Source organism: Ailuropoda melanoleuca, chromosome 12, assembly GCF_002007445.2.
Source record: "Ailuropoda melanoleuca isolate Jingjing chromosome 12, ASM200744v2, whole genome shotgun sequence".
Classification (NCBI taxonomy): Eukaryota; Metazoa; Chordata; class Mammalia; order Carnivora; family Ursidae; genus Ailuropoda; species Ailuropoda melanoleuca.
The window spans coordinates 38670753-38742841 of record NC_048229.1 but is presented as its reverse complement, the minus strand read 5'-3'; the positions used below and the strand labels follow the sequence as shown (position 1 = coordinate 38742841).

The window sequence follows — 72089 nt, the reverse complement described above, 5'->3', positions numbered from 1 at the left end:
CCAAAACAATACTTACCTTTTCTTCATGCCCTCTGCGGTTTTCTATTATAATGTCTGTAATAAACAGTGTAGCCCACTCTGTTGTCTTCACAACTTAATACTGTTCATTATTCCCACTCTGAAAGATACTGGTTTTACATTTATATTACAAAATTATAAACCAGGGGGCCCTGGGTGGCTCAGTTGATTGGGTGTCTGACTCTTGATTTCAGCTCAGGTCATGATCTTGGAGTCGTGAGATTGAGCCCTGCATAGGTCTCTCTGCTGAGTGTGGAGCCTGCTTGGGATTCTCTGTCCTTTTCCTCTGCCCCTCCCTGCTTCCCCCATCATCCCCCATACACGCAGGCTCTCTCTCAAAAAAATTATAATCCAAGTGCTAATTTGCCATTTTTAAAAGCACAAAAAGAAAAAAAAAAGGATTGAGAACCATTAGAATCCTCTGAATCATTAGAGTAACCACTGTGATGCTCATGCAGTCATGCATTGCCTGCTCAGATTGGACAAACTATGGCATCATTACCACGCTGAATTTAAAGAAAATGTAAATAATGAAATGTAAGTAAAACATTATTTGCCACATTGATCTTAAGTCATTAATATACATCTGGCATGTAACATATTTGCATATTAGCAGAAAATACCCTGAACCAAAATCTCCCCAAATATGTTCAAGACATAATAATCTCCAAATATCACTGGAGAAGAGGGGCCTGGTCTGTCTCATGCATACAGCAGTGCATAACCTAATTTCCTTACTGGCCAATGAATTCCACTTTGAACAAGCCAAATTAAAAGGTTGTGAGAAGACCTGCAATAAAGAAAATACTACCATTGTTTAACACATTGTTTCCCAGTCCTGACCATGAATCCTTTCTCTTCCACCATACTTACTGTCTTTGGGTTATGAACACATTGAGAAATCCACTGCAGACCAAAAGGAATAATTATAAGAAGAAATTTAAGGCAATATGGCAGTCAATTAAATTTGGCGGGTGGTGTAGTACTTTTCTGTTCTACAATTAATACACTATACAGGAAGAGTCCCTCTAGCTCAAGTTTTCACAACACTTTCCCTATTCTCTCAATCTAGATGATTTAGTTAAGTTTTTATTCTTTATGCTGATGTTATGAGATTGTTTACTGTGAAACAAATGAATATTAATTATCTCAGTACTTTATATTTATTTCATAAATTGTTTTGAAACTTAGAGTTTCCCTGTTGAGGTAATGGTGAGGGATAGGAATATACGTTAATCAATTAATAAAGACAAATAAAAGTGGCTGCTACACTGCTTTTGTTGCTACTTTAAGATATATTGATACCATCACACCCATTCAAAATTAAGCTTTATTTCCCCTACATGCATATAATTCTTTTCAAAGGTCATTACATTCCTCTTACAAAGTTACATAACAAAGTTTACCTCATACCAAAGAAATAGTGCAAATTTAAAAGAATCACATTCACTCCCTCCCACCCATCTTCTATCAAAACTTTGGTTTTTGTCTTGTGATGCATCCTTCTGTTCTCAAATATGGTCCACATTTGAGTCTAAAAAAATTTAAGTTTTTTTATTTTTTTTTAAAGATTTTATTTATTTATTTGACAGAGATAGAGACAGCCAGCGAGAGAGGGAACACAAGCAGGGGGAGTGGGAGAGGAAGAAGCAGGCTCATAGCAGAGGAGCCTGATGTGGGGCTCGATCCTATAACGCCGGGATCACGCCCTGAGCCGAAGGCAGATGCTTAACCGCTGTGCCACCCAGGCGCCCCAAAATTTAAGTTTTAATGGGATAACTATCCACCGTAACTTGTTTTGTTTTAACTTTTTATTGTAGAACATTTCAAACATATAACAAAAATAGGATAATAAAATGAACAGCCATGTACCCATCACATATTTTTATTTTTAAATTTTAAATCCAATATAGATAACATACAATATTACATATTTTTAATAATCACTCCTATTATACCTTTCTTGTTAATCTTCCAAATATCTTTGGCTGGGATATTTTAAAGCCATACTAGTATATTTTAGCATTTCCCCTCTACATATTTCAGTATGTATCTTGAACAGATAAGGACTTAACATTTAGTAATTTTTCAGATATTAATGATTATAGTTGGTTTATTTGAGTCAGGATTTAAAAGACATCTGCTCGTTGCATTTTGTTGGTATGTCACTTGCTTTTCTGACTTTTTAAAAATGCCTGCAGAACAAAACATGAACATAGTAACAGCAATGCCATGATATATCCTCCTTATTCCCCCCCAAACTGAGTATTCAGGTTATTTCTCTGTTGCTGCTAACCACTGCAATAAATGTCCATATATGCTTATTCTTGCATATTTGTGTTTTTATTTCTATGGGATATATTCATGCAGATTAGACTAAGTCAAATTATGTATAAGTTTAAATTTTAATAGATTATGCCAAATTTTGAAAACAGTTTACATTTTCATCATTAATGTATGAGAGTGCTCATTCCCCATACCATCACCAGGAGCAAAAAATAAGGACTTCTTTTGGAGCCATGATGGAATAACAAGTTTAAACGGGGACTGTTATCCCCAACAAAAGAGATACAAATTAAGTGAGCACTATGATCACAACTTTCTACCTGGACACACATTCTAAATAATGAGAAAAGTTATCCCAAATGGAGCATGCTGGTCTGCCTGTGTTGAGAAGATGGAGATCAAAGAAATTGATGTGTCTGGAAGTTGCAGAACAGTTCCAGAGAGAAGGAAGCTGTGCAGAGAATTACAGAAATGTGTGAAAGGTCCTCTTCAGTCTTTCCTAATATTACATAATATGTGCATAGAGTGTGATTCTACAAGACTGGGCAAAGTGTAATCAGGGAGCTGCAAGCTGTAAAATGCCCAGAGTTGACACAGGACAGAGGTACTCTAATTCTGACCCAGATGATCACCCATACCATTTGGTAGATAGCCTAGAAGAGTCACATGATAGGAGTAGAGGTCAACTATCTCTAAAGCACTTTAGACCTGTCCTAAACTGCTTTTTTAAAGTTCTAAAAGAACCAAGCAAGTAACCTACCTGCCTACAGAGTAAAGCTCAACACTCTAAAAGAAATGTAACAATAGTCAGGATTCAAAAATATAAATTTCACAATGTCCAGTATTTATATAAAGAAGGCAAAAAAAAAAAAGGCAACACAAAACCAGAAAAAAGAAAAAATCAATCAGTTGGCCAACTGAAATGGCAGGAGAAATGGTATCAGTATGAAATTACAAAAGCTGTTATGCTCAATATGCTTAAGAAGTTTTTAAAACCACAACATAATGAGGAGAGGTATGGAGGATAGAAAATGGAACTTGTAGAAAAGAAAAATACCTGAGAAGAAAATTTTACTGGAGATTAAACACAGAGGAAGGAAAAATTCAGTGAACTTGAAAACATACCTGGAAAAATGAAGCACAGGGAGAAAAAGGCTGAAAGAAAAGAGCCTCGGTGACCTGTGGGAAAATATAAAGCAGGATAAGATATATGTAAATGGGATGTCAACAAGATGCTAGAGTTGGTTTTCCTGGACCCTTTCCCCACCACCAACACACTGATCAGCAATTCATGGAAAATTCCCTTTGTGAAAAATCCAGAAACTGAGTGAAAGTCTTCTGCACCCAGGGAGAATGCAAAGCCAGACCCACCAAAACTCATAGGAAGATATGGGATCCCTCCCACCAGACTCCTGGTATATGGTACAACACCATATGATCAGTGAGAGACCCTCTGGCTACCAGCTTCACCCAGGGGAGGGAAGGGGATGGTTTACCCATCCTGTACCTCAAATTTCCTGAAGAAGCTTGAATGCTGACTTCAGTCTTGCCAGTTGTGGAGTTTTGACAGGTCCAGTAAAATCTAGTCACTGGGTACAAATAGCGATGTTGGGTTGGGCTGGTAGACCTTAATTCTATTCAGCACAAAGCAAACGGTTGAAAAATGAAAAACAGATGAAAAATCCCAGCCCTCAGCTTCCCCATGGGGAAGAAAAGAGTTGATTTGTGTGTCCAACACCCCAGTGTTGCCAAGGCTGCCCAACAAACTGGCATCTGAGTTAGTCTCAAAGCTCTGACAGGTCTGGCACAGTTTATCCACCTGTGGGAGAACAGAGACAATGGTTTCAACTGATTAATGCCACAACCCCCCATTTGTAGGTCAGCACAGAGGGAGTGGGCAAAAATAATAGCTGCCTACGTCTCCCTGGGAAAAGAAAGAGTACATAGAGTTTCCCAGATAAAGATGGAGATTGGCAGAGAATTTAAAAATATGATTCAACTATATACTGGATACAAGAGGAACATTTTAGATTCAAATATCAAATTTCAAAACAAAAGGACAGAAAAAGACATACCATGCAAATAGCAACCATAACAGAACCAGAGTGGTATACTATCAGATCAAATAGACATTAAGACAAAATTACCAGAGACAGAGGTACATTTTATTATCAAAAAGGGTTAATCCATCAAGAAGACAAGAAACCTAAGAATATATGCAGCTAAGGGGCACCCTGGTAGCTCAGTTAAGTGTCTGCCTTTGGCTCAGGTCATGATCCCAAGTCCTGGGATGGAGCCCCACATCCACCCAGAGAGCCTGCTTCCTGTCTGCCTCTGCCTTTCCCCCCTTTGGTGCAGGCACACACTCTCTCCCTCTCTCACAAACAAATAAATAAAATTTAAAATATATATATATATATATATACATATATATATATATATATATATATATGCAGCTAAAACCAACAACTCAGGTGTCCATCACCAGATGAATGAAGAAACAAAGTTGGTATATGCATACAATAGAATATTACTCAGACTTAAAAAAAAGAAAGGAATTCTGACAACTGCTACAACATGGATGAACCCTAAAGGCAAAATATCAAAATATATGAAGTAAAAACTGACAGAATTAAGGGCACCTGGGTGGCTCAGTCAGTTAAGTGTATGACTATTGATTTCAGCTCAGGGTCATGATCTCAGGGTTGTGAGTTCAAGCCCTCTGTCTGACTTCATGCTGCACATGGGGCCTGCAAGATTCTTTCTCCCTCTGCCCCTCTCTCCTGCTTGCTCTCTCTCTCTCTCAAAACAAAAAACAAAACAAAACACCAAAAACAAAACAAAACAAAAAAAACCCCAAACCTGACAGAATTGAAGGGAGATGTAGATAACTTAACAATAACACTTGGAGATATCAAAAGTCCACTTCCAATGATGGATAGAACACCTAAACAGAAGATCTTCAAGGATAGAAACAGAAGATTTAAACAACACCATAAACCAAGTAGGCTTAACAGACATATGTAGAAAAGCAACAAGCAACAGCAAAATGCACATTTTTCTCAAGTGTATATGGAATCTTCTCCAAGACAAAGCATATTTTAGGTTAGAAAACAAGTCTTAGGGCGCCTGGGTGGCTCAGTCTTAAGCGTCTGCCTTCGGCTCAGGGCGTGATCCCGGCGTTCTGGGATCGAGCCCTGAATCAGGCTCCTCTGCTGGGAGCCTGCTTCTTCCTCTCCCCTCCCCCTGCTTGTGTTCCCTCTCTCACTCGCTGTCTCTCTGTCTGTCAAATAAATAAATAAAATCTTTTGGAAAAAAAACCCCAAGTCTTAGTAAATATAAGAGGATTTCTGTCATAAAAAGAACATTCTCCAGTCATAGTGGAATTAAATTAGAAATGAATAATAGGAAATTTTTGAAATTAACAAATATGTGGAAACTAAACAACGTGCTTTTAACCAATGTGTCAAAGAAGAATTCAAAGAATTCCCAAGGAAAATTAAAAAATGGAGAGGGAGATAAGATGATGGCATAGTAAGAGGACTCTAGGCTCATGTCATCCTTCAAGCACAACTAGATAACTATCAAATCATTCTGAATACTGAAGAAATCGACCTGAGGACTGACAGAACAAACTCCAAAAGAGAGAGAAGAGGCGACCTTGAGGAAGGTAGGAAGTGTGGAGATGTGGTTTGGGGGAGAAATGGATCATGGGAGCTGCAGAGGGGAGGGAGCCCTGGTTAGAGAGAAAGGTGAAGGAGAGAGGAGCACAAGAGAATGCACAAGGAGAACACTTCCTTAAAGTCACTGGCTGGGAAAATGAGAAGGGCTGATTTTCGTGAGTTTTGAAGTGGACTTCAAATGAGTGGGGCTTGACTGGAGTTTTAAAGATCAGTGGGGTTGTCTGGGTTAGAGACCTGAGGGTGCTGCCCTACTCTGGAGAAGAAGCAGGCAAACACACTGGGTACAGATGGCATGATCTGAGGGGCCCTGGGGGGAGGGGAGGGATTCGTTTGCTCTTGGAGTGCAACTGGGAGAGGTGGCATTCACAGAGACACCTCTCCAGGGACTAAAGAGCTGGCAGGTGACATTTCCCTCCCTTGCTCCTCAGCAAAAACACAGAGCCACCCAACCAGGGCAGCTCATCCCAGGCACTGGCTGCCTAGCCTATTTGCTCCAAGTCCCATGTCCCTGCACTCTGGTGCAACTGCCCTTCTTGGTCAGATCTGTGTCTGACCCAGTGCAGCGAGACCCTCCCCCCAAAGACCAGCACAACCCCTGCCTACACCACATTCCTAAAGTTTGGAGTTTTAAAAGTTAGCAGGCTTAGCTTGGATAGACTCAGGGGGCACTGCTCTGCTCCTGGAGAGAAGGCAGGCAAACAACCCTGAGACAGACAGTACGATCTGAAAACTTCCTGGGATGCACAGTGGGGAGATTATTCACTCTTCTGTGAGAGTTTCTCTGACAGCAGCAAGCATGGAGACCCCTCTCCAGGGACAAAGGAGCTGGCTAGCACCATTTCTCTCCCCCACTGTTCAGCATAAGCAAAGAACCAACTGTAGTAAACAGCACAATGCCAACACTGGCTGACTAACCTGCTTACACCAAGTGCCACCCCCCTGCACTTGGCCAGTACTGCCCTTCTCAGGCAAGTGTGCCTCAGTTCCAGTGCAACAGGTCCCTTCCCTAGAACACCAGCAGAAATCCCCACCCACATGTCTCCTGACCAGAGAGTTCTGCAAGGCTTCAGTTCTAGTGGAAGTAGCATCAGGTCTCATTTAACAAGTAGACCAGAGAACACCTAGTTAAAACACCACTCTGGCCAAGGTCCAAACACTGTCCACTGCAGGCAAGGAGAGCCTCTGCAGATGGCTGTCTGAAGGATAGAGCAGCCAAAACACAGCAGCAGAGTGTATGCAGCACACACCAGAGACACTCCCTGAAGCATCCCCACTTAACACCCCACTTATATCAATGGAGAGATCATCCAAGGAGAAAATTGACAAGGAAACAATGGCTTTGAATAACACACTGGATGAGGTGGACTTATCAGATGTATTCAGAACATTTCATCCTAAAGCAACGGAATACACATTCTTTTTGAGTGCACATGGGACATTCTCCAGAATAGATCACATACTAGGTCACAAATCAGGCTTCAAAAAATACAAAAACATTGAGATCATACCATGCATATTTTCTGAGCACAATGCTATGAAACATGAAGTCAACCACAAGAAAAAATTAGGAAGGACCATCAATACATGGAGGTTAAACAACATGCTACTAAAAGAATGAATGGGTCAACCAGGAAATCAAAAAAGAAATTAAAAAAACATGGAAATAAATGAAAATGAAAACACAGTGGTCCAAAACCTTTGGGATGCAACAAAAGTTGCCTAAGAAGGAAGTATATAGTAATGCAGGCCTACATCAAGAAGCAAGAAAAAAAATCTCAAATAAATTACCTCACCTTACACCTCAGGGAGCTAGAAAAAGAAGAACAAACAAAGCCTAAAGCCAGCAGAAGAAGGGAAATAATAAAAATTAGAGGAGAAATAAATGATATAGAAACTTAAAAAAAAACAGATTGATAAAACCAGGAGATGACTCTGAAGAAATTAATAAAATTGATAACCCACTAGCCAGACTTATCAAAAAGCAACAGAAAAGACCCAAATAAATAAAATCATAAATGAGAGAGGAGAAATAACAACAAACACCACAGAAATACCAATAATTATAAGAGAATATTATGAAAAAAGCTACGCCAATAAACAGAACAACCTGGAAGAAATGGATAAATTCCTAGAAACACATAAAATACCAAAACTGAAACAGGAAGAAAGAGAAAACTTGAACAGTATGATAACTAGCCAATAAATTGAGTTGGTAATAAAAAAAACTCCCAACAAACAAAAGTCCAGGGCCAGATGGCTTCACAGGTGAATTCTACCAAACATGTATTTTTTTAAAGATATTATGTATTTAGGGAGGAGGAGTTAAGATGGTGGAGGAGTAGGGGACCCCTTTTTCAGCCAGTCCCCTGAGTTGAGCTGGATAGGTACCAGAGCAGCAGGAACATTCACGGAATCAGCCTGAGACTCAGGAAGATACATCTGGATCTCTACAAATGAACATCTCCAGCGCTGAGTATTGAGGTACGAAGTGGGGAGCCATGAAACTGCGCACAGATATTGGAAGGTAAATGGAAGGGGGAGGGAGCTGCCATGTCCAGGCCCCAGGAAGCAGTAGCCACCTGCATGGGGGAGGGGGCGGACCGCAGACCCGCACCCTTGGGACAGCAGACTGAGACCATGAGCCGGGGGCGCACGCTACCAAGTGTCTCATGGAACTCCGGAACTCTGGTGTGCTTACTGGATCCAGACTGAGACCGTGAGCTCTGGGAGCATGCGTGGGGTGGCTGGCGGCTTGCGGTTGGTGGGCCACCAGCACCAGGGAGCGGGCGGACCATGGACCCGCACCCTCGAGACAGCAGACTTAGACCGTGAGCCGGGAGCACGCGCCACCAAGCATCTCACGGAGCTCCAGAACTCCGGTGTGCTCAATGGATCCAGACTGAGACTGGGGCTCTGGGAGCGCACGCGGGGCGGCTGGCGTCTGGCGGGCCACCAGCACGGGGGAGCGGGCGGACTCACGGACGGCACCTGTGAGACAGCAGACAGAGACAGGGAGCTCCAGCAGCGTGCGTGGGGCAGCTGGCGACTGGCGGCTGGAGGGGTTAGAAACATAAAGGACAGAGATGTGCCAGCCCTGGAAGTGAGGGCAGGGACGCCGGGTGTGGGGCGCACAGCCTGGGATGCTGCAGGGTTGAGCAGCACCAACAGAAACAGAGTTAAAGTGGCCAGAAACATCAGTGGAGAATGGGCCACAATCCCTCTGTTCTGTGACAGAGGCTGAATTTCGGCCGCTGCTGCTCTCTCAGAAGAGGCACAGAAAACCGCCAGGGACAGCCGCCAGAGAACAAAAGCCTGGAAATACCGGCTCACACTGTGCCCACCCCCATCCCCCCTTGCAGGGGACACAGAGACTCTACCCAAACAAGGTTTCCTGAGTATCGGCGTGGCAGGCCTCTCCCCCAGAAGGCAGGCTGAAAAATCAAGAAGCCCACAACCCAGGGCACCAGAGTGGCACAGTCATTAAGCGCCTGTCTTCGGATTAGGGTGTGATCACAGCGTTCCGGAAAGGAGTCCCTCATTGGGCTTCTCCGCTGGGAGCCTGTTTCTTCCTCTCCCACTCCCATGCTTGGGTTCCCTTTCTTGCTGACTGTCTCTCTCTCTCAAATAAATAAATGAAATCTTTAAAGAAGGAGCCCACATCCCTAAGATCTCTATAAAACAAGGGCACACGGCCTGGGTCCCAGTCAATAACTTGGGCTCTGGACAACCCCACAATCACTCCTCATCAGAATGAAGAGAAGAAGTCCCCCCAGCAAAGAAAAGATAATGAGTCTGTGGCCTCTGCCACAGAAATAATAGATGTAGATGTATCCAAATTATCAGGAATGGAATTCAGAGCAACAATGGTCAAGATGATGAGTAGACTTGAAAAAAGTATTAAAGAAAATGTTGCTGAGAATATAGAATCCCTAAGGGCAGAAATGAGAGCGAATCTGACAGAAATTAAAAATTCTATGAGCCAAATACAGTCAAAACTAGAGGCTCTGATGGCCAGAGTCACCGAGGCAGAGGAACGCATTAGCAAATTGGAGAATGGGTTAGTAGAAGAAAAAACGAAAATAGAAGCTGGTCTTAAAAAAACCACACCCATGAATGTAGATTACGGGAGATTACTGACTCTATGAAATGATCCAATGTCAGAATCATCGGCATCCCTGAAGGGGTGGAGAAAAACAGATGTCTAGAAGAGATATTTGAACAAATTGTAGCTGAAAACTTCCCTAATCTATCAAGAGAAACAAACATTCGTGTCCAAGAGGCAAAGAGGACACCACCCAAGCTCAACCACGACAAACCTATGCCATGTCACGTCATAGTGCAACTCACAAATATTAGATCCAAGGATACAGTATTGAAAGCGGCCAGGACAAAGAAATTTCTCATGTACCAAGGCAAAGGTACAGAATTACGTCTGACCTGTCTACACAGACCTGGTATGAGAGAAAGAGTTGGGGGGGGCATTTTTAAAGCTCTTTCAGAGAAAAACATGCAGCCAAGGATCCTTTATCCAGCAAGGCTGTCATTCAGAATNTGTCATTCAGAATTGATGGAGAAATAAAGACGTTCCAAAATCGCCAATCATTAACCAATTTCGTAACCACGAAACCAGCCCTACAGGAGATATTAAGGGGGGCTCTATAAAGGTAAAAAGGCCCCAAGAGTGATACAGAGCAGCAAGTCACAACCGATACAAAGACTTTAAAGAGAAATGGCATCATTAAAATCATATCTGTCAATAATCTCTATCAATCTAAATGGCTTAAACTCTCCCATAAAACGCCACAGGGTTGCAGATTGGATAAAAAGACATGACCCATCCATTTGCTGTCTACAAGAGACTCATTTTGAACCCAAAGATGCATTCAGACTTAGAGTAAGGGTATGGAGTACTATCTTCCACGCAAATGGCCCTCAAAAGAAAGCTCGAGTAGCAATTCTCATATCAGATAGATTGGATTTTAAACTAGAGGCTATAGAGAGAGACATAGAAGAGCATTATATTATTCTTAAAGGAAGTATTCAACAAGTGCATATGACAATTATAAATATATATGCCCCCAACAGGGGAGCAGCAAGATACACAGGCCAACACTTAACCAAAATATAGAGACATATAGATAAAAACACATTAATAGTAGGGGACCTCAACACCCCACTATCAGAAATAGAACAGCCTGGCAAAAACTAAGGAAAGAATCAAAGGCTTTGAATGCCATACTCGACGAGTTGGACCTCATAGATATATATAGAACACTACACCCCAGAACCAAAGAATACTCATTCTATTCAAATGCCCATGGAACATTCTCAAGAATAGATCATGCTCTGGGACACAAAACAGGTCTCAGCCAATACCAAAAGATTGAAATTATCCCCTGCATATTCTCAGACCACAACGCTCTGAAATTGGAACTCAACCACAAGGAAAAACCTGGAAGAAACTCAAACACTTGGAGGCTAAGAACCATCCTGCTCAAGAATGACTCGATAAACCAGGAAATCAAAAAACAAATTAAACAATTTATGGAGACCAACGAGAATGAAAACACAACGGTCCAAAACCTATGGGATACTGCAAAGGCAGTCCTAAGGGGGAAATACATAGCCATCCAAGCCTCACTCAAAAGAATAGAAAAATCTAAAATGCAGTTTCTATATTCTCACCTCAAGAAACTGGAACAGCAACAGAGGGACAGGCCTAACCCACTGACAAGATAACAGTTGACCAAAATTAGAGCAGAAATCAATGAATTAGAAAACAGAAGTGCAGTAGATCAAATCAACAGGACGAGGAGCTGGTTCTTTGAGAGAATCAATAAAATTGATAGACCACTGGCAAAACTTGTCCAAAAACAAAGAGAAAGGACTGAGATTATTAAAATTATGACTGAAAAGGGAGAGGTCACGACCAGCACCATTGAAATTGCAAGGATTATTAGAAACTTTTACCAACAGCTATATGCCAAAAAACAAAGCAATCTGTAAGAGATGGTGGCCTTCCTGGAAACCTATAAACTACAAAGACTGAAACAGGAAGAAATAGATTTCTTAAACAGGCCAATTAACTATGAAGAAATTGAGTCAGTGATAAACAACCTTCCAAATAATAAAACTCCAGGCCCAGACGGTTTTCCTGGGGAATTCTACCAAACATTCAAAGAAGAAATAATACCTATTCTCCTAAAGCTATTTCAAAAAATAGAAACAGAAGGAAAGCTACCAAACTCATTCTATGAGGCTAATATTACCTTGATCCCCAAACCAGGCAAAGACCCCCTCAAAAAGGAGAATTACAGACCGATTTCTCTAATGAATATGGATGCCAAAATCCTCAACAAGATCCTTGCTAATAGAATCCAACAGTACATTAAAAGGATTATCCATCATGACCAAGTGGGATTCATACCTGGGATGCAAGCATGGTTCAACACTCGCAAATCAATCAATGTGATACATCATATCAACAAGAAAAGACTCAAGAACCATATGATCCTCTCAATTGATGCAGAAAAAGCATTTGACAAAATACAGCATCCTTTCNATCTGCCAAACATTCAAAGAAGAAATAATACCTATTCTCCTAAAACTATTTGAAAAATAGAAACAGAAGGAGAGCTACTAAACTCATTCTATGAGGCTAATATTACCTTGATCCCCAAACCAGGCAAAGACCCCCTCAAAAAGGAGAATTACAGACCGATTTCTCTAATGAATATGGATGCCAAAATCTTCAACAAGAACCTTGCTAATAGAATCCAACAGTACAGTAAAAGGATTATCCATCATGACCAAGTGGGATTCATACCTGGGATGCAAGCATGGTTCAACACTCGCAAATCAATCAATGTGATACATCATATCAACCAGAAAAGACTCAGGAACCATATGATCCTCTCAATTGATGCAGAAAAAGCATTTGACAAAATACAGCATCCTTTCCTGATTAAAACCCTTCAGAGTGTAGGAATAGAGGGTACATTTCTCAATCTCATAAAAGCCATCTATGAAAAGCCTACTGCAAGCATTATTCTCAATGGGGAAAAGCTGGAAGCCTTTCCCTTAAGATCAGGAACACGACAAGGATGCCCACTCTCGCCACTATTATTCAACATAGTACTAGAAGTCCTTGCAACAGCAATCAGAAGACAAAAAGGGATCAAAGGTATCCAAATCGGCAAAGAAGAAGTCAAACTGTCTCTCTTTGCAGATGACATGATACTCTATATGGAAAACCCAAAGGAATCCACTCCCAAACTATTAGAAGTTATAGAACAATTCAGTAAGGTGGCAGGATACAAAATCAATGCCCAGAAATCAGTTGCATTTCTATACACGAATAACGAGACTGAAGAAAGAGAAATTAGGGATTCCATCCTATTTACAATAGCACCAAAAACCACACGTTACCTTGGAATTAACTTAACCACAGACGTAAAGGACCTATATTCTAGAAAGTATAAATCGCTCTTGAAAGACTTTGAGGAAGACACAAAAAGATGGAAAAATATTCCATGCTCATGGATCGGAAGAATTAACATAGTTAAAATGTCCATGCTACCCAGAGCAATCTACACTTTCAATGCTATCCCGATCAAAATACCGAGGACATTTTTCAAAGAACTGGAACAAATAGTCCTTAAATTTGTATGGAACCAGAAAAGGCCCCGAATCTCCAAGGAACTGTTGAAAAGGAAAAACAAAGCTGGGGGCATCACAATGCCGGATTTCGAGCTGTACTACAAAGTTGTGATCACAAAGACAGCATGCTACTGGCACAAAAACAGACACATGGACCAATGGAACAGAATAGAGAACCCAGAAATGGACCCTCGGCTCTTTGGGCAACTAATCTTTGATAAAGCAGGAAAAAACATCCGGTGGAAAAAAGACAGTCTCTTCAATAAATGGTGCTGGGAAAATTGGACAGCTACATGCAAAAGAATGAAACTTGACCACTCTCTCCCACCATACACAAAAATGAACAGCAAATGGATGAAAGACCTCAATGTGAGACAGGAATCCATCAAAATTCTAGAGGAGGACATAGGAATCAACCTCTATGACATCGACCAGAGCAACCTTTTTCACGACACATCTCCAAGGGCAAGAGAAACAAAAGATAAAATGAACTTATGGGACTTTATCAGGATAAAGAGCTTCTGCACAGCCAAGGAAACAGTCAAAAAAACTAAGAGACAGCCCACGGAATGGGAGAATATATTTGCAAAGGACACCACAGATAAAGGACTGGTATCCAAGATCTACAAAGAACTTCTCAAACTCAATACACGAGAAACAAATAAACAAATCATAAAATGGGCAGAAGATATGAACAGACACTTTTCCAATGAAGACATACAAATGGCTAACAGACACATGAAAAAATGTTCAAAATCATTAGCCATCAGGGAAATTCAAATCAAAACCACACTGAGATACCACCTTACGCCAGTTAGAATGGCAAAGATAGACAAGGCAAGAAACAACAATTGTTGGAGAGGATGTGGAGAAAGGGGATCCCTCCTACATTGTTGGTGGTAATGCAAGTTGGTACAGCCACTCTGGAAAACAGTGTGGAAGTCCCTTAAAAAGTAAAAATTGAGCTACCCAATGACCCAGCCATTGCACTACTGGGTGTTTATCCCAAAGATACAGATGTAGTGAAGAGAAGGGCCATATGCTCCCCAATGTTCATAGCAGCATTGTCCACAATTGCTAAAACGTGGGAGATGCCCTTCAACAGATGACTGGATTAAGAAGCTGTGGTCCATATATACAATGGAATATTACTCAGCTATCAGAAAGAATGAATTCTCAACATTTGCTGCAACATGGACGGCACTGGAGGAGGTAATGCTAAGTGAAATAAGTTAAGCAGAGAAAGACAATTATCATATGATTTCACTCATGTATGGAACATAAGAACTAGGATGATCGGTAAGGGAAGAAAGGTATAAAGAAAGGGGCGTAATCAGAAGGCGGAATGAAACATGAGAGACTATGGACTATGAGAAACAAACTGAAGACTTCAGAGGGGAAGCGGGTGGGGGAATGGGATAGACTGGTGATGGAGGGATAGGATAGACTGGTAAGGAGGGCACGTATCGGATGGTGCACTGGGTGTTATACGCAACTAATGAAGCATGGAACTTTACATCAGAATCCGGGGATGTAGTGTATGGTGCCTAACATAATATAGTAAACAATCATTAAAAGAAAAGATATTATGTATTTATTTGAGAGAGAGAGCATAAGTGGGGTGTGGAGAGAGAGGTGGGGGAGAGGGAGAGACAGACTCCCTGCTGAGCAGGGTACCTGATGCAGAGCTCAATCCCAGGACCCTGGGATCATGACCTGAGCTGAAGGCAGATGCTTAACAGACTTGGCCACCAAGGTGCCCCTGATTTCAATTCCTTTAAATTTGTTAACGTTTGACAAAAGGGTCTAGGATGTGTTCTAACTTCCTATATGTTCTGTGGACACTTAGAATGTGTATTCTGCTCTTGTTGGGTGAAGTGTCCTAAGTCAACTATACTTGTGGTTTTGCCTATTTAATCCTTCAGTTCTATCAGTTTTTACTTTACATGTTTTGCGTTGTGCTGTTTGGTATATATGTTTAGGATTGCTGTCTTCTGGGATTGACCTATTTATCAATATATAATGTGCTTTTTTGGTCCATAATTTTCTTTCCTCTGAATTCTACTTTGATATCAATGTAGTCACTCTAGTTTTCTTGATTATTTTTTGAATGGTATACCATTTTCCATCCCTTTACTTCAAACTACCTCTATAATATTTGAAGTGATTTTTTTTTGTCAACAGGATATTGTTGGGTTATGTTATTCATTTTGCCAAACTCTTTGGCCATTTATATTTAATGTAATTAATGATGTGTTAGAATTTAAGTCTGCCATTGTATCATCAGTTTTCTGCTATACCCTTTGGTTTTTGTGTCTTGTTTTCCCTTTCTTGCCTGCCTATGGATTACTTGAACATTTTTGGTATCTTTTTTAGGATCTCTCTGTAATTTTTTTATTGGATATATCTGCACAGATATTATATTAGTAGTAATATTACATTACTGTCAACATTTACCACTTCAGGTGGAATATAGAAACAGTACTACCTGTTAGATTACTTTACACTTTCTCCTTTATGCTATACTTGTTTTAAACATTATCTTTACAAACTTTGAAAACCGTATCAGACAATATTTTCAGCCAACAAATATGATTTTTAAATGTTAAAAGAGAATAATCTATTATATGTACCCATATGTTTATAATTTTTGTTGCTTTTTCTTCATTCTTGAGGTTCCAAGTTTTCTCATTATGATTTTCTTTCTGAATAAAGAAATTTCTTTATGAATTATTTTAGAGCGGAACAGCTAGTTACGAATTCTTGTTTTTCCTTCATCTGAGAATGTCTTCATTTTACCTTCCCTCCTGAGTGATACTTTCACTGGTCAGAATTCTGGTTTGAAAGTTCTTTTCTTTCAGTACTTTTCTTTCAGAAAGAAAAAAAAAAAAGTTGTACTACTTCCCTCTGGCCTCCACAGTTTCTAATGAGAAATCCACTGACATTCAAATCACTGTTGCTCTATAGCAGTGGTTCTCAATTGAAAACTGTTTTGCACCCGGGGGAATATTTGTCAACGTCTAGAGACATTTTTGGCTGTCACAACTAGGAATTGCTATTGGCTTCTATTGGGTGAAGGCTTGGGATGTTGAGAAACATCCTACAACACACACCAAAGGACAACAAATTATTTGACTCAACGAATTATTTGATGCAAAATGTTGCTAATGCTGAAGTTGAAAAGCCTTGCTATGTAAGTTTCTTTTGTGTCTGGATGCTTGCAAGATTTTTTTGTCTTTAGTTTTCAGAAATTTGAATATGATGTGTCTAGATATGGATTTTGTTAGGCTTATCCTATATTTACTCATCTTCTTGAATCTAGGTTTATATCTTTTGCCAAATTTGAGTTTTCAGACACTTTCTTCAAATATATTTTCAGCTTTGCTTTTTCTCCTTTCTTGGGACTGATACTAATGTTAGATTTTTGTTGTTGCTAAGGTCCAAGAACTTCCATTAATTTTTTTCCTGATTTATATCTCTGTTCATTCAGAATGGATAATTTCTGTTGCTCTATCTTCAAGTTAACTAATTATTTTCTCTGTCATCTCCATTCTGTTCTTATGTTCATCCAGTGATTTAAAAAAATCAGTTATCTTTTTCAGTTCTAATGTTTATATTTGGTTTTTCCTTATATCTTTTATTTCTTCTGAAATTCTCTCTAATCTCTCTCTCATTTAATTTAAAAGCATTTTCCATTGCTTGTTGCATTTTTTACAACATCTGTGTCATCTTGGTTTTGGCCTGCATTGACTGTCTTTTCTGACTCAAGTTTTGATTTTCCTGATTCTTTGCTTAATGAGCATTAAAACTTTTATTTTTTGACATTTTGAATATTAGGTTATGAGACTCTGGTTCCAATTTATGTGTGTAATTTTTTTTAATTTTAAGATTTATTTATTTTAGAGAGAGAGAGAGCACCAGTGGGAGGGACAGAGGGAAAAGGAGAATCTCAAGTAGACTCTGTACTCAGCACAAAGCCTGATGCTGAGCTTGATCCCATGACCTTGAGTTTGACCAAGCTGAAACCAAGAGTAGGATGCTTAACTGACTGCACCACCCAGGTGCCCCTGTAACTTTAAAAATAAAAGGGTGTAACTTAAAAAAATAAACCTGCCAAAGTGTTTTCCAGATCTGTTTTACCATTGAAATTCCCCCTAGGAGTGTATGAGATTCAGCTCCTCCTCATCCTTGCCAAGATGTGGTCAGCTTTTTAAATGCTAACTATACTAATAGGTGTATACTATTAGCTTATATTGCTTTAATTTGAATTTCTGTAATGACTAATGATGTTGAATATCTTTTCGTGTGCTTAATTGACATCTGCATATGTTCTTTAGTTATATATCTTTTCAAATCTTTCTCTCAGTTTAAAATTGGGGTATTTGTTTTCTTATTGAGCTAAGAAATTTTATATTCAAATCCTTTATCAGATATGATTGGAAAATATTTCCCCAGTTGGTGGTTAATCTTTTCATTTTAATGGTATCTGTTGAAGAGTTCAGTTTTCATGAATTTTTATCAACATGTTCTTTAAGGATCATACTTTCAGTAGAACATTAAAAAAAAAGTTCTGCCTAACCAAAGATCTGGAAGTTTTGTGGTTTTGGGCTTTACATTTAGGCCTATGATATATTTTTACTTATTTTTTATATGGTGTGAATATAAATCAAAGTTTTTTTTCCCATATGCATAGCTAATTCATCCAAGCACTATTTGTTGAAAAGACTATCTTTATTATTTTTTTTAATTTTATTTTATTATATTGTGTTAATCACCATACAGTACATCCCCAGATTCCGATGTAAAGTTTGATGCTTCATTAGTTGCGTATAACACCCAGTGCACCATGCAATACGTGCCCTCCCTACTACCCATCACCAGGCTATCCCCTTCCCCCACCCCCTCCCCTCTGAAGTCCTCAGTTTGCCTCTCACAGTCCATAGTCTCTCATGTTTCATTCCCCCCTCTGATTACCCCCCTTTTCTTTATCCCTTTCTTCCCCTACCGATCCTCCTAGTTCTTATGTTCCATAGATGAGAGAAATCATATGATAATTGTCTTTCTCTGCTTGACTTATTTCACTTAGCATTATCTCCTCCAGTGCCGTCCATGTTGCAGCAAATGTTGAGAATTCGTTCTTTCTGATAGCTGAGTAATATTCCATTGTATATATGGACCACAGCTTCTTAATCCAGTCATCTGTTGAAGGGCATCTCGGCTCCTTCCATGATTTGGCTATTGTGGACAATGCAGCTATGAACATTGGGGTGCATATGGCCCTTCTCTTTACTACGTCTGTATCTTTGGGGTAAACACCCAGTAGTGCAATGGCTGGGTCATAGGGTAGTTCAATTTTTAACTTTTTAAGGGACCTCCACACTGTTTTCCAGAGTGGCTGTACCAACTTGCATTCCCACCAACAATGTAGGAGGGATCCCCTTTCTCCACATCCTCTCCAACAATTGTTGTTTCTTGCCTTGTCTATCTTTGCCATTCTAACTGGCGTAAGGTGGTATCTCAGTGTGGTTTTGATTTGAATTTCCCTGATGGCTAATGATTTTGAACATTTTTTCATGTGTCTGTTAGCCATTTGTATGTCTTCATTGGAAAAGTGTCTGTTCATATCTTCTGCCCATTTTATGATTTGTTTATTTGTTTCTCGTGTATTGAGTTTGAGAAGTTCTTTGTAGATCTTGGATACCAGTCCTTTATCTGTGGTGTCCTTTGCAAATATATTCTCCCATTCCGTGGGCTGTCTCTTAGTTTTTTTGACTGTTTCCTTGGCTGTGCAGAAGCTCTTTATCCTGATAAAGTCCCATAAGTTCATTTTATCTTTTATTTCTCTTGCCTTTGGAGATGTGTCGTGAAAAAGGTTGCTCTGGCCGATGTCATAGAAGTTGTTGCCTATGTTCTCCTCTAGAATTTTGATGGATTCCTGTCTCACATTGAGGTCTTTCATCCATTTGGAGTTTATTTTTGTGTATGGTGTGAGAGAGTGGTCAAGTTTCATTCTTTTGCATGTAGCTGTCCAATTTTCCCAGCACCATTTATTGAAGAGACTGTCTTTTTTCCACCGGATGTTTTTTCCTGCTTTATCAAAGATTAGTTGCCCAAAGAGCCGAGGGTCCATTTCTGGGTTCTCTATTCTGTTCCATTGGTCGATGTGTCTGTTTTTGTGCCAGTACCATGCTGTCTTTGTGATCACAGCTTTGTAGTACAGCTCGAAATCCGGCATTGTGATGCCCCCAGCTTTGTTTTTCCTTTTCAACAGTTCCTTGGAGATTCGGGGCCTTTTCTGGTTCCATACAAATTTAAGGACTATTTGTTCCAGTTCTTTGAAAAATGTCCTCGGTATTTTGATCGGGATAGCATTGAAAGTGTAGATTGCTCTGGGTAGTATGGACATTTTAACTATGTTAATTCTTCCAATCCATGAGCATGGAATATTTTTCCATCTTTTTATGTCTTCCTCAATATCTTTCAAAAGTGATCTATAGTTTCTAGCATATAGGTCCTTTACGTCTCTGGTTAAGTTAATTCCAAGGTAACGCATGGTTTTTGGTGTTATTGTAAATGGGATGGATTCCCTAATTTCTCTTTCTTCAGTCTCGTTATTCGTGTATAGAAATGCAACTGATTTCTGGGCATTGATTTTGTATCCTGCCACCTTACTGAATTGTTCTATAACTTCTAATAGTTTGGGAGTGGATTCCTTTGGGTTTTCCATATAGAGTATCATGTCATCTGCAAAGAGAGACAGTTTGACTTCTTCTTTGCCGATTTGGATACCTTTGATCCCTTTTTGTCTTCTGATTGCTGTTGCAAGGACTTCTAGTACTATGTTGAATAATAGTGGCGAGAGTGGGCATCCTTGTCGTGTTCCTGATCTTAAGGGAAAGGCTTCCAGCTTTTCCCCATTGAGAATAATGCTTGCAGTAGGCTTTTCATAGATGGCTTTTATGAGATTGAGAAATGTACCCTCTATTCCTACACTCTGAAGGGTTTTAATCAGGAAAGGATGCTGTATTTTGTCAAATGCTTTTTCTGCATCAATTGAGAGGATCATATGGTTCTTGAGTCTTTTCTTGTTGATATGATGTATCACATTGATTGATTTGCGAGTGTTGAACCATGCTTGCATCCCAGGTATGAATCCCACTTGGTCATGATGGATAATCCTTTTAATGTACTGTTGGATTCTATTAGCAAGGATCTTGTTGAGGATTTTGGCATCCATATTCATTAGAGAAATCGGTCTGTAATTCTCCTTTTTGAGGGGGTCTTTGCCTGGTTTGGGGATCAAGGTAATATTAGCCTCATAGAATGAGTTTGGTAGCTTTCCTTCTGTTTCTATTTTTTGAAATAGCTTTAGGAGAATAGGTATTATTTCTTCTTTGAATGTTTGGTAGAATTCCCCAGGAAAACCGTCTGGGCCTGGAGTTTTATTATTTGGAAGGTTGTTTATCACTGACTCAATTTCTTCATAGTTAATTGGCCTATTTAAGAAATCTATTTCTTCCTGTTTCAGTCTTGGTAGTTTATAGGTTTCCAGGAAGGCCTCCATCTCTTCCAGATTGTTTAGTTTTTTGGCATATAGCTGTTGATAAAAGTTTCTAATAATCCTTGCAATTTCAATGGTGCTGGTCGTGACCTCTCCCTTTTCAGTCATAATTTTAATAATCTCAGTCCTTTCTCTTTGTTTTTGGACAAGTTTTGCCAGTGGTCTATCAATTTTATGGATTCTCTCAAAGAACCAGCTTCTAGTCCTGTTGATCTGCTCTACTGTGGTTCTGGTCTCTAATTCATTGATTTCTGCTCTAATCTTGGTCAACTCCTTCCTTGTCAGTGGGTTAGGCCTGTCCCTCTGTTGCTGTTCCAGTTTCTTGAGGTGAGAATATAGAAACTGCATTTTAGATTTTTCTATTCTTTTGAGTGAGGCTTGGATGGCTATGTATTTCCCCCTTAGGACTGCCTTTGCAGTATCCCATAGGTTTTGGACCGTTGTGTATTCATTCTCGTTGGTCTCCATAAATTGTTTAATTTGTTTTTTGATTTCCTGGTTTATCGAGTCATTCTTGAGCAGGATGGTTCTTAGCCTCCAAGTGTTTGAGTTTCTTCCAGGTTTTTCCTTGTGGTTGAGTTCCAATTTCAGAGCGTTGTGGTCTGAGAATATGCAGGGGATAATTTCAATCTTTTGGTATTGGCTGAGACCTGTTTTGTGTCCCAGAGCATGATCTATTCTTGAGAATGTTCCATGGGCATTTGAATAGAATGAGTATTCTTTGGTTCTGGGGTGTAGTGTTCTATATATATCTATGAGGTCCAACTCGTCGAGTATGGCATTCAAAGCCTTTGATTCTTTGCTTAGTTTTTGCCAGGGTGTTCTGTCTATTTCTGATAGTGGGGTGTTGAGGTCCCCTACTATTACTGTGTTCTTATCTATATGTCTCTTTATTTTGGTTAAGAGTTGGCTTGTGTATCTTGCTGCTCCCCTGTTGGGGGCATATATATTAATAATTGTCATATCCACTTGTTGAATACTTCCTTTAAGAATAATATAGTGCCCTTCTGTATCTCTCTCTATGGCCTCTAGTTTAAAATCCAGTCTATCTGATATGAGAATTGCTACTCCAGCTTTCTTTTGAGGTCCATTTGCGTGGAAGATGGTACTCCATCCCCTTACTCTAAGTCTGAATGCATCTTTGGGTTCAAAATGAGTCTCTTGTAGACAGCAAATGGATGGGTCATGTCTTTTTATCCAATCTGCAACCCTGTGGCGTTTTATGGGAGAGTTTAAGCCATTTAGATTGATAGAGATTATTGACAGATATGATTTTAATGATGCCATTTCTCTTTAAAGTCTTTGTATCGGTTGTGACTTGCTGCTCTGTATCACTCTTGGGGCCTTTTTACCTTTATAGAGCCCCCCTTAATATCTCCTGTAGGGCTGGTTTCGTGGTTACGAAATTGGTTAATGATTGGCGATTTTGGAACGTCTTTATTTCTCCATCAATTCTGAATGACAGCTTTGCTGGATAAAGGATCCTTGGCTGCATGTTTTTCTCTGAAAGAGCTTTAAAAATGCCCCCCCAAGCCTTTCTCTCATTCCAGGTCTCTGTAGACAGGTCTGACGTAATCCTGATACCTTTGCCTTGGTACGTGAGAAATTTCTTTGCCCTGGCCGCTTTCAATACTGTATCCTTGGATCTAATATTTGCGAATTGCACTATGACATGCCGTGGCGTAGGTTTGTCCTGGTTGAGCTTGGATGGGGTCCTCTCTGCCTCTTGGACACGAATGCTTGTTTCCCTTGCTAGATTAGGGAAGTTTTCAGCTACAATTTGTTCAAATATCTCTTCTAGACCTCTGTTTTTCTCCACCCCTTCAGGGATGCCGATGATTCTGACATTGGATCGTTTCATAGAGTCAGTAATCTCCCGTAATCTACATTCGTGGGCGTGGATTTTTTTAAGACCAGCTTCTATTTTCGTTTTTTCTTCTACTAACCCATCCTCCAATTCGCTAACGCGTTCCTCTGCCTCGGTGACCCTGGCCGTCAGAGCCTCTAGTTTTGACTGNTGTGATCACACCCTAATCCGAAGACAGGTGCTTGGTGACTGCGCCACTCAGGCGCTCCGGGTTGTGGGCTTCTTGATTTTTCAGCCTGCCTTCTGGGGGAGGGGCCTGCCTGCAGGTACTCAGAAAACCCTGTTTGGGTAGAGTCTCTGTGTCCCTTGCGAGGGGGGATGGGGATGGGCACCCTGTGAGCCGGTATTTCCGGGCTTTTGTTCTCTGGCGGCTTTCCCTGGCGGTTTGCTATGCCTCTTCTGAGAGAGCAGCAGCGGCTGAAATTCAGCCTCTGTCTCAGAACAGAGGGATCGCGGATCGTTCTCCACTGATGTTCTGGCCACTTTAACTCTGTTTCTGTTGGTGCTGCTCAACCCTGCAGCATCCCGGGCTGTGCGCCCCACACCCGGCGTCCCAGCCCTCACTTCCAGGGCCGGCACGTCTCTGTCCTTTGTGTTTCCAACCCCGCCCGCCGCCAGCCGCCCCGCGCGGGCTCCCGGAGCTCCCCTTCTCAGTCTGGTGTCTCACAGGTGCTGACTGCGAGTCCGCCTGCTCCCCCGTGCAGGTGGCCCTCTAGCCGCCAGCCGCCCCGCGGACGCTCCCGGAGCTCCCTTTCTCAGCCTCGATCCAGTGGGCACACCGGAGCTCCGGAGCTCCGTGAGATGCTTGGTGGTGCACGCTCCCGGCTCACGGACTCAGTCTGCCGTTTCCAGAGTGCGGGTCCGCGGTCCGCCCGCTCCCCGGTGCAGGTGGCCCGCCAGCCGCCCTGCGCGCGCGCTCCTGGAGCTCACGTTCTATGTCTGTTGTCTCGCGGGTGCCGTCCGCGAGTCCGCCTGCTCCCCCGTGCAGGTGGCCCGCCATCTGCCAGCCGTCCCGCGTGCGCTCCCGGAGCTCCCTTCTCAGCCTGCTGTCTCAAGCGTGCGGGTCCGCGGTCTGTCCACTCCCCCTTGCAGGTGGCTACCGCTTCCCGGCGCCCTGACACGGCGGCTCCCTCCCCCTTCTGTTTAGCTTCCGATATCTGTGCGCGGTTTCACGGCTCCCCGCTTCGTACCTCGATACTCAGCGCTGGAGATGTTCATTTGTAGAGATCCAGATGTATCTTCCTGCGTCTCAGGCTGATTCCGTGGATATTCCTGCTGGTCTGGTACCTATCCAGCTCAACTCAGGGGACCGGCTGAAAAAGGGGTCCCCTACTCCTCCGCCATCTTAACCTCCTCCGAAAAGACTATCTTTAGCCATTAAACTGCCTTTCATCTTTGTCCCAAATCAGTTGTTCATATATGTATGTGCTTATTTCTGGACTGTATTCTGTTCTATTGACCTATTTGTCTATCTTGATGGCAATAACAAACAGTCTTGGTTACTTTCCCTTTATAATAAGTCTTCAACTTAGGTAGTCCATGTCTTTCAACTTTGTTCTTTTTCGAGGTTGTTTTGTCTATTCTAGGTCCTTTGCATATCTACATATGTTTTAGAATCAGTTTCCACACACACAAAAAAAGCTTCTTGATATTCTGATTGGTACTTTATCAAATCTAGAGGTCAATTTGGAAAGAATTGACATTGTAACGATATTGACTGTTCCAATCTCTAATCATGGTGTATTTCTGTTTATTTAGGTCTTCTTTGAGTTCTCTCAGTAGTGCTTTTTAGTTTTTATGCTATGATCCTTTGCAGTTCTTTTTCTAAATTTATCACTCAGTGTTTCATGCTCTTTGTGGTGTTGTAAGTGGCACTTTTAAAATTCAAGTTTCAGATTGTTTATTGCTAGCACAAATAAAATTTGATCTATGTATATTGATCTTTATCCTGCAACCTCACTAAACTCACTTGTTAGTACTAGTAGCTTATTTATAGATGCCGTAGACATTCATTTGTTAATAAAGATAGCTTTAGGTCTTCCTTTCCAGTCTGAGTACCCCCTCCATCCTTTTCCCCCCTTTATTGCCCTGTCTAGAGCCTCCAGTACAATACTTAGTGGAAGTGTTGAGACAAGACATCTTTTTCTTGCTCCTGGTCTTAGGTCTATCACCATTAAGCATGATGCTAGCTGTAGATTTTTCAGGTACTCGTTATTGGTTGAGGAAATCCCCTTCTCTTTTTCTTAGCTGATGTCTTCTCATTAATGGATGATAGAAGCCCAATACTTTACTGGATGCCAGACATAAACTTTGCCATTAGGTGCTGCATATTTTTGTATTCCTAAAAATATTCTTGATCTTTGTTTGGAATACTGTTATTTGGAAAGTTTTTTATAATAATTTTTTATTGTATTATGTTAGTCACCATACAGTACATCCCTAGTTTTTGATGTAAAGTTCCATGATTAATTAGTTGCATATAACACCCAGTGCACCATGCAATACGTGCCCTCCTTAATACCCATCACTAGCCTATCCCATTCCCCCACCCCTTCCCCTCTGAAGCCCTCAGTTTGTTTCCTAGAGTCCATAGTCTCTCATGCTTCATTCCCCCTTCTGTTTACCCCCCATTTCTTCTTCCCTTTCATCTCCTATTGTTCTTCCTACTCCTTATGTTCCATAAATGAGTGAAACCATGATAATTGTCTTTCTCTGCTTGACTTATTTCACTTAGCATTATCTCCTCCAGTGCCGTCCATGTTGCAGCAAATGTTGAGAAATCGTTCTTTTTGATAGCTGAGTAATATTCCATTGTATATATGGACCACAACGTAATCCAGTCATCTGTTGAAGGGCATCTCGGCTCCTTCCATGATTTAACTATTGTGGACAATGCTGCTATGAACATTGGGGTGCATATGGCCTTTCTCTTCACTACGTCTGTATCTTTGGGGTAAACACCCAGTAGTGCAATGGCTGGATCATACTGTAGCTCAATTTTTAATTTTTAAGGGACCTCCACACTGTTTTCCAGAGTGGCTGTACCAAATTGCATTCCCACCAACAATTTAGGAGGGATCCCCTTTCTCCACATCCTCTCCAACAATTGTTTCTTGCCTTGTCAATTTTTGGCATTCTAACTGGTGTAAGGTGGTATCTCAGTGTGGTTTTGATTTGAATTTCCCTGATGGCTAATGATTTTGAGCATTTGGAAAGTTTGATTCTTTTGGAGTTTGCTTTTATACTTTGTTAGGTGGGATCAGAGTACTAGTTAGTCTGGCTAGTTAATTTTCCCCAACTCAGGTAAAATCCTCTGAGTACCCTACTTTGTGAAGTCAAGTTGTCCACCTTGGCTGTTGGGAGAAGGAATTACACCTGGACCTCTATGAGCTCTGAGGATTATTCCCTCCATTTCTTTCAGATAATGATTTCCCCCTGGCTTCAGGTATTTTTCTCACATTAATGTATTAATGAGTATTTAGCTGAACTTAAGGGAAATCCTCTGCTGATCTCTGGACATCTTTGGTGTTCTGTCCTGTAAACTCAGACCACATTGGCCTCATCATTTCATCTCAACAGTAGGAAACAGCTGGGCTCTGCCTGGTTACCCCTCCCATTCATAAGCTGTGAAATCATAGGGCTTACCTCGTTTCTTATCTCAGAGATCACTGTCCATCATTGGAATTGGACATTTCAAGATGTTCGATATTTTGAAAACCATGGTTTCAACTATTTCACTCAACTTTTTAGTTATTTGGCCAGTTTCTCCATCTTGGCCAGAGCAATCAACTGTTTACGCTTTTAAATTTGACAGTTTATTAACAGAATTAATGAAGTTAATGCAAATAGATAACACTTTTCCTTTTTAGTTAAATTTAAAATACTTTCTCTAGAAAATATACTGTACCCTGAGGTTATGAAGTATTCTTAGCTGTGTTCTAAAAATATTATTTTATCTTTTTTTTGTAAAGTCATTAATCCATCTGGAACACATTTTCATGTATTATTTCATGGTTGCTCAATTGCATTCTTATATGGACGGATACTCAATTGTTTTAGAACAATTTACTGAAGAGGTGCTCATTCCCCAGGGCTCTGTGTTGCTACCTTTGTAACTAATCAAGTGTCAATATAAGCATGGATCTATTTCTCAGATCCTGTTTGATTTCACTGGTCTATTTATCCATATATATGATACCTATTGTACTACTATCTATATACTTACGTTTTAGTATCTATTGAATATTCTCCCATGTTGTTCTTATTCAAGTGTTTTGCTTATTCATGACACTTTGTATTTCCATATAAACTTTTAAATCAGCTGGTTGTTTAAAAAAATTCCTGTTGTGATTTTTTTATTGAGTTTGCTCGATCTCTAGTTTGACAACTAGCAACTCTACAATATTGATTCTTCCACCATATTACTGAGGTATACAGCTAATTTTGTCCAAGTCTCTAATTATCCCTCAATATGCTTTTATAGTTTTCTGTAGAGAAGTTTTAAACATCTTTTGTTATATTTATCACTATCAGTTTTTAAATGCTATCTTAAATGTCCATTAAAAATTTTTTTCTTTCTTTCCTTAATAGGAGAACTAAGAGAAGAATCCTACAATTCTGAAACACAGACCTCTTTCATGTGCCTCCTTTTACCTCATTAAACAGCTTCTGCCTTGCTACTGAATCCTAGGAGAGACTGCATGGCTAACCATAGGACAATATGTGATGACACATGTTGAATCATTCATCATGAACTGGTTGGTGGTATTTGTTCTTTCAAGACATGTTCTTAGGACTGAACCTGCCATTTTGACATTTAGTTAGGGGCCCTTCATGATACTGACAAAGAGGAAAGGAAATATGTCAAGGAATGGTATCCACAGATTTGCTACCCACTGACAAAAATTTATGGATTACAATAGCAACTCCAAAAAGAGGGGATGAATAAAAGCTCAGATCCTTTAGGAATGGAGGTTTGTATCAACCCAACTAAGAACTCCCAAATGAAAGTACAGTAAAATGTTAGTGGTAGATTTAGGTAGTGGGCATACAGCTCTTCTCTATGTTTGAAATTTTCATAATAAAATGTTGAACAGTAAGGAGAGGGAATGCAATCTGAGATGCTTTTAGCAAAGAGAACAAGAAATAAATATGAAGGAAGTATTAAATACTGATTACAGTCTCAAGACTTGTAAAAAGAACTATAGTAGCTCTACTTTCTTTCTTCCCTGATTGCGTGTGCGCATGTATATATAGACTTCCTCCCTCTCTCTCTTTCTTGATTCTGGTTTATATAAGGTCTTTTGATGGTGATTAAAGATAAAATATATATTGCAGGTTAGAGTAAACTAGAGTGGAAATGTGACTAGAGAAGAGGAATCACCACTATCAATGACTATGCATATCCCCTTTTGGGAGAAGGTAGTTATTTAAAAATTTTTTAAAAATTATGAACAATTTAAAACATCCACTAAAAGATGTGGTCCATATATAATGGAATATTACTCAGCCATCAAAAAGAACGATTTCTCAACATTTGCAGCAACATGGACAGGACTGGAGGAGATAATGCTAAGCGAAATAAGTCAAGCAGAGAAAGACAATTATCATATGGTTTCACTCATTTATGGAACATAAGAAGTAGGAAGATCATTAGGAGAAGAGAGGGAAGAAGAAAGGGGGGGTAAACAGAAGGGGGAATGAAGCATGAGAGACTATGGACTCTGGGAAACAAACTGAGGGCTTCAGAGGGAGGGGTTGGGGGAATGGGATAGGCTGGTGATGGGTATTAAGGAGGGCACATATTACATGGTGCACTGGGTGTTATATGCAAGTAATGAATCATGGAACTTTACATCAAAAACTGTATGGTGACTAACATAACATAATAAAAAAATAAAAGAGAAGAGTATAGATAACTGTTCATACTTTGCTCTTCTTTTTTTAACCTTTACCACATCCCCTAATTTTTTCTGCAGTATCTAAATGCAAATCATATCATTTCACTCACCAACCCTTTAATATGTCTGGCAAATAAAGATTTCCATTTCAATTAACTGCACTCTCTTTACCACATACAACTAAATTAACAAAATTACTTAATATCTAATTCCCAATCCATGTTCAATTTTTCATGACTTCCTTAAAATATCTATTCAGTTATCTGTTCAAGTCTGGACCCAGGAATGTTCCACACTTTGAATCTGTTTGATATGTTTCAACTATGACAGTTCTCCATTTTTCTCCCTCCTTACCACACCACTCATTTATTGAAGAAACTTGGTTATTTGTCATGTAGAATTTTCCATGTTCTGATTTGGCCAGTTGTGATCTTCACTATACCACTTAAAGGGTTTTTTAATTCATTTTATTTCCTATCAGCTGGTAATTAAATCAAGAGGCTAAAATAATTCAGGTTCAATGTTGGGAAATATATCTTAAGTAGTACTTTCTACTTCCTATGGCATCATACTAGGAGGCATATTAAAACCATATTGTTCCAATTTAATGTTGCTAAGATTGGCTAATTAGTTCAGGTGTCATCAACCTGATTGAAATTCCCAATCACCCATTTATTACGGATTGTTGCTAAATCCATTCCTTTATTGAAGGATGCCAAATGTAAACTTTCTAAGTCTGTCATTCTTTCTGAAAATATTAGCTAATTCTTTTATAATAAAATCTTCTCTCACCAACTATTTGATTACAGCCTGTACAGAAGAATCCTGATAAATACTTGGCTCTGTTCCTTTACTTATTGAAATTTCAGAAGGAGCTAGTACTCCTGCGAGTTCCATAAAGGGCTCTATCATTTTTTTTTTTCATTTTGAATTTAGGAAGTTTTACCTACAATCACGGTTTCAACCCACTGCAATAGTTTTTGATGCTCAAATTATCCTATTTTTGGTCAGTTCCTTTTCATTGATGATCCTATGGTTGATAGCTTTATTGCTTTTAGGCACAATAAGATGTTTTATGATAATCATATGTACATTTCCTACCCTTGACCTGTCTTATTTCTTCAAGAAGCCCTTGCTTCTTTCTTTCGTGGTTTTTTTTTTTTTTTTTTTTTAGAAAACGGAATTTGAAAACCACAGTTTGGATACTTGGGGAGTTCACTGCTTCTGTGTCATGAATGCTTTAAAATCCTTTGGTGGACAGAGGTAGAAAATACATACTTTCAATTCAAATGAAAGACTATGAGGTATTTTACTTCTTTATGTTTTTCTTTTGAAAAAAATTAATTCCTCATGAAATTATGTAATTAATTTTGGACTCACCTAAAATACCAATATCACCATTAACAAGACTAGTAAAGGCAGTTTAGATTTCTTTATATTTTTCTTTGACCTTGAGATATTCTAATAGTAAGTCAAAATATTTTTTCAAAAGATTTTTATTTATTTGAGAGGGAGAGCATGAGCTTGAGTGGGGGAGGAGCAGAGGTAGAGGGACAAGCAGACTCTGTGCTGAGCACAGAGCCCAACATGGAGCTTGGTCGCAGAACCCTGAGATCATAACCTGAGCTGAAATCAAGAGTTGGACACCTAACCAACTGAGCCACCCAGGTGGCCCAGTAAGTAAAAATATTTTAACACCACTTGAAATTATTGTTTTTTATGTTATGTTATAATATGACATAGAATCAAATTCATTGCCTTTGATATATAGGTTTGCTATTTTCCTTTGACTTAATTTTTAAAAAATTTATTTTAGAGAAAGAGTGCATGAGCTGGGGGGAAGGAGCAGAGAGAGAATTTCAAACAGACTCCCCACTGAGTGTGGAGCCTGACACAGGGCTTGATTTCACGACCCTGAGATCATGACCTGAGTTGAAATCAAGAGTTGGATGCTTAACCCAACTGAGCCAACTGCCCCTGACTTAATTTTTAAAATAAAAGATGATATGTAAAATATCTACATGGGTCCAAAGTCAAAATAGAAATCAAGGTATAACCAAAGGTAACTACCTTTCATCCTTGCTCTCTCCTAACTGTTGTTTCGTGTTGAGATTTCTTGTTGAAAGTACAGGCATATATTTTATTGCTCTCTTCTTTCACAAATATTAGCATAATATACATATCAGTTTGAACTCACCTATTTTTCATTTAACATATCCTGAAGATCACTCCCTAGGAAAATACAGGTAAGCAATATTCCACTGTACATTCATTTAATTAATTTAGCCAATCTATTGCTGGACACCTGGTTGTTTCCAGTTTGCTGCATTTACAAATGGTGTTTTTTAAAAATTCCTTTGTGTATACATTTTGTAATTTTACCAGTGCATCTTTGGGATAGAAGCAAGGGTGCTGATCTTACAGTAAATGCATGAGACTACACATGAATGTTACTTTATTTCCTCCTATATGAATTGTACTATTTTGCATTTTCATCAGCAATTTGAGAGTTCTTGTTTTTCTAGTCTTGCCAATGGAGTATATAAATACACTTTTTAATTTTTGCCTGTCTTTTTGGGATGAAGTGGTATCTCAGTGTGTGTAACTTGCATTCTCATCTCAATTTTTAGACTCTTTAAGGATATTAGTCTGTGATATAGTTGCAAATATCTCCATTCTGTCACTCTCCATTATCTTTAACATTTAGTCCTATAAATTTATTTATATTTTCTTCTTTATTTCTCCAGGATTTTTGAGTCATACTTATTGATATCTCCATTCTGGGGCTATAAAGGAATTTACCCATGTAGTACTTGTAAAGTTTCTTTTTATTTTTTACGTTTAGATATCTTGATTTGTTGGGAATTCTTCTTACGTTACACTGCTAGGGATGAATCTCATTTTCTTTCCCATAAATTTTATCCAACTGTGCTAACAGTAATTATTAAAAACTCTTTCCCAAAATGATTCTAGCAGAATGGTTCCTGCAAAGAAAGGTGGTTAGGGAAAAACTAAGGAATGTTCTGTCATCTCTAAGGTAGACTAGAGAAGACATCAAAATTCACAAACATACCAATGGAAAGGGGTTCAGGAAACATGTACTTCAAGCATTGAAGGAGATTCAGGAATTCACAGTGAAGGAGATAGGAGCACCAGATATGCACACTGATACTAAACTCAACACAGAAATCAAGGCAAAAGGAAAAAGTAATGCCCCATATTTATCTGTATATGGATGTCCAGAAAGTTATTTTTCTGTGTATTCATCCCCTTAAAAAAAAATAGCATGAATGAAAATGGCTGGTTTATTACAACAAAGTAATATAACAAAAAAATTTCATTTTTCCCATGTGAGTTGAGAAATTCCACAGAAGACAATAATTTGGGAGGGAACTACTCTTCCCTAATACTGTTTAGCTACCACTAAAGAACCTAATTATAAATGTGCTAAATACATGTACATAAGCTCAACATTCTTTAACTTATTAATACTAAAAGGTACCAAGAAAATACTCTTAGAATAAATTAAGTACTGAACTGATAAGGTACATCTTCATCATTGATATCTTGCAGTTATGTGTAAACTACAGAATTATCACCCATCCAGATCAGAGTTTAAACAATTTGGGTAAGTATCATTTGACTACTGTGTTAGTTTTTTTTCTTTGTATGTTCATGAGTGGAATTATTCTGGAATGTTCTCCACATCTACTTTTCTTATCAGAATTATGTTAGTATGTTAGCAACCGCTCACAATTTTTCCATAGGATTTTCTATTCCTTTGGGGGGTAGCCTGGACAATTATCTGCTCCTACATAATTTTTAAAGATTATTTTTTCCAATTGTTAAATTTTTTGGCCCCTTTCAGTTACTCTTGAAATTTAATCATTTAAAATGTTTTCCTAGAAGACAAACCATACTCTATTTAAAAGTTGGGTCTAATAAGGTTTATATCTATTTATATTACCATTAAAAATATCCTCTAAATGTGCAGGCATTACCTAAGTCTAGTTATAATAGCTTTCTTCAAGGAAACATTTTGACTTAAAATTTAAAAAACCTACTTTGTATTGTTCTTTATTCCATGATTTTTGCTTTATTTTCATTACAACTTTCGATTAATTCAAAATGCCCATTGGGACATTAGCTTGTTTAGTTCAGTAATCATTATTTAATTTGACAACTATCTGGATTCCACAATATGACAGGCACTGTCATAAGTGCTGGAGACACAGTGGTGACAAGAAGTAAACTGCTGTCAATTGGTTTAGTTATATACGTAGAATAATTTCCATTGAGAACTGCCACGGTCATATTCGTAAGATTTGTTATATAGCAGTTTCATTATCATTTACAACTAAATAGCCTGTAGTTTCACTTTCAATTTGCTTATTACTTTGAAAATTATTTATATATGTAAGTAATAAATTTCCAAAAAGAATTCATCTGGCCATTTTCTAATTTTTAATTTTAATTGTGGTGATAAAATGGATAGGACATTTGACTTTAGAAATTTGTCAGAGACAAATCACCTTCAAATGCCTTTAAAAACAAAACAAAAAACATTTTTGAGCACTCAACAACCCCACTTTCATTAAAACCATAAGGTTTTCTTTACCGTATGGATTTTTTGGTGCAGCAAATGAATACTGATTCAAAACTTTCTTCCTTTCATTCTGTTTTACGGGTTTTTCTTCAGAATTATCCTACTGTTCAATAAGACACATATACAGATGGCATATTTGTCTATATTCATTATATTGTCAAAGTCTTTCTCATAGAAATGGTCTAATACTAATATTAATGTGGTCCTGATGTCATTTAAGTCGTCAAACTCATTTAACCCTTTATAATCAAATAAGTAAGAAAACAGACCCAGATTTGAGTTACTTTCCAAAAAACACAGATAAGACGCGTTGGAACTAAGGCATACCAAATAAGTTGTATGGCGTAGCTCAAGGCTTTCCAAGATTAATTACATAACAGAAATTCACCTTTGGTATAATTTTGTGGAAGTGTAACAAGATTCAAATAGTGATGGAAGGTTGACCTACAACAGTTAGAGTTAAATTCTATGCAGAATAATATCAATGATGTGGAGAATGCTTTAAGAATGATTCAAAAGAGATTCACAGTGTCATCTTATTCTAGGGTTTTACTATGATATTCCAAATGGAAAACCATTCTGTAAATGCTTTCCTGTATTAATACAGATTGCATTATGAATTCTCTGCTGTTGAATGTGTTGTGTGCTCTGACAAAGAGTCTTCCAATATTACTTACACTTGTGGGGTTTCTCAAAAGAAGGAATTAATGGATATCAATTAGTGAGTCATGAATAAAGACTTCCCTATATTTTTATACCATAAGATTTTATAAGAGTGAGAGCCTGGAGAAAGTGATGTCTCAAAATTTTTATATTCACAGGATTTCTCAAAAGTGTAAATATCCTGGTGTTGAGCGAAGTCTGAGTCCTGACTAAAGGTGTTCCCATAGTCTTTCCATTGATGAAGATTCTCACCATTGTGAATTTTCTGTTCAGTAAAATATGGATGGTGACCAAAGATCTGGCTACTTTCCTTATGTTCATAGGATTCTGTATCAGTATGAATTTTCTTATGTCGTGTAAGTTGTGAGCCCCAGATAAAAGATTTCCCACATTCTTTACACACATAAGGTTCCTCACCAGTATGTATTCTCTGATGTCGAGTAAGTTGTGAACCCCAGAAAAAGGCTTTTCCACATTCTTCACACTCATATGGTCTCTTTCCAGTATGGATTTTCTGATGTCGATTAAGTTCTGAACCACGAAAAAAGGTCTTTCCACATTCCTTACATTCATAGTTTCTCTCACCAGTATGAATTTTTTGATGTCGATTAAACTCTGAGCCATGAAGAAAGGTCTTTCTACATTCCTTACATTCATAGAGTTTCCTCTCATTATGAATTTTCTCATGTTGAGCAAGATATGAAGCCCAAATAAATGTCTTTCCACATTGCTTACATTCATAAGGTTTCCTATCAGTATGAATTCGTTGATGTCGAGCAAGGTGTGAACTCCAAATATAGGCTTTTCCACATTTCTCACATTCATAGGGTTTCCTACCAACATGAACATTCTGATGTTGAGCAAGATTTGAACCACGAATAAAGGCTTTTCCGCATTCCTTACATTCATAAGATTTCTCACTAGTATGAGTTCTCTGATGTTGAGTTAGGTGTGAGCCACGAGTAAAAGCTTTTCCACACTCTTTACATTCATAAGGTTTTTCACCAGTGTGAATTCTCTGATGTTTAGTAAGATGTGATCGCTGACTAAAGGCCTTCCTACATTCGTTACATTCATAGGGTTTTTCCCCAGTATGAATTCTCTGATGTCGTGTAAGATCTGAGCCACAACTAAAAGCCTTCCCACATTCCTTACATTCATAAGACTTCTCACCAGTATGAATACGCTTATGGACACTAAGTTGTGAATGAAATCTAAAGGCCTTCCCACATGCCTTACATTTAAAAGGTTTTTCACCAGTATGAATCCTCCTATGACCAGTAAGACTTGAACGCAAACTAAATGCCTTCCCACATTCTTTACACTCATATGTTTTCTTAGCAGTGTGAACTGTCTGATAGCGAGTAAGTTCTGAATCAGAAAGAAAGGTCTTCTCATATTCCTTATCTTCACAAAATTTCTCCCTAATGTGAATTACTTGATGTTGAGTACAGTCTGAGCCAGGAGAAAAGGCTTTCCCAGATTCTTTAAATTCATTCTGTTTCTTTCCTATATTCTGTTTGTGATGTACATAAAAAGCTGTGTGATGGTTAAAAGTGGACATTTTTTCATTGGTGAGTATAATCTGCTTAAAACACTCTTCCTGATTTTCCTGTTGTGTTTCAAACTGATCTTTGCTTTCCCAATCACCCCTAAAACATAAATATTCCAGGCTGTGTTTTTTACAAATTTCCAATTGAGTCAATTCTTTCTCAAAAGTGACATTTTTTTGTGATAACTTCTTGCTCTGATATCTGGACTGCACATCTGCAAGATAAGAAGATAAATTCATACTGTTTTACTGTTCAAAAAGAAATAAATGTCCAGTGTAGATATAAAAAACAAATCCTAAAATATGTAAGGCACACAAGAAGTGAATGACTTAAATTCTCAAATTCTGGGCAATATGAAAAAGGGGCAAAAAATAAATAGAAATTTAAGAGAACTAATAAAAATTGAGGTGGGTGATTAGATATATAAAAGCTTTGTTTTAGTCAAATTCATCTGAGCAATTCAATTAAAAAAATAATTATTCAGGTACCACCCAGTCATGGAATGCCAATGTAAAGATAAGACTGTTTCACTTAGTATGGTAAATCAACCCTTAGCATATGTTAGGCATTAAAAAAAAAAAAAGACAAAAAAAAAAAGAATGGGAGGAATTTAGGATGGAGTAAAGTGTCTTACAAAAACCAAGTACTAGGAAGCACAACTGGGATCATTTAATCATGATAATAATGTAATACATCTCACTCTCTAGTCACTCCATCTTTACTGAAATGAGTACAGATATGGCTTCCATATTACTTTCTGTACAGATAGGAGGAAACAAAAGCATATCTAAACTAACTCAAAGACAAATATGCAGAAATGTAATCATGTCTACTTAATCATTTTTCAATTTGCCTTTGTACAAGCAGACTTCACCCCGCTCATTTCCTCCATGGTGCATAGCCAAGTCATCTTTTTGTCACATGACTCCAACCGGTGCTTTTGTTTTCTTTATTCTAGAGTTTATAGTATTGCTCATCCATTCTGCTTTATGCTTTCAAGCCCTTCCCTAGGTCTTCACTTCCTTTCCCTTCTATGCAAGGCCAATGAAAATATTACATAAAGTATCTACAAATTTTCAAGTACTATGGAAGATACTATGATGAATGTCTTATATAATTTTGAGCTTAAAAACAGTAATGTTGGGAAATTTCAGTCTAATATATGGGAAGTAATCTAGTCTAGAGTTAACAGACAGTAGGAATTCAGTAACACAGGTATGTTGCACTTAGGTTAAAGGACATAATTATGGGTGATAGTTCAAAAAGGAAAAGTTTGAGAAGTTGCCAAGGGCAAAGAGTCTGGCATGAGCTAGGAATAAGTAGGACCACTCTGTGACTCATTTTTGATATGTGCCAGATTTGATGAAATTGTCATGAGGTTATGTTATACATTTTTCTTGGGAGTAGAGCTGGGAATGGAGCAAGTACTCTAGCGGTGATGGAGTAAGTTGAAAGACAGTTCAGTTACATGTGTAAGTAGTAGTGTATTGTAGTGGAAAAAGGACAGACCACAGTTTCAGGCTCAGTTCTGTTTACTAGCATCATCTTTAGGTTATGAGAAAATTACTGAGCTTGACTGAGCTCTTATTTTTCTGTATGATATTAAGGATATTAATTTTTTTGAAGAGATTTATTGAGAGGATTGGGAAAACATACTATTTTTGTAAAGTGTCTGACACAGAAAAAGCATTGAACAATTAGTAGATGATGATGATAATGATTAGAGGAGAAAAATGTGGTAATGTGGGGGATTGAAAATGGTTTAACAGTATTTCACACATAAACTACTGCTAGAAAGAAGTAATTATTATTGTGCTAATTATTGTAGGCAAGGAGTTTAGGGTAAATGAAAAAAATATTGAAGGAATATAAATGAAAGACATTAACATAAATTCCCCAGATAATAGAATGTGATGAGAAAGCAGCTATTTTGAGATGCTGCCTAGACACCTTACATTATACAACCCTGCTCACAACCAGAGTCTCAACATTTAGATAAGGATCTGAGCTTAGGATTCCCACCATAAGTTTCTGCTTGGGTTTTCCCAGGCACCTTTAAAAATAACCACTGAGTTGAGCCCACAAAAAGTGACCTCCACCCCAACCACCTTGTAAGTATGGTGTTAGCTCCTCTGCCCTCTTATCTCCCACTTGTTCATGACTTGTGATGTAGGACTGCCCTTGTGTGCCCCTGCTCCCATTTCTACAATTCATAAATGATAAATCTTGTGACTTTACTTCCTTTGTGTAATTGTATTAAAACTGTGCGTTCAGCCAAAATGACTCCAGCATATTGACTTCCCCAAAGTGGACGCTTGGATGCTGAGGGAGCTACCTGCTGACCATATGTGGGTGGCTTGTGCCTCCTCATTCAGCAGGTTATAATCTGCATATTCTTAATTTAATACACCAGCTATGGGCCCCCCAAAACACAGCATAAATATGAAAGTTAGAAATAATGACCCTACTATATTTTTACTCTCTATCACCCTCCTATTTTTCTCACTTCCATTTAGATTCCAGGTCCTTAACTATGACTATTGTATACATCTCTTCTTGGTGAAAACTAACTTGCTGCTTATCCTGAGCTTGAACTAAACAAGTGAACATAGCTGGAAAAAATAAAATACTGTTGACTAGAATCATTTCTAATTTATATATGTATATATAAATCCCACAACTGGGTTCTCAGCTTTGTCCAGAATTTTTACATATTTCTGGTCAAAAATAATCAAGTGGAAGGCAATCAAGGACCCAGAAACAGAGCAGAAACTCAGATTGTGACAGAAGGAACAAGACATATTATTCCACAGGTGTTGTTTCACTATAACTATGTAGAGAAGAAACTATAACTCTTCTTTATACCATATACAAACAGAAACTACAAGTAAATTAAAAACATAAATGGCAAAAAATAAATCTTTAAAACTTATAAAAGAAAACAAACATCTCTACCAAATCTCTATGGGCTATCAAACTTACTGGTAAAATATTTTAGAGGAACAAAACCAGAAAATACTAAAACTACTATTATTTGAATATACTGAAAGGCTCAGCCAATTTTTACTGTTCAGATTATATCAGTAATAGCATGTGGCTTAGAGACTGACAGAACTTATTACATCTCAGGGCTGAGGTGATAGAGCTTAGTATCCAGGGTCTGTCTACCGGGGAGTCTTAAACATTCATCGTGTTGAGATACAATGGAAGGGCTATAATCAAGGAATATGGGTAAAAGAGAGGTAGACCTGTACAGGAACTACAGCTCAGTTTCAGACCATCTCAGTGACTCAGGGAGGGTGATGGATTGAGAAAACAACCAAAATGTTAATGCTTTCAGGTACCTGATAGAAGCAAACAGATCCTCTATGAAGGAAGGTATCCTAGGCAATAGTTTTACCATTTTGCAAACACTATCTGACACAAAATTAAATAAATAACCAGACAATGTGAATGCAAACAGACTACAGAAATAATAGTAGAAATACATCTAAAAGTACTCTAGATATTGGAGTAACAAGACAGGGTTTAAAAATAATTATGCTGGAGCACCTGGGTGGTTCAGTCGTTAAGCTTCTGCCTTTGGCTCAGGGCGTGATCCCAGAGTCCTGGGATGGAGCCCCACATTGGGCTCCCTGCTCCACTGAGAGCCTGCTTCTTCCTCTCCCACTCCCCCTGCTTGTGTTCCCTCTCTTGCCAGCTGTCTCTCTCTCTTTGTCAAATAAATAAATAAATCTTTTTTTTTAATTATGCTTAAGAAGCTAAACATAAAATTCATCATTTTAGTAAAGAATAAGAAACCAATACAGGGAGGCGCCTGGGTGGCTCAGTCATTAAGCATTTGCCTTCATCTCAGGGTGTGATCCCAGAGTCCTGGGATCGAGCCCTGCATCGGGCTCCCTGCTCCACTGGGAGCATGCTTCTTCCTCTCCCATTCCCCCTGCTTGTGTTCCCTTTGTTGCTGGCTGTCTCTCTCTCTCTCTGTCAAATAAATAAAATCTTAAAAAAAAAAAAAAGGAACAAATACAGGTTAAAAAAAAATTCCAAGAGAGAAAGGCTGGAAAAGTCATAAGAGAAGCATTATGACATAGAAGATTCAGTTAGAAGACTAAACATAAATGTAAGTGGAAGCTTGAAGAGAAAAGAGGAAGAATGGGAGAAGCAGCAATATTTAAAAAGATAATGGCTGAGAATTTTCAGATTAAATTCCATGAACAGGTGAATGTGTAAATAAAGTAGAGCCATAAATGGAATGAATCATGGAACACTACATCAAAAACTAATGATGTACTGTATGGTGAATAATATAATAAAAAAATTTTAAAAAATAAATGGCATACTACAGAGAAACAAAAATAAACTATTGATACATGCAACAACATAGATGAATTTCAAAATCATGCTAGCAAAAAGAAAAAAAGAGTGTACATTGGATAACTCAATTTATGTAAAATTCTAGAACTCATCTAGAGTTACAGAAAGCAGGTCAGTGACCACTTGAAGATGGGCATGGAAGGAGGGACGGATAACAAAGAGGCATTAGGAAAATCTGGCAATAACCAGAGTGTCTGTTCATTGATTGTAGTGATAACTTCATGGAGGTAACATAATGTCAGAACAGACCAAACTGTATATTTCAACTACATGCACTTTATTATTCTTCAATTACATCTTGGTTAAGTTGTAAAGTAAAAATTTTAGCACCATAACAAGAGAAAATTAAAGTCCTAAGGAAAATAAATATCCTTTCAGCCACTCTAACTAGGTATTAGTGTATTAGCATTTCCTTTATGTGAATGCCCATTCATACTAAAAATACAAAGTATTAAGGCAAAAAGTGATAAGGATAAATCAAGCACACAGGAGACATTTATCAAATAAATACAACTTGTAATTCAGTAAACAAACACAAGGAAAATATCCATCCTCACTAGAAATCAATCACCTTTAATCTGTTAAATTAAAAGGTTTTAATTAAAAATAACTCATTTGTAGTGAGACTGCATTGAGACTGATGTCATCCCTGATCTCCATATGAACCAATGCCCTCCAATCCTTCCGAAAATGTAAGCAATTAATTCCCACAATATACAAATATACTCACATCATAGCTACCTCTCAGATACCCATGTGTTTACCATGAATCTGCTGTTTGTTTCCAAACTTGTTGATACCAATTATTTTTGACGCTTTAACTATATATGTTAATAACATTATGTAAAGAAATATGAAAGAAAGGTTGTTTGTTTATTATGAAAACTAAGTGAATGGTCTAAAAAAAATTCATTCAAGAAGGCTACAAATAATATTTCAGGAGTTTAGAAAGAGCCAATTATAAAGACTGGGGGAAAAAAGGATTCTACAGTAAGCCTGCCTAAATTCTCATTCAAACAGAAACCAAAAAGTTAGGAGAATGAATTATTGGTGTTGTTAATATAGGAAAGAATAGGCAGACTCTTAATTAGGGAGAGTATGCCCTGGCCCTATATTGAAATAAGAGTGAAACAGTTATGGGTTGTAATAAATATAGTTTAAGGTATTCACATAATTTTGTATGATTTAAAACAACTTTTTCAATGACTAATCAATTAATTAATTGGGCACACAATATTCTAACTTTAAATCCTTTGGCCAAGGAATTTCTTATTTGAGACACAACCATCATCCAATGTGGAAAAAACCCCATAAATAATTGACGTGTACCAAGAATTGTAACTTTAGTAACAAGAAATGCAGAACCAGTTTAATATACAATAGAACATTCATAGTATGTGAAAATTGACCAAAAATTTAAAAGCACATGGTAGTGTTTAGGGAACAAAAATATTAGATAAAATTGTGTAAACCTTAAGGAACAGAATACGTTATAAAAGCTTTCATTTTGAAATACAATTGACCCTGGAACAACACACGTTTAAACTGCACAGGTCCACTTATACAAGGATTTTTTCCAGTACTGTAAATTTATTGTTTCTTTCTTATGATTTTCTTAATAATGTTTTCTTTTCCTAGCTTACTTTAAGAATCCATTATCTATGGATTATGTATGTGTTATAAGATATAAAGTATGTGTCAATTTATGTTATCAGTAAGGTTTCCAGTCAACAGTAAGCTACTAGTAGTTAAGTTTTTGGGAAGTCAAAATTTATACATTAATTTCTTTAAGAGATTTATTTATTTATTTTACACAGAGAGTTCAAGTGAGTGTGGGAGGGGCAGAGGGAGAGGGAGAGAATCTTAAGCAGACTCCCTGCTGAGGGTGGAGCCTGAAGCGGGGCTCGATCTCACAAGCCTGAGATCATGGCCTGAGCCAAAACCAAGAGTCAGACACTTAACCAACTGAGCCACCCATGTTCCCCTACATGAATTTTTGACTGTTCAGGGGTCAGCATCCCTAAACCCCTCCAGTTGTTCAAGGGTCAACTGTAATTATAATTCACAATAAGTTGCAAAGAGTACCCTTTACCCAGTTTTGCCTGATGAACACATCTTTACATAACTGAAGCACAATACCAAAATCATGAAACTGACATTGGAGCAATGCATATCTATAGTTATGTCATTTCATCATGTATGTGGATTCCCGTAACCACACCACAATCAAGATCCAGACCTAATCCATTACTACAAAGATTCTACCTCTTGCGCTACCTCTTTATAGCTATAACAATGGCCACCACTCCCCTGCCCATCCCTAACCCCTGGCAATCACTAATATATTTTCAATCACTATAATTTACTGATTTCCAAAATGTTCTATAAATGGATTCATTTGGCATGTGACCTTTTGAGTTGGCATTTTTCATTCAAGGTGTTGCAGGTATCGATAGTTCAGAAAAAGAATGATTTTAAAACACAAACATATAAATATAACTTCTGGAATTTAAAACAGGATTCCAATAAGGTAATGAAATTTATTTTCTTTCCTTGATATTTCAAATAAAAAAGAAACTCCTAAATAAACAACTAACAAATGGGGGGGGGAAGAATTTCCAAGGCTATGTTTTTTCAATTTAAGTCCTGCTCATAATAGAAAATTCGTCAATTAGACTCAACTTACCAAATATGCACCTTGTTTCCTCTTGAAAGCTAGGACTTGTTTTCTACAGTATTGCACTCTCTTTGTTGTCCTCCATTAGCCTTAAACTCTCTTCTGCCGCTTATTATTCACTGTAGCCAGAAGCCATTTTAACCTATTATCCTGATTTTCAACTAAGCAGCCTATCAGGCCCTCTCTTAATGTAGAGCCTATTTTGCTGAAATTAATGGACATGTTCCAGTTATAGAAAATACAAGTTTCTTAATAGATTATATACTCTTTATTAAGTCTTCTTATCCCAAAATGAAATTGGAAAATCAATAAATGTTGGTTAAAAGAATGAATAAGTGCAGGAAATGCAGAAGGAGAATTTAGGCAAAATAAGAAAAATTCAAGATATAGGAGGTAAAATAGATAAAAACGGTCAAAATAATTTTTTTAGGGAGAAATTTGCAAATATCTAAATGAAGAAATTTACAAATATCTAAATGAAAAAAGAGAGACAGAAAGAAATTGAGTCAAAGAATTGATAAATTGACTACTGGGGAAAAAGAATGACACTTACCTTTTTATAACATGAGAGAAAGAAATTGAAGAGTACTGAACTGGAGTGGTATTTGGAGGTGAACAGAAGGGTCATTTGGAAATTCATGGTGAAAAGGTTACTTTTGACTCTAGGTCTCAGACGTTTATCCACAGGTTTTTATCCCTTGAGACTTGAGGCCAATATTTCAGAGATGTTGCTGCCTCACCAAACTTCTGGGCTCTTATCTACAATAATAGTGTCCCTGTGCCAGCTCAGCCCTCACTCACCTGGGCAAGGTCCTCTTGTCTCATCCTGTAAAACCATCCAGGGCTCTTTCCCCTTCTCCAGTAAAGAGAACACATCTGGCTGATAAATGCAAAGTCCTGATCAGAGATAAGAAACAGGAAATGACCATGTGGTAAAGATTTCAAAATTTGCATCTAGTCCCTCAGTTATGAAGGAAGAGAGACAATTATACGAAGAACAAGAAAAAGACATGAAGTCTTGTTTTGTTGGGTTTTTTGCACGTATTTCTAAAGGATGGAGAAGATAGAGGTTCCCACTGATGATGACTATTACCAAATTTACAAAGCATAAACCATTTTCCCAGAAAGAAGTCAGAAATTCCCCTAGACACTTGAAAGACAATTCAAAAATTCACACTGTAGAAATCAGAAATTTCTGGGGTCGGATTCTGAAACTTACCCAGTGAGATCATGTTGCTGTAGTTCTCCAACATCACATCTCTGTACAAATGTCTCTGTTCTAAGTCCAGGCACTCCCACTCCTCCTGAGATAAGTCTACAACCACATCCCTGAACATCACCAACTGCTGAAACAAACAACCCAACCATCAATGGAGAAATTAAAAAATCTTTTAGGTAGAAGGGGAAGAAATGAAAAAGGGCACTGTAGGAAGTAGTATACTCACTGAGCAAAAAACTGAAGTTGGCTGTCAGTAGTATGGGGGGAAATGACATGGAAATTAGTGTGACTGAAGCTGAGTGCCTATATGCTCTTAAAATCTTCTGTTGTTCTCTGTTGTTCGGTCACAACATCCTTATGATCTTCCAGTGACAAACACCAGACAATAGGATGGCAGCCCAGAATTAAGAGTTCTTTGTTGATACCACTGGATGCCACGCCAGGCTTAAATGACTAATTCCAGATTTATTATGTGACAAACTCCCCCCCGCCCCCGCCCTTAGGCTACTTAGTTGAATTTCCTGTCAGCTGAAGTTGAAAGGATTCTTAGAAGATACACTCCCTAACTGAATACCATTTTCTGTGGGAGTGTATAAAATCTCTGGGCTCTCGGATAAGTAGCTGACAATCAATATATCTTGTTAATAATATTAATCTCTCACTGAATTCCTGGCAAGATCCCAGATCTCTCTGAACATAACCTTCCATCAATACTCTATTTAAAGCATGATAAAGTGCCAACTAATAAAACGAATACCAACCAACACCAACTCTCACCTTTACTAATTGAAACACCCCATTCTACAGAGTAAATAAAAGCTTTCATGTAGTGTGTCCCTTTGAGCTACTCAGTTCCACCTTGTTAAGCCAAAGATCTGAAAATAAAGTCTCTAATATTTCCTCTAAGGGAAAATATTTCTCCTCCTTCAGTGCTCTGCCAAAGTACTAGGACATGGGAGGTGCTGAATGCCATGTTGGAGAGAAGACGGACACCAAGGGAAGGCAGTGGACTGTTTTTATGGCTATCACTTACCACAAGTAAGCAGTTTAAGGATAAAAAATTAAAGTATTCATATGATGTGATACAAATGATTATAATTTTGGAGAGAGGCATTTCCAACTCACATGGGCCATGACTCTAAATTCCAAGAATCAATCAGTCTTCTAGACTCCTCTCCTGGTGAAGCAGACTCCTGAGAAAGCAGAACTAGAAGGAAGGAATCATGAGTGGTCAGTTTTCCTCAGAGCTTCCAAATGGACTAAGAATGCCATTTTCTCCCCTGAAGAAAGGTTGGAGGGACTCTACAGAAATCCTGGCCCAAACCAAAATCCAAGTGACTCATTCTCCCTCCCCCTTTTCCCAGTCCTAAGTAACCACTAATTCACTTTCTGTCTCTATAAAATTTCCCTATTCTAGACTTTCATATGAATGGAGTCAATCATAAATGTGAACTTACTGTGAACTTACTGTGACTAGTGTCTCTCATTTAGCATAATGCTTTTGAAGTTCATCCAAGTTATAGCATGTATCAGTATTTCATTCCTTTCTATGGCTGAATAATACTCCATTGTATGACTAGACCACATTTGTTTACCCACTTATCCATTAATGGACATTTGGGCTCTTTCCACCTTTTGATTATTATGAATATGGTGTTAAAACCTTTGTGTACAATTTTATGGTCAAAGACTTCTTTTATGGTTTTCAGAGTACAAGTTTTACACTTCACTTATTAAATTTATTCCTAAATATTTATGCCTTTTGATGCTATGGTGAATGTAACTGTTTTCTAAATTTTATTTCTGGATACTTCATTGCAAGTGTATAAATATAAATTTGTGTTTTTTTACTGTTTTTTTTATTATATTATCTTAGTCACAATACAGTACATCCCTGGTTTTTTATATAAAGTTCCATGATTCATTAGTTGCGTATAACACCTACTGCACCATGCAATATATGCCCTCCTTACTACCCATCACCAGCCTATCACATTCCTCCACCCCCTCCCTTCTGAACCCCTCAGTTTATTTCTCAGAGCCCATAGTCTCTCATGCTTCATTCCCCCTTGTGATTACTCCCCTTTCTTTATCCCTTTCTTCCCCTACCGATCTTCCTAGTTCTAATGTTCCATAGTTGAGAGAAATCAAATGATAATTGTCTTTCTCTGCTTGACTTTTTTATTTAGCATTACCTCCTCCAGTGCCGTCCATGTTGCAGCAAATGTTGAGAACTCGTTCTTTTTGATTGTTTAGTAATATTCCAATGTAGATATGGACCACAACTTCTTAATCCAGTCATCAGTTGAAGGGTATCTCGGCTCTTTCCACGATTTAGCTATTGTGGACAATGTTGCTATGAACATTGGGTGTATATGGCCTTTCTCTTCACTACGTCTGTATCTTTGGGGTAAATACCCAGTAGAGCAATGGCTGGGTCATAGGGTATCTCAATTTTTAACTTTTTTTTTTTAAGATTTTAAAAATTTATTTATGTGACAGAGAGACAGCCAGCGAGAGAGGGAACACAGCAGGGGAGTGGGAGAGGAAGAAGCAGGCTCCCAGCGGAGGAGCCCGATGTGGGACTTGATCCTGGAACACCAGGATCAAGGCCTGAGCAGAAGGCAGATGCTTATCGATGGTGCTACCGAGGTGCCCCTCAATTTTTAACTTTTTAAGGGACCTTCACACTGTTTTCCAGAGTGGCTGTACCAACTTGCATTCCCACCAACAATGTAGGAGGGATCCCCTTTCTCCACATCCTCTCCAACAATTGTTGTTTCTTGCCTTGTCTATCTTTGCCATTCTAACTGGCGTAAGGTGGTATCTCAGTGTGGTTTTGATTTGAATTTCCCTGATGGCTAATGATTTTGAACATTTTTTCATGTGTCTGTTAGCCATTTGTATGTCATCATTGGAAAAGTGTCTGTTCATATCTTCTGCCCATTTTATCATTTGTTTATTTCTTTCTCGTGTATTGACTTTGAGAAGTTCGTTGTAGATCTTGCATACCAGTCTTTTATCTGTAGCATCATTTGCAAATATATTCTTCCATTCCGTGGGCTGCCTCTTAGTTTTTGTGACTGTTTCCTTGGCTGTGCAGAAGGTTTTATCTTGAGGAAGTCCCATTAAGTTCATTTTATCTTTTATTTCTCTTGCCTTTGGAGATGTGTCGTGAAAAAGGTTGCTCTGGCCGATGTCATAGAAGTTGTTGCCTATGTTCTCCTCTAGAATTTTGATGGATTCCTGTCTCACATTGAGGTCTTTCATCCATTTGGAGTTTATTTTTGTGTATGGTGTGAGAGAGTGGTCAAGTTTCATTCTTTTGCATGTAGCTGTCCAATTTTCCCAGCACCATTTATTGAAGAGACTGTCTTTTTTCCACCGGATGTGTTTTCCTGCTTTATCAAAGATTAGTTGCCTAAAGAGCCGAGGGTCCATTTCTCGGTTCTCTACTCTGTTCCATTGGTCGATGTGTCTGTTTTTGTGCCAGTACCATGCTGTCTTTGTGATCACAGCTTTGTAGTACAGCTCGAAATCCGGCATTGTGATGCCCCCAGCTTTGTTTTTCCTTTTCAACAGTTCCTTGGAGATTCTGGGCCTTTTCTGGTTCCATACAAATTTAAGGACTATTTGTTCCAGTTCTTTGAAAAATGTCCTCGGTATTTTGATCGGGATAGCATTGAAAGTGTAGATTGCTCTGGGTAGTATGGACATTTTAACTATGTTAATTCTTCTGCTCCATGAGCATGGAATATTTATCCATCTTTTTGTGTCTTCCTCAATGTCTTTCAAGAGTGACTTATAGTTACTAGAATATAGATTCTTTATGTCTCCGGTTAATTCCAAGGTAATGTATGGTTTTTGGTGCTATTGTAAATGGGATGGATTCCCTAATTTCTTTTTCTTCAGTCTCGTTATTCGTGTATAGAAATGCAACTGATTTCTGGGCGATGATTTTGTATCCTGCCACATTACTGAATTGCTCTATAACTTCTAATAGTTTGGGAGTGGATTCTTTTGGGTTTTCCATATAGAGTATCATGTCATCTGCAAAGAGAGACAGTTTGACTTCTTCTTTGCCGATTCGGATACCGCTTATCCCTTTTTGTTCTCTGATTGCTGTTGCAAGGACTTCTAGTATTATGTTGAATAATAGTGGCGAGATTGGGCATCTCTGTCGTGTTCCTGATCTTAAGGGAAGGGCTTCCAGCTTTTCCCCATTGAGAGTGATATTTGCTGTAGGCTTTTCATAGATGGTTTTTATGAGATTGAGAAATGTACCCTCTATTCCTACACTCTGAAGGGTTTTAATCAGGAAAGGATGCTGTATTTTGTCAAATGCTTTTTCTGCATCAATTGAGAGGATCATATGGTTCTTGAGTNGTTCCTGAATCTTTTCTTTTGATATGATGTATCACGCTGATCAATTTGCGAATGTTGAACCACGCTTGCATCCCAGGGATGAATCCCACGTGGTCATGATGGATAATCCATTCAATGTACTGTTGGATTCCATTAGCCAGGATCTTGTTGAGGATTTTGGTGTCCATAGTCATTAGGGAAATCGGTCTGTAATTCTCCTTTTTGATGGGGTCTTTGCCTGGTTTGGGAATCAAGGTAATATTNATCAAGGTAATATTAGCCTCATAGAATGAGTTTGGTAGCTTTCCTTCTGTTTCTATTTTTTGAAATAGCTTTAGGAGAATAGGTATTATTTCTTCTTTGAATGTTTGGTAGAATTCCCCAGGAAAACCATCCAGGCCTGGAGTTTTGTTATCTGGAAGGTTGTTTATCACTGACTCAATCTCTTCATAATTAATTGGCCTGTTCAAAAAATCAATTTCTTCCTGTTTCAGTCTTGGTAGTTTATAGGTTTCCAGGAAGGCCTCCATCTCTTCCAGATTGTTTAGTTTTTTGGCATANATGCTTAATTTATGGGCATATAGCTGTTGATGAAAGTTTCTAAGAATCCTTCCAATTTCATTGGTGTTGGTTGTGTCTTCTCCTTTTTCATTCATAATTTTATTAATTTGGGTCCTTTCCCTATTCTTTTGGATAAGTCTTGCCAGCGGTCTGTTAATTTTATTGAGCCTCTCAAAGAACCAGCTTCTGGTTCTGTTGATCTGCTCTACTGTGCTCCTGCTTTCTAATTCATTGATTTCTGCTCTAATCTTGGTCAACTTTCTCCTCATGTGTGATTAGGCCTGTCCCTCTGTTGCTGTTCCAGCTTCTTGAGGTGAGAATATAAAAACTGCATTTTAGATTTTTCTATTCTTTTGAGTGAGGCTTGGATGGCTATGTATTTCCCCCTTAGGACTGCCTTTGCAGTATCCCATAGGTTTTGGACCGTTGTGTATTCATTCTCGTTGGTCTCCATAAATTGTGATTTTTGATTTTTTTGATTTTGGTTTATCGAGTCATTCCTGAGCAGGATGGTTCTTAGTCTCTAAGTGTTTGAGTTTCTTCCAAATTTTTCCTTGTGGTTGAGTTCCAATTTCAGAGCGTTGTGGTCTGAGAATATGCAGGGAATAATTTCAATCTTTTGGTATCGGTTGCGACCTGTTTTGTGTCCCAGAACATGGTCTATTCTTGAGAACGTTCCATGGGCATTAGAATACAATGAGTATTCTTTGGTTCTGGGGTGTAGTGTTCTATATATATCTATGAGGTCCAACTCATCAAGTATGGCATTCAAAGCTCTTGCTTCTATGTTGGTTTTCTGCTCCAGTGTTCTGGCTATTGCTGATAGTGGAGTGTTGAGGTCTCCTACTATTAGTGTAAGTTTATCTATATGTCTCTTTATTCTGGTTAAGAGTTGGCTTGTGTATCTTGCTGCTCCCCTCTTGGGGGCATATATATTNTTAGTTTTTGCCAGGGTGTTCTGTCTATTTCTGATAGTGGGGTGTTGAGGTCCCCTACTATTACTGTGTTCTTATCTATATGTCTCTTTATTTTGGTTAAGAGTTGGCTTGTGTATCTTGCTGCTCCCCTGTTGGGGGCATATATATTAATAATTGTCATATCCACCTTGTTGGATACATCCTTTAAGAATACGATAGTGCCGTTCTGTTCTCTAACTATAGTCTTTAGTTTAAAATCCAGTCTATCTGATCTGAGAATTGCTACCCCAGCTTTCTCTTGAGGTCCACTGGCGTGAAAGATGGTATTCCATCCCTTTACTTTCAGTCTGACTGTATCTTTAGGTTCAAAATGAGTCTCTTGTAGACAGCAAATGGATGGGTCATGTCTTTTTATCCAATCTGCAACCCTGTGGCGTTTTATGGGAGAGTTTAAGCCATTTAGATTGATAGAGATTATTGACAGATATGATTTTAATGATGCCATTTCTCTTTAAAGTCTTTGTATCGGTTGTGACTTGCTGTTCTGTATCACTCTTGGGGCCTTTTCACCTTTATAGAACCCCCCTTATTATCTCCTGTAGGGCTGGTTTCGTGGTTACAAAATTGGTCAATGACTGGTGGTTCTGGAAGGTCTTTATTTCTCCATTAATTCTGAATGACAGCCTTGCTGGATAAAGGATCCTTGGTTGCATGTTTTTCTCTGAAAGAGCTTTAAAAATGCCCCCCCCACCCTTTCTCTCATTCCAGGTCTGTGTAGACAGGTCTGATGTATCTGTACCTTTGCCTTGGTACGTGAGAAATTTCTTTGCCCTGGCCACCTTCAATACTGTATCCTTGTATCTAATATTTGCGAGTTGCACTATGACGTGATGTGGCATAGGTTTGTCGTGGTTGAGCTTGGGTGGGGTCCTCTCTGCCTCTTGGACACGAATGTTTGTTTCCCTTGCTAGATTAGGGAAGTTTTCAGCTATAATTTGTTCAAATATCTCTTCTAGAGCTCTGTTTTGCTCCACACCCTCCGGGGTGCCATTGATTCTGAATTTGGAACGTTTCATTGAGTCAGTAATCTCCCGTAACCTACATTCATGAGCATGGATTTTTCTGAGTCCAGATTCTATTTTAGCTTTTTCTTCTACTAACCCATCCTCCAATTCGCTGATACATTCTTCTGCCTCATTCATCCTGGCCGTCAGAGCCTCTAGTTTTGACTGCATTTGGCTCATGCCATTGATTCTGAATTTGGAACGTTTCATTGAGTCAGTAATCTCCCGTAACCTACATTCATGAGCATGGATTTTTCTGAGTCCAGATTCTATTTTAGCCATCTTGACCATTGTTACTCTGAATTCCATTTCTGACAATTTGGTTATATCCATATCCATTAGTTCTGTGGCAGAGGACACAGACTCGTTGTCTTTTCTTTGCTGGGGAGGATTTCTCCTTCTCGTCATTCTAATGAAGAGAGGTTGCGAGGTTTTCCAGAGCCCAAATTATTGACCGGGACCCAGGCTGTGTGCCCTTGTTTTATAGGGACCTTAGGGATTTGGGCTTCTTGATTTTTCAGCCTGCTTTCTGGGGGAGCGTCCTGCCACACCAATACTCAGGCCACCCTGTTTGGGTAGAGTCTCCGTTTACCCTGAGAGGGGGATGGGGATGGGCACCCTGTGAGCCGGTATTTCCAGGCTTTTATTCTCTGGCTGCTTTCCCTAGTGGTTTGCTGTGCCTCTTCTGAGAGTCAGAGCAGCATTGGCTGAATCTCAGCCTCTGTCTCAGAACAGAGGGATCATGGACCATTCTCCACTGATGTTCTGGCCACTTTAACTCTGTTTCTGTTGGTGCTGCTCAACCCTGCAGCATCCCGGGATGTGTGCCCCACTCCCGGCGTCCCAGCACTCACTTCCAGGGCCAGTGCATCTCTGTCCTTTGTGTTTCTAACACCGCCAGCCACCGGCCGCCCCCGCATGCTCCGGAGCTCCCAGTCTCAGTCTGGTTCCAGTGAGCACAGCGGAGCTCTGTTTCAGTCTGGTGGCGCGCGTTTCCCGGCTCCGTGTCTGAGTCTGCTCTCTCGCAGGTGCCGGTCCGCCAGTCCGGCTGCTCCCCCATGCAGGTGACTATCACTTCCCGATGCCCAAACGTGGCATCTCCCTTCCCCTTTTGTTAATCTTCCGATATCTGTGTGCAGTTTCACAGCTCCCCGCTTCGTACCTCAATACTCAGCACTGGTGTTGTTCATTTGTAGAGATCCAGATGTATCTTCCTGCATCTCATGCTGATTCTGTGGATGTTCAGGATGGTCCAGTACCTATCCAACTCAACTCAGGGGACGGATGAAAAAGGGGTCCCCTATTCCTCTGCCATCTTCACTCCTATACCTCTACTGCAAGTGTATAAATATACATTTGATTTGGGGGAAGGGGCAGAGGGCGAGGCAGAGTGTGAATCTTCAGCAGGCTCCATGCCCGGCGCACAGCCTGATGTGGGGCTTGGTCTCACAGCCCTGAGGTTATGACCTGAGCCAAAAATCAAGCCTTGGATGCTTAACCGAGTTACCCAGGCATCCGTATGCTTGATTTTTATCTATTCATCTTATACCCTAAAACTTTTTTTTTAAGATTTTATTTATTTGTCAGAGAGTGAGAGAGAGAGAGAGTGAGAGCGAGCATGCACATGCAGGGGGAGCGGCAGGTAGAGGGAGAAGCAGGCTCCCTGCTGAGCAGGGAGCCTGATGCAGGACTCGATCCCAGAACCCTGGGATCAGGGCCCCAGATGAAGGCAGATGCTTAACCGACTGAGCCACCCAGGCATCCTTCTAAAACTTTTCTAAACTTCTTTTTAATTTTAATAGTTTTTTTGTGTGTGGATTCCTTACGATTTTCTATATTTAAAAACATCATGTCATGTGTAGACAGAGATGATTTAACTTTCTTTCCAAGATAGATGTTTTTTATTTCTTCTTTCTTGCCTCTTTGCCCTTGAAAATCTCCAGTACAATTGTGAATAGAAGTGGCAAAAGCAGTCATTTTTGTTTTATTCCTGATCTTCAGAGGGAAACATTCAGAGATTCACTATTAAATATGTTAGCTACTGGATTTCTGTAGGTACCCTATACCAAGTTAAAGAAATTCCCTTTCATTCCTAATTTATAGAGTATTTTTTAAGTGAAAACGTATTGGCTTTTGTCAAAAGCTTTTTCTGTATCTATTAAAATAACCATGTGATTTTTGTTTTTTATTCTGTTGATATGATGTATCACATTAATTGATTTTTGGATGTTCAGACAACCTTGCATTCCTGGGATATATTCCACTTGGTCATGTTGTAAAATTCATTTTATATGTTGCTGGATTTGGTTGCTAATATCTTGTTGGGGATTATTGTGCTCAAATTCTTATGGGATATGCTTTGTCTGGCTTTGGCATTGGCCTCATCAAATAAGTTGGGATCTTAGCTGTATTCTTTTTTATTTTTTAATTTTTTTAAAAAAGTGAACTCTATACCCAACATGGGGCTCAAACTCACAATCTCAAGATCAAGAGTCACATGCTCTTCCAACAGTGCCAGCCAGGCACTCCTGATTATATTCTTTAATTGCAGCAGAGAAGACACTGGGGAACTCAGAATTGATAGGAGTCTTTCTGAACCAGGTTTTGTTCTGAACAACAAAGAAAACCTGGCTGTTCAAAGGAACCATATTTTATTTAATTTTTTTATTTTTAATTTAAATTTAAGTAGTTAACAAACAGTTTAATATTGGTTTCTGGAATAGAAGTCAGTGATTTATCACTTACATACAACACCCAGTGCTCAGCATAACAAGTGCCTTCCTTAATACCCATCACCCATCTAGCCCATCCCTCCCCCACCTCCGTCAACCCTTAGTTTGTTCTCTGTCGTTAAGAGTCTCTTACAGCTGGTTTCACTCTCTCCTTTTTTTCATTTCCCCTTCCCATATGTTCATCTGTTTTCTTTCTTAATATCCACCTATGAGTGAAATCATATGGTATTTTTCTTACTCTGAATGACTTATTTCACTTAGCATAATACACACTAGCTCCATCCATGCTGTTGCAAGATTTCATGCTTATGATGGCTGAGTAATATTCCACTGTGTATATATATACATATATATACACACACAGAGCACATCTTTTTTATCCATTCATCTGTTGATAGACATTTGGGCTCTCTCCATAGTTTGGCTGTTGCATGTATCCCTTTGAATCTGTATTTTTGTATCCTTTGGGTAAATACCTAGTATTGCAATTGCTAGGTCACAGGATAGTTCTATTTTAAATTTTTTGAGGAACCTCCATACTGTTTTCCACAATGGCTATACCAGTTTGCAAGACAGTTCCCCTTACTCTGCAGAGGAACTGTCTTTAAAAGAAACTGTCTTCTATTGTAGTAACAGAGGGGACTCTTGAGCAGAAGAACCTAAAAGCTACTTTTCACAGGAAAACACCAGTGACAGCTATTCTGTGATAATCTATCAGCTTCCAAAAAAATAACAAAATTAGAAGCATCACATCCCAAGATATTGTTAGATATGTTTGCCAAAATTCCCCTATGTATAAAGAAAACTGTCTAAAAGACATGAGAGAAGACTAAAATTATTATCCAACATTCCAACATGAGTAAAAAAATAATTTATGATATAATCACAACTCTGAGGCAAGACTACGTGCACAAATGTTACAATGATTTCAGGAATGGGGAGGAAGTGACGAATAGACTACATGTGAGAGTTAGTTGAATTCAAAAGTTAAAGAGAACATAGGCAAAATCACTTTAGAAATGAAGAACAAACAAGAAGCACAGGGTATGGCAAATACCACAGAAAGTGCATGGACAAAGAATACAGAAATTAGTGAGCAGAATAAAATAAAACAAAGAAAGAGATGACAATTATTGGAAGAAAACAATGAAAGTCAGAGATAATCCAACTTGCAAATAAGCAGACCCCTACAGATGAAATCCAAATCAAGGAAGAGAACAAATATTAAAAACTACATTTTTAACATTAAAAAATAATTTCCTGAAATAAAACACGACTATACATAATGAAAAGATACACCATATTGCAGGAAGAAATGATTCAAAATTGTCAGTACCAAAACATTTCCTAATAAAATTATTAGGCTAAAACCCATGGGAAATCAAGATAAAAACATCAAGCTACCTATGAGAAAAAGGAATTCAGTTGTCGTTAGGCTTCTCCATTGCTAAATTCAGAGCCCCAAATAGTGAGGTAGTCTCTCCAATATACTTGTGGGAAAATAAATGACAGAACAGAAGATTTTATATGCAGCCAAGCTGTCCTTCAAGTATAAAGGATATAAAAAGTTCTATGCTGCAAGAGCTTAGGGAGTATTACTCACATGAGTGCTTTCTAAACTACTAGAAGACATATATCTGCCTTAAAAGAGAGAATAGAGAAAATTTCAGGAAAAGCAGTGACACTGAACATACTTAAAAGCAAACCTAAATAAAAATAAATAAATAAATAAGATGGAGATTATGGTACTAGTATGCTGGATGGTCCTGAAAGGTATGTAGTACTTGGTATTAACACTGTGTGGTTGCCTCCTACAGTGAATAGAGCTGACTTGTGTACCAAGAAGATATTGTGGAAATGATGGAGTGTAAGGATAGGTCAAAAAGGACATTATGGCTTCTACATTATGCTCTCTTGCTGTCCTTCTGCTCTGGAGAAAGCCATATAACATGTCATGAGGACACTATAGTAGCCTTATAGAGCTCCACATGGAGAGGAACTGAGGTCTTTTGCCAACAGCCATGTGAGAAAGTAATCTTGGAATGTGATCCTCCAGCCTCAGTCATGCTTTCAGATGACTGTGGCCTGGCCAAGAGTTTGGCTGCAGCTTCATGAGACCCTAAGCCAAAACCTTCCTGCTAAGCCACTCCTAAATTCCTGATATGCAAAAATGATGTAAGATAATAAATATTTATTTTTTTTAGGGTAATATGTTTTACAGCAATAACTAATAGAGGAATAAAGTTTACAAAACAGAAAACAGAGAAGCTTACTGATTGCCTCATTTATAATAACTGGGAAAGAAAGGATATCATTTAAAGCAGCCAAGTAGTGGGTAGAAATATAGAAATATTTAAGAATACAAACATGAAGTCAGAGACAGTAAAAATGTCAACTGCATTTCAACATACAAGCAAAAATTAGGAAATTAAAATTTAGATTTAAAATGACAGCATTTACAATAGCAACGAAAATTTCAAATACCTATAGATTTAACAAAATAAGTATAAGTCCTCTACATTGATTACTAAAAATAACAGAAAGGAATTAAAGAACATCTAATGAATGGAGGAATTTATCACAAGTATGAGATGAAAGGCTGATTATTTTCAAGATGTCAGTTTATCTGTAATATAATGGTATGAAAAGGTTAAAAGTAAAAGGATGGTAAAAGATATACCATGGAAATCATAATCAAAAGAATGCTAGGGAGGCTATATTAATATGAGACAAGGTAGATTTCAGAGAAGAGATTACCAGGAAGAAAAGATGGTCTTTTCAACAAATGATGTTAGATCAACTGAATACCTAAATGGGGGAAATGAATTGATCTCTTCCTCAAATATACACAAAAATCAATTCCAGAAGATTTGTATATCTGAATGTGAAAGATAATAAATGTAGAAGAAAATACAAATATTTTCATGCCTTTGGGATAAGCAAAGATTTCCTTAATAGGGTACAGAGTACAAACCACGAAGGGGAAAATAAAACTACATTTTAATTTTCATTTATTTACTTATTATTTTTTTAATAAAACTACATTTTAAAAAGCAATTTCTGTTTATCAGAAAAGAACTAGTGAAAATGTAAACCATGGACTGGGAGATGATATTTGCACTGGACATTTGCAATACATATAGCTGACAAAGGATTCACATCCAAACTAAATAAAGAACTTGTAAGAATTGACAATAAAAAGAGAGACAAGGCAGCAGCTCTTTCTGCCCACGGGTCCTATCCCCGTGCTTTAATAAACCACCAATTTTGCACCAAAGACGCCTCAAGAATTCTTTCTTGGTCGTCGGCTCCAGACTCCACCCCACTGAACCTCACATATATTCTACGACCTCATCATATGGCGCCCAACGTGGGGCTTTGAGTCTTTACATCCAGACTCTGAGCTTCGGTGCAAAATTGGTGAGTACTTTCCCTTGCCTTCTTTACTCTCCTTTCTGGGGCTCTTCAAGGAGTACGGTCTTACTGGAACACTTTCATGTCTCTAGGTTAGTCTGCAATCCTCTAGCCCATGGCTACTCTATGGGGAGGAAAAAGCCTGCATTTTGACTGGAAGTTAGTACCCTGGCCAGGATGGTAATAAGACCCAGAAACTTGATGCCCTCTTTTTACTGTTGTCCTTATACAAGGTCGTCTGTCTTGGGCATGGGACAGCCACCTAAGTGACTAGCATGGCTGCCAATCTTAAGACCCCTGTGTGAGGTTTCCTCCTGATGGATCTAATCCGATCCCCTCCACATTCCTGGTCTAGCCGCTTCTGGCCATGGGACCTCCACTCAAAGCCGGCAGAAACCAGTACCCAACTGAAGTAAAACCCAACTGGGGACCGTTTCCTAGGGAAGTTGGCTGTAAGGACCACATGTGTTGGAATGTCGCTTAGAACATGATGGATTTCTGTCTTTATTATTCCGTCAATGTCCTCTACTAATTACTTAGGCTACAAAATTTGGTAATTCCCCCTTGTTAAACTTTTCTAGTGTTCCCCATGGGTTAAAAACAGCTGGTTCTTCAAGGCAAGGTAAAATACTTTCAAGGCAAGACAAAATAAGGCGTGACCTTCACAGCATGACCTTCAAGGCATGGTATTTTCAGTCCATTCACCAGGCACCCATCGGCAGCCTAGGATGCAATAGGGTAGGGGAGGGATGCTGGCATCCCTTCTACGGGCCTTTTATGGCAGGAATGCCTTCACGGGAAGGCAGGATTGTGATCAATAGCGATTTTTGTTGAGGGACACCTCTGGTCGCTTTTGACACATGGGAAACTCTGACATATCCTGCGTGGGATGCCAACTGGGAGTCGGAGGGGGATTTGGTAATGGACCTTCTTTACTTTTCTGAGCATGGCCTCAGTAGGCTGCTTCTTGGGTTCCCAAGGACTCTCCCTTGGGGTGCCTTCTAACCCACTGGAAACAATTCAGATTGCAAAATTTAGGAAAGTACTGATCTCCTGTAACACTGCATGGTTTCAGTGGGATCTATCGGTTAGATCTCTTCTGTAAGGAACCGAGCAAATGGACCTAGGGTACCTTCATTGCTCGTACCTAGGCCTTCATTGCTCTACACCAGGACCCCGACCTACGGGTCTCTTGAAGAATGTGTTTGCCTGAATAGGTCAGCTAGTAAACTCTCTCCTGACATATTGGATGATAATTATCTAAATAGGCCTTCTCTGAGTAAACCTAGGTTGCTGGAGGAAACAGAGGCCATCCCATGCAAAGGGGACTCTTGACTCTCTTCTCTACCACTGTTCCATCTAACAAATATAGGGGCTTCTCCCTCACTCATTTCCCGGGTTAATGGCTATAACTGGAGCCAACTGTGGTTAGTCTACATTGGGACTTTAAGGAATATTCCCAAGCAGCTGTCGAAACTCCCTTTGTTTCAGGGAAATTCCCTGTCTTTGGCCCAACATGGACTGCTTATTCCCCCTTGTTTGTGGGAAAACATGGCATCTGCTCCTGTTGGAGCTGAAGCTGATGAGCTCTAAAACCGGGAACCCTTTCTCTGCCTTCTGGCAGCACTTTGTCTCCTCTGTCTCCCCCTCCCCCTTCTTTCTGCACCACCTGTGGTGTGGCCTGCACAACTGGCTTCTGTATTATCCTCGGTGCCTCAGGCACCATGGCTCCTCCTCCCCTCACCATCAAGGAGCTAGGAAGAGCACCCTCTGGACTTAACACCATGCACTCCAGGCTTCCCCACCAATGTCTCAGGTAAAAATTGACAATGGGGAGGACCCAGGTGGAACATAATTCAGTATTTAAGTTAAGCTTGTTGGTTTAATTAAGATAGATAAATCTTTCAAGCTCTCAGCACTAAACGTGAAACTTTTATTCTATTGAGGTTTACTGAAGGTCAAACAAACTTGCGTTACTGGACTGCGAGTTGTTAGTAAAAAGATGATTAAAATAATGGTTAATTGTCTCAAAGTTTTCATGGGTAATTGTTAAAATTGCTTTCAAAGTCTTCGGTAACCTGAATCTTTAAAGTTTTGTTTGGATGAATTCATTGGACATCTAGGTCTTTTTAAAATAGGAAACAGTGCTAAAGCATTGAGTATTGGATGTAGGTTTGTGCTTTTGACTTCTTATTGCAAAAAACTAAGGATATTTAAATCTGTTGGTTAACATGTTTTGTGCTTAACTGATTCATAAATTTGCCATCTAAAGAATTCTGGTGTAACAGTGCAATTGGTTACTAGTTTTCATTGGAGACTAAGGTTTCTAAAAAAAATGCAAAACTCTACTAAATAGGCTGATGGAAATAAGGGGAGCAACTCTGTATGTGGAAAAGTAGGAGATATGTAAGAAGGATAAGGAATGGGAATGCCTTTTTGCTGAAGGTAAAAGAGGGTAATTTTGTCCTAAATAAGATGGTCGTTTGGAAAGATAGCATGGGATGAAATCTGAATGCAAAGGAAGTTGTAGAAGGAAAATCTTTGGAAAGGAATTTTAGGCATGGTCAAGACAGACTAAGATTGAAATGAATGGATTTTTAAAGTACAGTGGTATGATACATAAGTCTGCTTTTTCTCTGTATAAAAATAGAAAGGTTTCTTGAATTGTTCAACTGCTCTGGATAAGAAAATGTAAACAGTTTTCTTTGTCCAGAGAAAAAAGTTTCTAGTTTTGTCATTAACAGGTCTTCGATCACTTAGTTAAAACTTCTCAGTATTAAAGGAGCTAAGTTTTGCACTATAGAATCCTACATATTTGCCTTTCAAATCTCTTATTTGTTATCTTGGTAAAATAAAAATAATTTTGTAATGATCTGTAATCCTATTCAGGCATGTGCTATAATTTTAAGATTTTAACAAACTTTACCAAGATTTAAATTGTAAATGAAGTCTCTTTAACTCAATAGGCCTTTTTCTTTGGTATGCTGAGATACTCTGGAAGTACTGTAAACAAATGATAAGCCTTAGGTTACATTTGGGTAAACGATTTAACTCTTCTAGAGATAATATAAATTCCTAAAGTTTTAATGTTTTAATATAAGGTCATCATCACTCTATTCCGGCTATCGAAGTGTTACGTGTCACAGAAGTAACCTGATTTCCTTGCCAGCTATATTGTAAACTCTCATCATCAGATCTCAAACCACGTCCGCTGCGTTTTTGTTATTTATAATTGTTCTTATTGTCTTGCAAAATGAGTTTCACCTTCAAGGAAGTTCATATAAAGGACTTTTTAGGACAGACACAGGTATTCGATATCTTTATACAATCCTAAAACTGAAATCGGTAAAAATTTCCAGAACTAACTAAAGCTGTATTCAAACTAAACAAGAATTAGTAACATGGGACTAAGTAGACCAAAAGATTATAGTGTTGTGACTCTTGTTTAAAACATTACCGGTTCTCTAATGTTTCTCTTCCAGATTGAGGAAACTTTCTCTTAAGACATCAGTGATATACAGAAACAATAATAAAGCAAATTAAAGCATTTAACTTTTCTCTCTACCTGAACCCTCTGAAGTTAAAAAGGTCTCAGTAAGTATTCTTTCTTCCATGGCAATCATAATCATTTGCATAAGTTCAACAAGTATTGTTCTCCTTGTAACAGGACACCATTGGAAACACTGGTTATTTTACCAAGGCTTTGACTGGAATGTCATATTTGAGAGACATACCTAGACTTAGATATGACCAAACAGCTTTCAGGAATTAAGGCTGACTTTATGAAACCTGGAGCCATAAAGCCCCTTGGAAATGGTGGCCTGATACCTTGCTTACAGAGTTCCCATCAGCCTCACCAGGTGAGTAAAGAATGTCACTTCCTGGCAGGTGCAGGAACCTCAGGATATATTGGGGACCTCATGAAGAGGAATCTGCCCAGACCTACAGGTATTGCAGGCACGTCTCATGGCAAGTACTTGGCTTGGCTTCTGGCCTGGAGAGGCTACTAAAAGTTCAAGCTGGAGATTCCTTATAAAAGTCCCAGCAAAGCAGATTCTAAAAGATCTATACGATCAATCACTATTCTTGCTGAATTTATGTAAATAATTAGGCCAAGTTTGTTAAAACTGGACTTGTTTTGCAAATAAATTAGTCCTGATTTGGCTATCTCTGGAAATGAGGGTTATTTTAGAGAGAAAAATTATGTTTAAATAACCCACCTTTGTGGATGTTAAATTCTAGATCTGATTGTCCTTAAATGTTTGCTTAAGCTAGACAACTTGAGGTAAACTTAAGAGAAATAGCTTTTTTCTATTTCTATACAGTAGCTCATGTATAGATAATCTTCATGCTTTTTATTCTATGGGGCTAATAACAGGACCCCATGGGCATATAATTAATTATTTGAACAACTGGGAAATAAGATTGATTCCCCAACAAAGCTAACACCTTGACCAATTCTATGTGGCTGGGATGATGAAATTGCTCCTTAAAAGCCAGAGCATACCCCACTCTATAGGGTTAACTATGGGCTTGTGGAGATAATGGATGACCCCACTTCCCTTGTGACTGGACTGGATGATGACCTGGGGATGCCCTTATCCCTTCACAAGTCTTCCCCCACTTGCCAGTGATTCCTTGCTAATTAAGATACTAAGGCTAGACCTCAAAGAAAGAGGGCCTCTTAATGGTTTCATCCTGCATAGTTATGTTTATCCTAGAAGCCACCTCTATGGATGTACAATTACAAGGAGAGGCTTTAGCCAAGCATACAACAGCTCTCCTGGTAAAAGGAGCCTCAAAGCTCACTATGGGACAGTCTCTGACTGTAATGACTTCATATCAGGTCCAGAATGTTTTAGAGACCAAAGGCCACCAAGAGGTGATAGGAGGCTGACTTATTAAATACCAGGCTATGCTTATAGATATGCCTGAAATAATGCTTAAAACCTGTCAGACTTTAAACCCAGCTACCCTTAGGCCTGGACCTGACCATTGAACTTCTATAGAGCATAACTGTTCAGAGGTTATTGATCTTGTCTATTCTAGTCGACCAGATTTAGGATGTCCCTATTGAAAATACAGAGGACAATTGGTTCACCAATGGTAAAAGTTTCATGGAAAAGAGGGGTAAGAAAAACTGGGTATGTTATAGTCAAGTCTAACTCAAGACTGTTGAGGGCAAAGCCCTGTCAGCAAACATGTCTGCCCCCATAGCACCAACCTGTGCTTTGCAATCGGCAAAAGCCTTAAAAATATTTATATGTATTTATTATTTTATATTATTTTATATTATATATGTAATATTATATATATTATATATTATATTATTTATATAATATTTATATTTATACTGACTTCAAATATGTTTTCCTGGTCCTCCATGCTCACGGTGCAGTTTGGAAGAAAAGGGGATTGTTATCAAGCCATAACTCCCCAATCAAATAGGGGCCTGAAATCATTGCATGTATGGCCCTCCAAAACCAAGTAGCCCTTGAAATCCTGACTGTAGTTCAAGAAGGCCCAGTATTATATGACTGGCTCCTGGCTGGCACCCGATGGCTATGCAGCTCTAATCTGTGGCCATGGCTTCCCCCAGGCTGGATAGTCCACTGTACTCTGGGTTTTGCCTGGATGCATGGATACATTATTGAAACCATTACCAACCCTCCAAATTTAAAACCATAGTGGACATGTTCTGTGTCTCCTTTGGAGACCACCTAGCATCTACCTTTGTTACATTTTTGAGACTGGAGAATATTGTTTGGCACATGGAAACTCTTAAGTACATGGTCAAAGCCCTAAATGACACTCAAAATAGCATTTCTCTATTAAATGCTAGGGTAATACAAATATGTAAAGCACCTTTAAGAAACAATGATATTAGATGTTTTTAATTGCTACGTAAGGTGAAACTTGTGCTAGCATAAAAACTTGTGCTAGCTGTATACTGTGTATACAGTCCAGATTACCACAAAACATATCCGGTTGCTGCTACCTGACATGAGTACTCAAATTGGTGCTTTAAATGATCACTTTCCTTTAGTGATTGCTTTCAACTCCTGGACTGGAGGAAAATTATCGAAGGTCAACTATCAAAGATCTTTTATTCAGATCTCTCTTTCTCATTCAATGTTAACCTTATTTTGTCATTTCCGGTGTCTCCCTTACTAGTGCCAAGACTCCTTCACTGCCATAACTTACAACTAACAGATGATCCCTTCTACTCAAGGAGGTTCATCTATGTTGTCCACGTTGGATTCAGCTGCCTCCCCCTTTTGTGACTCCCCTGTGAATTCCCCAAACTGACCAATATTGACCCATGGGTAGGGACATCTCTACGCCCCTATCCAGCAGGAAGACATTACAGAAGATGAGACCTTCCACCTTCAACAACCTTAAAGATTTAAGGGTCAAAATTGTTTGGTGGGGGGAATGATGAGAGAACAGAAGGCAAGCTGAGGACAAAGCAGAAACTGACACCCGCAACCCCCCTCCCCACCATGGGATGTACCTGACATTCCTCAGGCACTCCTGGCTGCCCTAAAGGACAAAGAAATAGTTAACCTATAGATACCACAATCCTGCAAGACTTAAGTCTCCCTCAGTTTACAAATGTCTTAGCAGTTTACAAGAACAAAGCATTTCTATCAATAACCTAGCATCGTTGGGAAGGGAATGTAGATACGATTAAATGTCCTTATAATCTGCAGCCTCCAGGAAGTTCCCAACCATCTTAATGTTAATGCCTTGCTAGAGGGAGAAACAACCTTAACTTGACAATGGCAAGGCCTCTTGTGAGTCTTTAACATATGAAAATATTTTCTCAACCTCCCTTTTTCCTTACCTTCTCCAAACCCCATAGTATATAATCAGCCACCCTTCACAACCTGGGGCAGCACCTCTTTCTGCCCACGGGTCCTGTCCCCGTGCTTTAAAAAACCCCCAATTTTGCACCAAAAAAAAAAAAAAAAAGACAAGCTCCCAAAAATTTGAACAGCCATTCCCCAAAGGAAGGGCAAAGGATTTAAAAAGGCATTTCCCAAGGGAAGATATCCAAATGGTCAAGAGACATTAAAACAAAAGCACTCAACTTCATTAGTTATAACTAATAATTATAATTCTATAATTATAATAATATAATTATGTTATAATATAATTATAACTATTGGAGTTGAGTGTTCTTGTTTGTATACCACTATATAGCCACTATATTGGCAAAAATTTTACACAGTCTGACAACATCATGGGTCAACGAAAAAAGGGAGCCGTTGGAACTTGCATAAACTGTTGATAGGAATACTAACTTGTTCAGCCATTTTGGAAAACTGAGATTATCTGCTTAAACCGATTCATATACCCTATGACGCACCAATTTTTCTCTTAGAAATAGACCCAGCAGAAATGGATACATAGGAACCCGAAGGACAATGTAAGAATGCTCCTAGCATGATTATTTATGAAACAATCCATATGTCTATTAACAGTATGACAATTGTTGAAAAGACAAATACAGTTGGCATATTCACGCACTGGAATATTACTTAGCAATGTGAACAATAAGTTGTTTCTACACACAATATGGATGAATCTCACAGACAAAATGTTGAACAATCTGTCAACATAAAAGGTTACGTACTGTATGGCTCTACATATGTATAAGTTAAAAAACAAACAAAACTGGTAATATGGTGGTTACTTTGGGGGAGCTACTGACTGAACAGGAGCACAAGATTTTGGGGTGCAGGTAATGTTTTACTTCTTGATCTGAGTTCTTATTTTATGGGTGTTCCCTTTGTGGTAATTCACTCAAGCTGTACAGTTTTGATTGTATCATCATTTATACACTGACTGTATATATGATAACCTTCAATAAAAAGTTCATTTTACAAATTATGGAGAAACATATACAAGGCAAATGCAAACAAACAAAAAATAAGTAGGGGCGCCTGTGTGGTGAGTTGGATGAGCGTCCAACTCTTAGCTCAGGTCTTAACCTAAGGGTTGTGAATTCAAGACCCCCCCCCATTGGGCTCTACCCTGGGTGTGGAGCCTACCTAAAAAATAAAAATTAAAATAGAAATTAAAAAAAGAAAAGCAATTCATTTATTAAAAAAAAAAAAGCAGGGGCCATGATCTTGAGCATGCTAAAATACCAAAGCCTACAATTCACAGTAAAAATAATTATGAATATCTAGGGACACCTGGGTGTCTCAGTTGGTTAAGCATCCAACTCTTCATTTGGGCTCAGGTCATGATTTCATGGTTGTGAGATAGAGTCCTGCATCAGGCTCTGCCCTGGGCATGAAGCCTGCTTACTATTTGCTCTCTGCCTCTCTCTCTATCCCTAACCCCTCTCTAAAATAATAATAATAATGATGATGATGAATATATATCAACTAACAGCAGCAACTTCAATAAAGCAGAAACTACTGGTAATCTAAGATATAACTTCATTCAGAGTATTTTAATACATTTTTGTCAATCAAAGACAAATCAAGTGGAGGGGCGCCTGGGTGGTGCAGTCGTTAAGCGTCTGCCTTCGGCTCAGGGCGTGATCCCAGCGTTGTGATTCGAGCCCCACATCAGGCTTCTCTGCTAGGAGCCTGCTTCTTCCTCTCCCACTCCCCCTGCTTGTGTTCCCTCTCTCGCTGGTTGTCTCTCTGTCAAATAAATAAATAAAATCTTAAAAAAAAAAAAAAAAGACAAATCAAGTGGAAAACAAGTACTATAGACTGGCCATATATTAGATCACAAAGAAAAATTCATTAAATTTCAAAGTTAAAAAACATCATAATGCAGCAGACCTGGAAATTATAAGCAAAGAGGGGCCCTATGTGCCTTAGCTGAATTCCTCAACTTTATCAATAGGGACTGAGTTCCCTTCGTGTCACAGGGCTCAAGACCCTTCCATAGCACTAAAGCTAGGACACCATACCCCTATATTAGTATTCTGCTACTGAGCAACAAATTATCATAAACACAGTGGCTTAAAACAATACAAATTTATTACTTTATGCTTAGACAGTTAGGTAAAAGTCTGAGATTGTTCTCATTGGGCTAAGATCAAGGTGTCAGCAGGGCTGTGTTCCTTTCTGGAGGCACTAAGGGAGAATTATTTATTTCCTTATGCTTTGCAGAGTCTAGAGGCCACCAACATTGGCTCCCTTCCTTCAGCCAGCAGTTTTGCTTATCTCTAACCATTCTTCTTCAATCCTATCTCTCTCTGACTCTAAACACTTGGGAAAGGTTTACTAACTTTAAGAATCCGAATTGGATAATCTAGGATAATTTCTCCATTTCAAGGTCCTTAACTTAATATTGTTTGCAAAGTCCCTTTTGCCCTGTAAAGCAAAATATGCAGAGGTTCCAGGGATTAGGACCTGGATATCTTTGCAGGGGCATTATTCTGCCTACGCCAACCACCTTTAAAGCTTCTATCCTTGGCTCCCCTCTTCCTGAGGGCCACTCAAAAATCCACCTCCTTGTACCCCATCACTTCCGCTCCAACAGCCTTGAATCCAACCAGAATAAGCATCAATATTCCCTGTATCCATGTTTATGTCCATCATAAGGAGCCTTAGATTCCCTGATCATCTCTCTTTTCAAACACTGCACTCCCCATCAGTTGGATGTACCCTTCTCTCCTCCCTTCCCAAATCTTGACACTTTCTAGTATGCCCTCTGGAATTCATAATTCATTAATAACAAACCCCTCTTTTATCTCCAACCACTTCTTTGAATATTCCCTTCACCTTTGGGTCTAAGGAAAACTTAGCTCTCTCCAGAGGACTCTGCAGCCTTTTCAACATCTCCCTCTCCTACCCCCCCACAGCCTTTGGCCACAGGGTCTGGAAGCAGGGCAGGTATCCTCCTTGTTCTTATTACTTTCAGACTTTTCTCTCCTCCTCCTCCTCCAAAAAGGCTCTAGCTTGGAATTTCACGCCATGAGATTATTTATAACTCACCACACCTCACTGTTGCTGACATCTACCAAATACAAGATATTTCCCCTTATTTTTTGAAACCTTGAGCTCATGGCTCCTTCTCCGCAACACTACTACACTTTTTTATTGCAGTTGCACTACATCCACACAGATGAGCCTTGCTTACTCAGTTTAACCTGTATTTCTACTTTTCCCTCTCTTGTGGCTCGTTATCACCGATATACCGCAACGTTGTTATCCACCCCCCTACACACACACACAACAGCTGCTGTTCAATTTCTCTGCTCAGATTCACAGAGAAATTCTTGGAATATGTTCTCCACACTGTCTCCTATTCCTCTCCCTACAGTCTGCATTAACCTGTTCAATCCAACGAAAGGCCACCACAGAAACTGCTCGCCACACATTTACAAATAACTATGATTGTTATTAAACGCAGTGGTGTTTCTGGCTCTACAACTGCTGCTACAACATTTACACACACGGTTAGGCACACTGTGGTGCAGTCACAATCATGTACATGCACAGTCACACCTAAAGAGTCATTACAATCACGTACAGCTCCCCTCGCTATCGTACGCATGCAAACACACACACATACACAACCCCTACAGCCCCTAAGCGATAACCCCCACATCTGGCACCCACAGATCCCACCCGTGATCGCGCGGGAGCGGACACACACAGACACAGCTGCCTACCACCTTTCGCCCCACACCCTCTCGCTGGCAAAGCCTGAGACTCCGAAAACATTAGTCCCTCAATGCCCACTGCCTCTCCAGTGGCCTTGGCCCCGGAGGGGTCATTCCGCTTCTGGATCTCAGATTCTCTTACCTGACCCTGCGGTTCCCTACAAGAATGTTCCGCTGGCACTCCGACACGATGCTTCCTACAGTCCTGAAAGCGTCGGTGCGCGGACAGGAAGCGGCTTCGGCTACAGTGGACATCGGAAAACGTAGTCAGAGCCTGGACAGCCTTTCAGAGCCCAGAGCCGACAATCTCAATTCACAGGCCTTGGCCCCGGCCCCCATCCTTTCCCTCGGCAAAGACCGTCGTCTTCATAACTGCTCACATCCGTTGCAGAGGTCTTCTATTAGTTCCAGGCCGCGTTTAGAACGCAGGACTCAACCAAGGCCTCCACCATGATCCTCCACAAATGTGTGCCCCAGTCTGGGAACCTGGACAATAAACCAACGCTGCCTTTACCGGAAGTAGCCTTGGACGCGATGGCCCCTGGGAAATGTAGTTCAGGGCCGTAGAACTACCTCAGAAGAGGGGTGTAATTCTTTGCGGCTTGAGTTCGGTGTCCGGGATATGATAGATATGGTGTGACAGAATGGTCCTGTTGGGCAGTGCCAAGCGACCAGCGAGTCCCTGGTACCAAAAAAGGAAAATTCCATACTTCCCATACCTTCTCGAACCTTCCCCCCTTAACTACAGCCCGCCCCCCCGTCAATAAACTTCTATCTCCCTTGTTCTACCTTGGGTGAATTTTTTCACTGCTTGTATGGCGGGCTTCCACCAGCTCAGGTTACCCCATATTTGGTGGCTCCCATCGGATTGGGGGACCCCAGAAATATCTAGGTTGTCAGTTAACTATTTTTGAAATTTATATAAATGCAAATCAGATTGTATGAATTTATCTTGCTTAGTTGTTAAAACTCCTAATTAAATTAACTTAAAACTCCACACTAAAGGCTTTGCAGAAGGAAAAGTGGGCCCATTCAGGCATGAAAATTATTTTCCTCAGTTACTCCTGTGTTGTGAGACCCCAATATCAATTCTCCCTCCAGGGTTGAATGATTCACTAGGAGAACTCATGATGAAACGATACAAAGCAAAATTAGCAAAGAGAAAAGGTACATGGAGTAAAGTCCAGGAAAAACCAGGTGCATACTTCCAAGGATCCTTTCCAAATAGAGTCACAGAGGATATTAATTTCTTCTGCAACGAGTTGTGACAACACATGTGAAATGTTGCCAACCAGGGAAGAAGCTCATTAGAGACTAAGTACCTAGAGTTTTTATTGTGAGGCTGGTCACATAGGCAGCTTCTGCCAGGTGCATACCAGAATTTCAGAAGGAAAGCAAGTGTTTAACATAAACTATATGCACAAACAGGCATAGTGAGCCACTCTTATCAGGATAGCGGGACATCCCCCCTCTGGAAAACTAAATTCTAGATGCAAGCCAAGCACCAACTGTGCAAGCAGGCCTTCTAAGGATGAGAATTCTCAGGTCTGCTATGCTAAGGTTTTTCTGCACACTACTGTCCTAAATGAAATGTCTGGCTTTCAACAACAACAAAAATTTTAAGGCATATGAAAAGACAAGGTGAAAAAAAAAAAATCAAGATGCTCCCAAGAGACCAAAAAAACCCAAAAAACAAAACAAAACAAAACACACACACACACAAACCGAAACCAAAACCAAAACAAACAAACAAACAAGCAAACCAGAGCTAAACTCAGGTGTCCTTAGCTTCTTGCTGCGTAACTTCAATCTCTACCTCTGTCTTCACATGGCCTTCTCTTGTACATCTTTTCATCTTCTATTATAGACACTTGAAATTGGATTTAGGTCACACACAGATAACCCAGGATGAACTCACCTAGAGATCCTTAACTTAATTGCATCTGCCAAGATCCTTTTTGCCAAGTAAGGTTGATGAGGGAGCAAAAGGCAAGCTGAGGACAAAGCACAAGCTGACACTGTCCCCCCCCCCAACTCCTGGGTGGGATATGTTGACATTCCTCAGGCACTTCTGGCTGCCCTAAAACTAAGGGAAAGGAAAAACAGACGGTTAAGTGATAAAGATCACAGTTCTGCAGGACATGAGTTTCCATCAATTTACAGATGTCTTAGTGATATACAAGGAATAAGCATTCTTATCAATAGCCTAACTTTCAGAGACCTATAACTTAATTTCCTAGAAGCCTAACATCACCTTCCCCTCCATGAGTGATGTGGGAAACAGAAGCAGAAGGGAATGTAAACAAAATTAAATTTTTTTATGACCTCCAGCCCATTGAAAAATACTTGAGATAGAAAGTCTTTTTGAAGACCTTCCTTTTCCTTACCTCCCCCAACTCCCAAGTATATAATCAGTCACCCCTCACACTTGTAATACATCTCTTTCTGCCACAGGTCCTGTTCCCGTGCCTTAATAAGAATTCTTTCTTGGCCATTGACTCTGGACCCCAACGCTACCCAAAAGTACTGCAAGGTCACATTCACAGGTCTTGGGGTTAGGATACGGACATAGCTCTAGGATGCCACTGTTCAACCCACTACAACATGTTACTATGTTTAGTCTTACCCTAATAGATTTCCTTAGAATTCTCATTCTCTCACTACTATAAATGATACCTAGGTACTGACAACATGCAAATGTTTCTCTTTAACATGGACTGTCTCAGTGGTTTAGGAGATTAAAGACAAAATTCTTCATCTACCCCTAAAACTTGCTCATTCCACAGTTTTTTTTTTTCGGATTATTTATTTTATTTGAAAGCATGCTTACGCACGCATGGCACGCAGGAGGAGGGGGAAAGGGAGAGAATCCCAAACAGACTTCCTGCTGCTCCTTGAATATACAGGTTTGTATCCAACCCATGGCATTTATGTTTTGGTGTTTTCTCTGTTTATAATTTGCTTTATCCAAATATGTTCAAATGTTGCTACTCCTTCCTTTTGGTTTGCTCAAATATTTTCTTCTTAGTTAGGCTTTTCCTAACTATTCTATTTAAAATTGCAATTCCCAGGGTGCCTGGCTGTCTCAGTCATAAGAGCATGTGACTCTTGGGGCACCTGGGTGGCTCAGCCGTTCAGTGTCTGCCTTCGGGTCAGGTCATGATCTCAAGCCCGCATCATCCATCATCGGGCTCCCTGCTCAGCAGGGGGCCTGATTCTCCCTCTCACATTCCCCTTGCTTGTGTTCCCTCTCTTGCTGTCTCTCTCTGTCAAATAAATAAATAAAATCTTAAAAAAAAAAGAGCTTGCGACTCTTGATCTCAGGGTTGTGAGTTCAAGCCCTACATTGGGCATAGAGATTACTTAAATAAATGAAAGCTTTAAAAAAATTCAATTCCCTTGGCACTCACTACCCCATTTCCAAGCTTTCTTTTTCTTTAGAGTTTACCTTTATCTGGAATACTATATATTTCATTTACATGCTCATTGGCCACATTCCCTGACTAGAATGTAAACTCCTGGGGAAAGGAAATTTTGGCCATTTTGTTCACTGATGCTTTCCTAGAATAGAACCTGGCACAGATAAAGGTCTCAATAGGTCACACTGAGCTGCCAAATGAAAAAATACAGTATTTGACAGGAACAGGAAATAGGCATTCTCATAATTTTTTTGGTGGGAATGGAAAGAGATTCATCTTATGTGGATTGCATATATTTATACATAACCTCTGGCCCAGCACTTCTTAAAGGAATTTATTACAAAGATGCATGCTCATCTATGCAAAGCTTAGTAAATATATTATTCCAGAATTGTAGAAACCTGAAAACATCCTAAATATTCATTAATATGGTATCAAAGTATGACATTTCCCCTACCACAAAACACTATACCACCATACAAAGGAATTAAGGAATATGTATTAATATGGGATGTCTCCTAAGAAATAATAGTGAGTAAAAAACTAGATGCTTTATAGTATACTAACATTGTGAAAAATAAAGATGAGGGGCTTTATATACATAGATATTTTGGTATAAATGTAGAATTACTCAAAGCAGTTTACATATGTAACTAGTCACAGTAGATGCAGATGGAGAAGAGAAATAGTTGATAGGGAGACTTCTTTTTTTTTTCCCCACTATAACCTTGTTTAAATATTTAAGATGAATGAGATGATTCCTTTAAAAACAATTGTGGAATAAAAAAGGTTGGCAGAAAGGAGAGCTAGGAGGAAATCAGCAGCCATTTCTAAGCTAGTAACTTCAAGAGGTGATGAAAGTTGCTGAAATATGACTTGGGAAATAAGTGACAATGGGAAATGCAGATGTAA

At 39.0% G+C, this 72089-nt stretch overlaps 2 protein-coding genes and 1 long non-coding RNA gene across 10 annotated transcripts in view; 1 reads left to right on the top strand and 2 right to left on the bottom strand.

Moving 5' to 3' along the window:
* The window catches only part of ZNF571 (zinc finger protein 571), a 40208-nt gene extending 39978 nt beyond the window's left edge, over positions 1 to 230 (top strand). For all 3 annotated transcript variants that reach the window (XM_034638303.1, XM_034638305.1, XM_034638304.1), the window contains exon 4: positions 1 to 230. This exon is cut by the window's left edge and continues 2559 nt beyond it. The gene's annotated coding sequence lies outside the window, so the exon portion shown is untranslated.
* Positions 231 to 2160: 1930 nt separating this feature from the next.
* Positions 2161 to 4105, bottom strand: LOC117795158. Its single transcript, XR_004618997.1, has 3 exons — positions 3812 to 4105; positions 3430 to 3483; positions 2161 to 2213 (listed from the first exon to the last, which is right to left on the bottom strand). It is a non-coding gene; the product is annotated as an uncharacterized LOC117795158 (long non-coding RNA).
* Positions 4106 to 33047: 28942 nt separating this feature from the next.
* On the bottom strand, positions 33048 to 68288 carry ZNF790 (zinc finger protein 790). 6 transcript variants are annotated; one of them, XM_011217600.3, is made up of 5 exons: positions 67901 to 68288; positions 45192 to 45273; positions 44067 to 44193; positions 43649 to 43744; positions 33048 to 36010 (listed from the first exon to the last, which is right to left on the bottom strand). In XM_011217600.3, exons 2-5 carry the CDS (start codon positions 45198 to 45200, stop codon positions 34299 to 34301), a joined length of 1944 nt encoding a protein of 647 aa, XP_011215902.1. In that variant the 5' UTR covers positions 45201 to 45273; positions 67901 to 68288; the 3' UTR covers positions 33048 to 34298. The 6 variants fall into 6 exon arrangements, with proteins under 6 accessions (XP_011215902.1, XP_002930794.2, XP_034494178.1 ...); XM_002930748.4 differs by having other exon boundaries at positions 44067 to 44190; XM_034638287.1 differs by lacking the exon at positions 67901 to 68288 and adding an exon at positions 46262 to 46306 and having other exon boundaries at positions 44067 to 44190.
* Positions 68289 to 72089: the final 3801 nt, after the last annotated feature.

What these genes read in the sequence shown, in the direction of transcription:
- ZNF790 (XM_011217600.3), bottom strand. An exon ending in CAGCAACATGATCTCACTGG is followed by an intron (nt 43,745 to 44,066) that starts GTAAGTTTCAGA and finishes ATCTCTGATCAG; the next exon opens with GACTTTGCATTTATCAGCCA. An exon ending in GACAAGAGGACCTTGCCCAG is followed by an intron (nt 36,011 to 43,648) that starts GTGAGTGAGGGC and finishes CTTATCTTGCAG; the next exon opens with ATGTGCAGTCCAGATATCAG.